A 72,089-nucleotide genomic window follows, 5' to 3' on the forward strand; every position below is an offset into this window, starting at 1 on the left:
AACAGGGACCCCAACAGGAACAAAGCGTGTGTTCTTAGCACTCAAACTGAGGCCGACAGTGACAGGCAAAGACCAGCCAAGGGAAACGTAAAGCCCCCTTGTGTGTTCTGTCAGGACAATCAACACAGTCTACATGGATGTCCTAAGTTCATCGCAGAGACCTTGGCGGAATGACGGGAATTTGTGAAGGAGAATAAGCTCTGCTATGGCTGCACGAAATTCGGTCATAGTGCCAAGGACTGCCGTCATCGACATTCCTGCGACACCTGCGAAGGTAACCATCCCACTTGTCTTCATGATGACAGCTATGTGAGAAAGGAAAGGCCTGCACCATGGGAAAACATTTCCCAAAGCAAAGCTGTTCAAACAGAGGCTACCGCAACATCACTGGCAGTCACTACTGCTGGAGCAGGACAAGCCACCAACACGTCAATGATGGTGCCTGTGTGGGTGTCCTCAAGGTAAGGCTGAGCCCGAACGTTCGAACGTTCGAACGTTCGTTCGTTACGTTGACATTCAGACTTTAATTAATAGGTTCGAACGTTCGGTGAAAAAAAAAAAAGCAGGCGCGCGACGTTGAGGCGATGTGAAGCGGCGCGTCCCCCGAGCGCGCTCGGCTCAACCAGTGTGGTCTCTGCCGGGCTGTAGCTGGATACTATTGTCTCAACCAATGCAATAGAACCATTTTGATTGACAGGCGATTCTGCCAATTACGTCACACCGCTTGCACCCGCCTCTGCTGTTACCACCAATCGGCAAGCGTTTATACATTTTTTTACTTCCGGCAATACATTTATCTGCTTGCGAGACCGAGAAGCACAACAGAGTGAACAGACTCCGTAGCTCCCCGCCGAGGAAGGATCATTAATGAATACCAGCCTTTTTCGGCCACGGAGCGCGAGCTTCATGGCGGGAGGTGGTTGCGTTGTAAACAACTCTGGCCGAGGGCGGACGGGCGGCAGGCGTGTTGGGAGCCCGGCGGCACCCCGCCGGTGTCTCTCTGTCGTCCCCCGTTCCGAGGTAGACGGTGGAAGGAGCCGAGGCGCGCGCCTCTCTCCTTCCCGTCGACCAAGAGTGAATACTTGTTATTGAACGTGTAACACTAACTTAACGTTAATGCCACAAAACGAATGCATTTGTTTATCTAGCCCCTTACGTGACTGCGGTGTGCAAGGGCTATTGTTTATCATAAGTAGGAACTTTATGCAGTACTCAGTAGCTTGTTTATTTTCTTCTGAGTGCTTTGTTTAATTACATGTTTACACGAACAGCCACCACTGTAAACAACATGTTTTTTCACCAATAGATTATGCAATGCCGCCCTCCGTAGGATCTATAATACAAAAAATAAATAAAAATTATATATAAAAAAAATGTAATACATTTTTTTTTTTTTTTTATTTACAAAAAACGAACGTTCGAACGTTCGTTCGATAAACCCTGGCGAACGTTCGAACCCTAAAAACAGGGTTCGGGCTCAGCCTTGCCTCAAGGAACACGCCAGGAACGGAAAAACTGGTCTACGCCCTGTTGGACACACAAAGTGACACCACTTTCGTCGACCAGGAAGTCAGTAACACTCTAAAGGCAGACTCATGTCCAGTTAAACTGAAGTTAACTACCATGATAGGACGAGACACAATAGTCAAAACCCAAAGAGTCTCAGGGCTTCGTGTACGAGGTTATAGCTCCTCCCTGCACATCGATCTTCCTCCTGCCTATGCCAAGGATTGCATACCGGTGAACCGCACCCACATTCCAACAAAGGAAACGGCCAAGAAATGGAATCATCTCTCCACAGTCGTAGACGAGATTCCACAGCTACAGGATTGTGAGGTTGGTCTCTTGATAGGATATGACTGTTCAAGGGCCATGGCACCAAGACAAGTAATATCAGGAGGAAATGATGAACCTTATGCAGTTCGGACCGATTTAGGATGGAGCATTGTGGGGTGCTCTTCACCGCGCCGTGACACTCCAAGCCAGACGAGCGAATGCTTCCGGATCGCGGTCAAGGAGCTCCCACCAGTCACCCCTGCAGATTCCATTCGCGTTCTGGAGTCCGACTTCAAGGATGCCAAGGAGGATGGAAAAACAGTCTCCCAGGATGACATCCTGTTCCTAGACAAACTAAAGAACGGCATCAACAAAGAGAAGTCAAATGGTCTCTCCACAGTAATGGAACGAGAGGACGTGGAGGGCCTAAGAATCAAAGACCTACAGAGACAAACATATCCAGAGGAACTGAAGTTACTGAAGACAGACTCTCGGCTGCCACTCAAGAACAAGTTGCATCGCCTCAAACCCTTTCCAGACAAGGATGGTGTGGTCAAGGTGGGAGAAAGGCTCTGTGACTCCAATCTCCCAGATGCAGTCAAACCCCCTGCAATCAAGGATGGTGTAATCAAGGTGGGAGGAAGGCTCTGTGACTCCAATCTCCCCCATGCAGTCAAACACCCTGCAATCAAGGATGGTGTAATCAAGGTGGGAGGAAGGCTCTGTGACTCCAATCGTCCCCATGCAGTCAAACACCCTGCGATCATTCCGAAGGAACATCACATCACGAAGATGATCATCACACACTGCCATGAAAAGGCCAAACATCACGGTAAAGGAATAACCATAAACGAGATCAGATCAAAGGGCTACTGGATCCGTCGATGTGTGACCTGCAGAAGGCTCAGGAGAGACACAGAAGAACAAAGAATGGCCGATCTCCCTCCAGAGCGTGTGGATCTATCTCCCCAAGTTACCTACTATCGCCATCAGGCAATGCTGGCACACGCCAAAGAGAAACCTCCAGATAGGTAACATAGTAATGATGAAAGATGATGATCTGCCGAGAAATAAATGGAGATTAGGTAGAGTTCCTAAATCTATAGTGGATAGAGATGGTCTGGTTAGGAGAGTGACAATATGTCTAGGTGACAGGAAACTGGGAAAGAAGGGTGAACGTCTCACTAAACAGTCAGTTCTTGAAAGACCAGTTCAGAAGCTGGTCTTATTACTAGATAAGTGACTAGATGTTCACTAAGTAAGGTACACTTGCATCTCTTAAGGATGTATTTTGATTTGTTTGAAGTGTTTGAAAAAACTTTAATACCATAACTTTTGGTTATTGCTTATGGTTTATTGAGAAATCATTGTGTTGCTTATGCATGGTTTCCTACAATATTTGAAACAACAATGATTTGATGGGAGTGTAAAGAACCAATTCCTCTGTTTATAACGTTAGACTTGATTTGTACGTGGAATTGTTTTATGCTGTCTTTTATTTTGAAATGCTGTCTTTTATTTTTGAAGATTCTGGTTGTCCCGCTCGCGCTGTTTCTACCTTGCGTAACAACGACTTCCGGTTAACGCTACTCCACAGAAATATGCTTGATATATATGACGGGAGAGAGGAAATGTAAATAAAGGATATCTCTCATTAATAATAATAACAGTTCGTGAAGGAAACCCCCCTTCTTACCTTGTTTAGCACCTAGCTGGAAGGCGAAGAGGTACGTGTTTATTTATGGATTGTGTTATTTGTTTATATTTGGCAATCTTCATATTTGTGTATTGAGCTAAACTAGCTAAGATGCTAGCCCGTGCTATACTTTTCACTGGAAACATGGTTTGAACAAACGAATGACTGTATGTCTGTTTCCACTTTCAGCTCTTACGGTGTCAAATGATGAAACTGTCAATAAATGGTTGGCATACCGCATCATAGCCATCAGTCTCAAGGAGTTCATTTTGTCTGAATTAAAGTCCAGCTTGGGGAAATGCTACACACACACACACACACACACACACACACACACACACACACACACACACACACACACACACACACAAAAGCACTCAGACACCCAGGAAGGAAAGTGATCTGATTAGTAACAGAACAGAATAATACTATGAAGTAAACAATATACAATATCTCAAACCCTGATGACCCAGGGTCGTAACAATACAAAGAAGATATTATGTCCACCCCTGCAAATTCTCTATATATTCTATTTATTCTAATACTGTATTGTCACTACTCTATTGACCTCCACGTCAATAAAGACATAATATTACTTTGGCAATAAATATCACTTGGTTTCTGGTCCTGATTTGTATGGACCAGAAATATTTAGGATTGGGCCTTTAATGTAAAAAAAGAAAAAAGAAAACACTTAACAGGCTGAATAGCTTTCATGTTGATTGTATTAGTAGTTCAGTATTGTTAATCCTCACCTATCAGTGTCAAATTGACACTTATCTTTTTAAATCTTTATTTACCTAGGGTAGATTTGCTGAGCATGTACAGTATACAATTTTTCAGGAACGCCCTGTTTTATAATCACACAGTCAACGTTCTTCTACTATTGGCCACTGAGCAACTCTCCTGGGAGTAAAGTGCATTGTTCAAGGGCACTTGATCGGTGTGTGAGGTAGGATGAGCATTATTCTTTGATGTCCACTCGTCTGCGCTTCCGGGGACGCTAACCTTTCTTTGTGTGCGTCTCTATGTACAGTTGCCTTATGCTCCAACACAACTGAACTTTGACCTGTCTGAGTCATACACTACTGATCTGTATGCACAACAGTCACTCTGGCAGGAAGGGACGCTATCTGTCTCTCCGGGGCAGAGGCGGACTCAAGCTCATCTGTCACTCGTACTGATCGATACAAATCCAGGCATCAGATAAAGGTTCAGAGGCTGGGAGAGGGCAGCTTATTGATTGCAGACAAATTCACCACTGAGTCCATCCTTGCCCTTACAAAACCCAACGAAACCACCTTCAAGCTCCATGCAAATTGGAAATACAATTACTCTGGCTACCAGGAATCCTGTTAAAGGGGAACTATCTTATAAATGGCCTTTTTGAGTGTTTAGCATTGTTTCCTAGCTATGTGAACTTATATTAATATGATCTATGTCTCAAAATTCTCATATTGGTGCATTCTTCCAATTCTCCTCTCACAATATTCACCCTCACTGAACTGAGTCATCTGAAAATGTGCCTATCTGTGATGTCATAAAGACACTGCTGCATGTTAATGTTGAGATACAAGATGAGCTGCACACAGTGGCACCTGCACCTGCACCTGCAGCCCAGGCTCAAAACGGCTCGAGATCTTGAGGTAGAAAAATGCTGTTTTTGAGGACTTGATTAGAAATACAAAACAATGAATAAAATAAATATATATATTACAGAGGTGTTCCATAGACTCACAGGAATTGTGTAAAAGTGCCCAAATAGTGAAAGAAATAGTAAAATAGTTCCCCTTTAAATCATGTTGTTTTTCCTCCTGATCTGCCGTCTTTTACTGAAAACCTCTAAACCTCTTATATATTCTAAGTGTATATCAGACATAGATGACACTGTACTGGTAGGTAGAAAATGTGAACAACCTGTCCTATAGTTTGCTGTATGATTTAATTCTAAAGCAAGAAAGCAGAGACTCAGTCACATGACTTGGACTCAATTCTGACCTGAGTCATAACTCTTATGACGCATTTGCCACTATAGGGAAATTACTTGGAGAGACTTGGATTTGACTGACTTTGGATAATGACTTATCCCAAGAGGTATCTGCTCCAAGAGGTATCTACCACACTCCAAGCCCTCACTGCCAATGCTGCACAACAAGATGCTCAGCTAAGCCAAATTGCCCTATCCAGCCCAGCCCCACATCCCTACACCTGCCCCCGGTTTGTTAGCCCCACTAGCCCAGAATCAGCCTCAGTATAGGGAGCTTTCAGTATTTACAAGTGTAGCAGCCTGAAAAATATTGTCTATTATTCAGAACTGCTGACTTGTGTTTTATATCCCCTTTGTACACAAAGACATCATTGATATTCCCACGAGCAATGATATGAGTTTCTCTTCCTTTTATCGACTGAAGTATGGACCATACACAGTATCGCTGGACCATAATCAACATCCTTCCCTGTGTGACTAGTAGGCGGGACCAGCAGGGGGCGGTGTCTGGCAGAGAGTGTTGGAGAGAGATGGAACGTGATATATGGGAGCGGAAGACGGAAAGAGAACCTCTTCGGCAGTGAACTTGAACAACGAACAGTCGCAACGGACGGGGGCTCTGGAGAGCCCTGTTGCAGAAGTTATGCCAGAGGGCCCCGTGAGATAGCAACGGGTGATAGGAAGTACTTGCTAGTGGACACGATATCCTAGCAGTACCAGCGATAGTGTGTGAACAATTAGTGCAGAGCCAGGCACTAACAATCGGGTTATAATAGTTACTGTGTGCGGTATAAGTAACGTGCGGCTAACCAAGTATCAAAGTCCTTAACAATCGAGTTATAGTAGCTACTGTGTGCGGTATAGAGTGCAAGCCCCGAGGCGAGCGTGGGCCAACAACCGGTCTGCTCCGGCTGACTTCAACCAGATCTGCACCCGGCTGCCTGCAATCAGTCTGCTCCGGCTGACTTCAATCAGACCTGCACCCGGCTGCCTGCAGCTTACGGGAGTTTGTCCCGTCCAGCAGGGGTCGTCATCGCTCAGCACACGCTCTCAGCCGGCGCTGCCTCTCTGCCCAGCTCCGCTAACATCCTTACCGAGAGCGTTCGACGCCATCTTGCCTCCCGGACAACAGTGGCGTGGCGAGGCGGTCATTTCGGATGAGTACAAATGAGCATTGATGCTCCCAAGTTATTATACAGTATACAGTGTGGTGCAGCCTGCGGGCGAAAGTAACGTTGCTACTACCATTCCATAGGGGTACCCCAAACAATACATGCCGGCATTAGCATAGGGCTTTTGTTTTGGTAATTGTGGGCTCACATTTTGTTTTCTTTCCTTTCCTTTGAGCGTGATAAAATGTGTGTTTCCTAATATTTCCCATTCAGTGAACCCTTCTATTTCCTCCTTTATGTTCCCCCTTCTTTCCCCATATTACAGACCTGGAGCAGTATATGTAAACCCTTAGGGAAGGTGTTGATACTGTGTCTAGCCCAGACGTGGGCAGCACTTAGTCTGTGTACAGTGACAGCACTTAGTCTGTGTACAGTGACAGCACTTAGTCTGTGTACAGTGACAGCACTTAGTCTGTGTACAGTGAGAGCACTTAGTCTGTGTACAGTGAGAGCACTTGGTGCCTAGGCGTAATTATATAATTACCAGACTGTAATCATTGTGTGATGATACCCATGGTGCAATAATCACCAGACCGTACCTATGGTGTAATGAGAACAATTGTGCAATAACAACCACACTGAAAGGGAGCACGGTGTGTGTGTCTTTTATTGAGCCCAATCTTAACTCTCTTGATGCGGGTAACATGTATATTATTAACCCCTTCCTATTTAACCTTCCCTTTCCTACTGTAAGGTTTCTGGTGTTACTGAGGGAGGGTACTGCTTGCGGGGGGAACCAAGTTATTTATTTACCATCCAGTCATTAGGTGTGGGGGGGTGCTAAGGGGACAATTGGGGAGAGTGATGGTGTGTTGGGGAGTACTGCTGACTGCCCAAGAGAGAGGGAGGAAGACCAGAGTACCGGACCAGGTTTGTAAATCCTGGGCCTCATACACTCCCACTGCCAGCCTCCAGTTGACGCTCCTGACCCCAAAGACGGAGGTGCAGCTAGCCAGAGTTCTACTGTGTCTCGCTACCTAGTGACCGTGCACCACAGTTCCCACGAAGCAGGGATAATCCACCCTGCTACACAAGCAAGAAATGTATACTTGGATTTTACAATACAATGGTTTCACACTCTTAATGCGACACAAAATTTAAGATGAAAGATTATTTTATGAGGATATTTCATTGGAATCTTTGGGCCTAGGACTGGAGACTTGTGCCTAATGACTTGAGACTGACTTGGGACTCGAGCAATGTTGACTCAGTCACTCTTCTGCAACCTGAGCTTGTGTATCATTTGTATCATCATTGTGTCATTTGTACACAAAATGATTAGAGTGTGTGGTGGATCTGTTCCCCTGTTGTGGACTCTATTCTTCCACATGCCTGTATTTATTACTGACCGGGCATACCGGGGAAATGCCATGGGGCCTTGGACCATCAGGGGCCCCAGACCACCAAAGGCCCCAAGAGCCCCAGAATTCATGTAAATGGTAAATGGACTGCATTTATAAATGCCTTTTTTATAGTGTTTATGTTCCAGCCACAGCCAGGGCTTTTCTCTCCCCTGTGATAGAATAGCCCTGTTTTTCAATGTGTACATAATGTAAATATCTGCAGATGACAGCATCTACTCTTAGATCTCAGATGAAGAGGACAACAGCCAGTGAGTGTGTGTATTTGCATGGTAGACAGTGGGAGCACAGGCAGGGGATTTGGGCTGTGCTCCAAGGTCTGCAAGTTATTAACATCAACAACTGATAGCCACTGGTGGGGGAGGTTTGGTCAGAGAGAGAGAGAGCTATGGGGAGATAGAAAGGGGACGTTAGTGTGTCAAAGGTGACCAGAGCGCCATTGCCATCATATAGTGTCACTTAGTAACGAGAAAAGGGGCGGGGCTACGGGGATGGCCCCGTTGCTAGGGGAAAGACGTTATTAGCTGTGAGTTTCTTCCGGTGTAAGTTAGAATAGGACACGAGGCTGAGACAAGCAGACGCATTGACAGGGAGACAGCAGAAATCCCCCCCACCCTCCTCAGCTGGAGGATGGGGGAGGAGAACGCCACGAGAAGCTAGCCTCGGCTAACAGGAAAGGTTTCGGCTAACAGCTAGGCCGCAACAACCACCGAGCGGGTAACAGGAGAGATCATTAGAATAATGAATTTAGTTTCTTCAAAGACTTTTCAAGGACCTTTCAGAACTGTGTTTCCACCTTGTACAGAGTATGTTTATGAGAATAAACTTCAACACCAGGAGTGGTATCCTGCTTCCAGTGTCTAGTTCTTTCCTTTTTGAGACGAATGTATCCACGGGGTATCAGTCAGTACGATAAAGAGATAAACACAACGCAGAAAACTTCACGGAACCACAGGTGACGAGGTGATACTAGCTGATTATCGAGGAATCCAACACCTGTCTGTCAGCCAATGTCAGCCCCATGACCATACATGGTCCCCTTCCTGTTCCCGTCTCACCATCATCCTACTCACCTGTGCCAGACTACACACCTGCCGGCTATCACCCCATCACCGATACAGGATAAGAGGCCTGCACCCCTGCCACTCCTCATCCGAGTGTTGTTTACGCCTCCCGTGGTATAGGACTCTCCTCTAGACCTTAGCGTTCCTAATTTATGTTTGTGTGCTCAGTGACCTTTTTCAATACTAATCCTTGTTCTCCGATGTCCAGGACCTCACCCCTCCAGCCTACACCTTGACCATGGATCCCCACCAGCCTGCACCTCCATGGACCTCACCTACTCACACCATCGGCCTGTCACTCCTCCACTTCTTGTTCCCCGTCTCTAGCTCCTGTTGTGGCTAATGGTTGTTAACACAGCAGGAGACGATATTTCCAATTTCAACAGGCAATTTGTTTAATGAAAGAAAGTTTTAACAGCAGAGCTATGGATCTAGCAGACGGTCACCACAGCTTGAACAAAAACACTCTAACTTCTCAACCCCTGTGCTTGTCAGATAATACCTTCCCAGCCCTGCCCCCACATGACAGATATGATGACGTGACATATTATATCAGATATGACATGACGTACATTAAGATGACACATAGATTTAACATCGAAGAGAGATAAAGACATTAAGAAGAACATAGATTTAACATCGAAGAGAGATGTGATTGAGTGAGATGTGTGTGTGTATATGTGTGTGTGTGAAAGAGAGAGTCAAGATTAAAATGAGTGTGTGTATGTGACTGAGTGAGATGTGTGTGTGTGAAAGAGAAATGAGTGTGTGTGTATGTGACTGAGTGAGATGTGTGTGTGTGAAAGAGAGAACAAGATGTTACAAGATTAAAAGGACAAGATGTGATGTACAAGATTAAAAGCACAAGATGTGATGTACTGAAATGTCTATCTGTCTATCTTAAAGTTGTTTTAAGAACATCAGCCGGACCGTCGCCCTAGTGTCTTTCAGTACTGCTAGTTGACCTATATTAAACTAGTTCACTCCATATACACATTTTCCACAACATTCCCCCATTTGGGGCTATCCCTAGTCCCACCCAAATCATATAACCAAGAAAATGTGAACGTCTAACTAAACGAGACGCTTTGACCCTTTTAACCTCCTTCCAGTTAAGAGTACCCTCCTCCCGTTCGGATGCACTCCTTCCCCTACTTAGATGCACCTCTCCCCGTAAGGTTTAGGCAGTCCGCTACGACGCAACAACCAGCTCCTTTCTTAGGACTGCCTTGTCCGACGTCGGCCCCTCTCCCCCAACAGAGATGCAGGTCTCCACTTCCGGCGGTAAGGTCTCCTCTCATGAACGGAAGCAGTCCCCTTATTTTACCTTCAGGTGCAGTTTAAGGCTGGGTCCCTTTCCAACCTTAGGAGAGACAATCCAGATTCCTCTGAATTGACACCCCTTACCCTTCTGCTTCCCAGTGGTTATTTTCAAACCTGCTGATCACAGAAGCACAACTCGCCTACTAACCCTGTATCGGTTAGTAAGGTTACTGTGGCCTGACTGTACATTGAGCCAGGTGCATTCATGCCACTGTTGTCCAGTCACTCACGGTCCCACATCCCGCGTGTCTGTGACTATAAACAGGGTCATAACGCTCTCCCAACCGGCTGGCGACCCAGTCGATAGCGACCTCATAGTCCGTCATCAAGTCAGGACCCCAAGCGGCTGACTGTCCGTAGTACCTATCAGCCACTCAGTTTAGAAACCGACGGTCTTGTCCCCACCCCGCTTGCTCCGGGCATGGAAATATTGACCGTTTTCGCCAGCCTTGCCTGTTTACGGCAGGAGCTGACCTATATTAAACTAGTTCACTCCATATACACATTTTCCACAACACTCCTCTCACAACCCTTGGACCCTTCTCCCTCCTCCTGCTTCAATTAAACACATTCACATTCACACATTCACCCATTCACTCACACATTCACACACCGATGGTGGTGCCAACCTGCTCATCGGGAGCAGTTAGGGGTTAAGTGTCTTGCTCAAGGACACTTCGACATTCTGCCAGGAGGAGACAGAATTGAACCGGGAACTTTCAGATGATTACCAGACGATCGTTCTACTTCCTGAGACACTGTCTCTCAGTATATATTAATTGCATCATTTAAATTACACCCAGACCCCAATTGAGGTTATGTCTGTCCCCTAGTGACATAATCCGGCCATGGTCTCCCAAGCACAAGAACCCACACTATACCAGCCAAACAACTAAAGCCATTCATAGAAAGAATGTCCCACAATGCTAATTTGAGTAGTGACCATTGTCACTTAAACGGTGGTGCACACATTTTGAACATACATTGCTTTCAACCATAGCTGCAAACATTTCTTTGAAATTGTGATTCATCAAAGAGACAGGGTAAGTACATGGAGGAATATGCTATTGATATATTTTACGTATGAGTGTGTGTAACTGTTGTATATATGACAGTGAGTTATGATGAATATCTTGGCGTGTCAGAGCGTATTGGAGAGAGAGAGAAACCGATGAGGGAGAGAGAGAGCCCATGTTTTACAGAGCGTGCCAGAGCAGATCAATATACCGATTACAACTTTAATTCGCTAATGGTTTTGTGGACAGACAAGTAAGAGGGAGCCTGTGGGACTATTTATAGACTTGCTGGGGAGATCCTCCCTGAACCTCCTAGAGGCCCCGTCCTAAAATTATATGGTCTACTCAGAAAACCACACTGTTACGCAGTTGGCTATATTTGTGGAATTTGGTGTAGATTCTAAACTCTATTACTCCCTTCCTGTGTGCTGAAGACGACAGCTCAGTGGAGCAGTGCTTCCTGAATTCCAACTCCTTCATTTCCTCTTTCTCACACTTTTATGCATAGTTTACACTCCCGTGGGACCATAATCCCAGACCCCTCCGCTGGTCATCACCTCTCTCTCTCAACTCACTGGTGGCTGTTGCAAATTAACTCCCTCTGACTAATATTAATCACCTCAAAGACTGACCATGAGCTATACAAACTTGTGCAGTATGTGCAGCGCACCATGGCTCAGTTTGGTTTCTAAGAGGGCTTCCTGGCTTTTATCTCTTGCTAAACAGAGAGTGACAGAGTGCAACTGCAAAAAGAAAATCAATTTCGACATGTAATTGAATCTTGTATTAAATTGAATCTTGTTTTTCCTGAGACAGGTGAATACATCTGCCAATAGGGTGAGATTAAGGAGTATCAAGAAAAGAGGGTGGGGCTTTAGTCATTTCAGCTTGTTTCAAGGATTTTCGTAAAAAACTAGCGACATTATGTTCAGTGAACACGTGGAGCAAACAGCCTTCTCTCAAGATATTGTCGTTTTTCCCCCCAAGAAATGTCTTACAGTGAGTTCAAATGTAATGAAAAAAGTTAAATCATCTCAATGGCAGATCTTTAATCTCTTTTCGATAATAAGACTTTAAGACTCAATACAAGATAAATCACTTGATGTTGGTATTCTTCTTCTTTGTTGTTTGCAGTGAGTGAGGGCAGATAGTGAGAGAGTGGGGGAAAGCAGTTGGGTAAGCTGGAGAGATGGAGTGGGGGAGGTCAAAGAGAGGTCAGAGAATGCAGTGGCGCTGACAAATCTGCTGAGATTCTTGAATGCTGACTATAACCTGCTACAATTCAGGGGGGGGTGTCTTAGGGGAGTTCTGTGCTATGACAGTCGGGGTAGAAGGACGTTACATGGGGCCTTGCGTGGGGAAGGCAGGGGTTGAAGGCACACGGAAAAGACAGGAAGTGCTGGAAAACAGGGGGGAAACTTTGAGGCAGTGCAGATGGTCAAGACACGTGTTCAGCACCCAGCGGACAAGCTTTCACTTCAGTGTGTTCTGCAGACATCCAGGGCACTGTTACCATGAGTCCCACGCAGGTTTCCCTGTGCATTACGGGACGGAAACCTTTTAAGAGGCAGGTCCTCTGGCCAGGAGGGACCTTGTAAAGGAGTCGGTCCTGAGTGCTGGACCGGACCCTGCTGTGTGTCACAGAACAAATGTTTTAATGCTTTTTATCGGATTAGACCACGTAAAGAGCAGCAGCCTGGTCGATGGTCCACTCCGACTGATGGGTAATAGCATTACCCTGGGCTGGGATTGGCAGACACTAGCGGGGCAGAGCTATCCTACCATCGATCCACCCTCCCCACTAGCACCACTCTGATGCTAGACTCCATTCTGTCTTTCATTTGTTTATGAAATATTGATATTGGCTGCAGTCTCCTCTTGGAGATGAGTAGATTTAGGTTGACACGAGAAGCGAATGGTTCCAGAACACCGAAAAAGGCTTCTTCGTTGTACATATACTGCAGGGCTTGTTTCCTGAGGAATTCATTATTTACAACCATACTCAGAAAGGACGTCTCTGTTGAGTGTGTGCTTACTGACACTTAGAAAGTAGAAAGTAGTAGTAGGCATTAGAAAGTAGAAGTGTTTATCCCAGTCCTATAGATACAAGTGACAAAGGCAGCTGTCACCTTTATCTTGCCATGCCTGTATATTAGGAGAGTGGCAGTGAGCAGGCCAGAGGCCATCAATACAGAACTGTCACCACTTGCCAAATCAACGGCATACAGATGTGCCATAGTGAGAATGAACCTGGCAGCTCTAAATGTATATGTGAAAATATACAAATACAAAATAGAATATCAAGGCAGGTTGCATCATTTTCAATGACTTTATATTCAAATGTAGATTAAGAAAAGACCAATGGTTGTACAATGGTCACAATGTGTGTGGGAAGGATTTTCTCAAATCTTCTAACCCCATACATCACCAACAGCTGGTAAAGCCAAACGGTGTAAATAACAACGATCACGTCACAGCATGTCACATCTGAATATTTTTGTGTGTGAGAAAGCAGTCTGTTGATCTGTATGTTGATAGCGCCCTCTGTCTGCCAAGCAGGTCTGGCACCAAAGTCCCCATCAGATCTTAACAGTGATGGATTGATTGATTGATTGATTGATTGATTGATTGATTGATTGATTGATTGAAAAGTTTATTAACAGATTGCAGAATGGGTACAGTACAGTACAGCTCAATACATACAATTGTTAAGGGGATGCAGACCAGAGAAAGACTTTCGACTTGTTTACATCAGGGTCCCCCATTTTCAATTCATCATAACATATATGACATACATGACATACAGATAGACAGTACTGCTACATCTATACATTTATGACATATCTGAGAAAACCTTATCTAATTCTCTACCGCAAAACAATGTAACCCATGGACCCTACACCATCAGATGGATGCAATAGATCTTGTCAGCAAACAGATGCGTTGTTCTTCCCATAACGACAGCTGGGATTGACGTTCTACCACAGCCAAAGCCTTTTACACATGAGAGGAGCCTCTCGGATCAATAGCTGTTACCAAGGCAAAGCCCACACAACCGCTAATGAATCCACTGACTTCCAGTAGCGGCTGCCACTGACATTTATATCTATACAAGAAATCATCATCATCATCATCATCATCATTTATTTATTCGTACATGGAATTACCACAGTCCAACAGTAGGCCTATATTCATATAATTCACCAAATACCATGGCCGAAAGGAACAGGAAGAAGAAAAAATCTTATATATACCTGCCCCTACACACACACAACACACCGATAGACATATTGTGTAAAACCAAACAGAATATACCCATTTTGCAAAAAAATTGAAACATCAACACAACCGAATTAAATCAACATAAATAAACCCATTTTGTCTATCTATCAGTCAAACTACATATTTAGGTTCATTCATTTACACACACACACACACTTATATAATGTATTATACTTCTATATACTATCTAATTTCTATTTTATTATAAACCTGGGGAAATGATTAACATGAAATTGAACTGACAGGTATGACTTCCTTTCAAATACAAAATATCTAGAACATTTCACAAAGACACTGACAAGTATGCCATTCAGACATGACATTAGTGTGATGGAATTGTCTACCCACTGTCATCTTCTTGATCCTCATTTATATCCGGGTATAAATGAGGATCAAGAAGATGACAGTGGACGTCTATGTCACTCCACTCCAACGTGTCACTCCTGTTGGCGCTTACATCCTGTCACACCAGACATAAGGATTAAGCTGTGTGTACATTTTCAGCATTGTTATGTTACAACAATGTCAACAATTCAGTCAGTTGTCTGTTCTGCGGGACAGGTTCTGTGGTGTTTGATTATTATCTGGCACACCTGTCTGTGTGTCTACCTACTTTCTGTGTGTTGTCTCAGCCTATGTTCAGAGCACTGTGGTATCACAGGTGGTGATGCTGGTTAGTCAGCTGTTTGGCACTTCTGATTATTAAAAAGAAAAGGTGATATCGCTAGATAAGAATGCCTAGTGTATGTTTTTATTGTATATTTAAGACAACCACCTCTTATAACAGTAAATTAAAAGGGGCACTTCACCAAAATACAATGCTGATTTATTTTTGCACATAATCTCACACACGTCCAAAAACTCTACATATTAATTTAGTTTGACAGTTATTGAGAGAAAACAAGTTTGAAAATGGCCACCAGTGATGTCATCGGGGACATTGAATCCTTGTGTTATATTAATTACAGCTCAATGAAATTATAAGGTAGCAGCCCCATATAAGACAAGGTTTTGCTATTTCCCATCTACATAATTTCATGGCGCTACACAAGGATCCAATGTACCCATGACATCATGGTGGCCATAATCAATCTAATTTACTTTCAATAACTGTCAAACAAAATGAATGTGTGCAAAACTGATTAGAGTTTGGGGATTTGTGTGAGATTATGTGCAAAATAAATCGCCATTGTTTTTTGGTGAAGTGCCCCTTTAAAAGAATGTTTGATCTCATCTCAATGTGACTCATATTCCTCAGTCCTGCTGGACATCTAGCAACCTGAAATCCCATATTAACCTCATCTTCTAAAACACATCAAACATGTAGGGCATACAGTTGCTTTTCTCCACTGTGTGCATGGAACGCTGCCCTGGAGTGGTTCAACAAAGTCCATTTCCTCATGTACTGTATATTAGCGATACCGCCTGATGGATTCTGACAGGCTTGATTTACGATAGAGAAGCTCAACGGCAACCGACAGATCCAGCTATGAAATGATGCTCCTCTCCACCGGCTCTGCACCTCCAACAGCCATATAATGAGTGATTCCATCCTGCTGAGCCAAGCACTTTAGAGCTCGTCTTCAGCATATTAGCCCAGCCAGAGGTTATTCATAGCTTATCAAACTAAAGCTGTGGTCAGGAAATGCTGACTTGTGTGCAAATATCAATTAGATTAGTTGGCTCCGCGTTACGGAGGGTGCGCTGACTTGTTTTAATAGCTGCAGCCAACAGGGTTAGTAAATCACATTTACACAGGAAAGGAAAGACAGATATTAGATTACTCTCGTGTACATGTTCCAATAACTGTCCATATTAGTCAGAAAACACAACAATTAAGGTGAACATTCATAATATGTTGAATTCATGACGACTGTCTTGGCAGATATTAAGAAGATGATGTGGTTAAATCCATTCACATTCATGCTGTAACAACTGACTGCGATTCACACACAGCAATTATAGGCACAGCTCTGGACTGGCAGAGCTACGGTTCAGTTGCTGCAGCATTCTTGGTATCGGTTCAACAGTGAGGGCTTGAGTGGGTTTAAAACACAAGGCACATTGTAGAGTTCTGAGTGCCAAGTCCCCAGTCTCTTGTTTTCACGGTTGGGGAAAAAGTGTGTTATGTAGGCCAGCCGGTCTTGCAGAGACAAAATGGGAGAACAGCTCAACAGATGCAGTCTCAGCAAAGGCATCTCTTATGGAGCTGTAGGTGGCATGGTTATTTCTCATCATAAGAGCTCTTATTAGTATGCGGTTAGGGTAAAAAAGAGTGAAATAAGAGATTAATTTGTAATAAGAGAGACAAATTTAAATGGTTAGTGTTCTGCTATGTCCTAAATATTCATAAATATGCATTTTATACTGCACAAGCATTTAAATATTTCAAGAGCTGCCACACAACATAAACTCAAATGTACAATATGTTCAAATGTACTGTATATAAGTTATTAGTAAATGACTAAATGTGGCATTAACAAATGGCTTTGACCTGTTCCTAAAAATAATTATCTTTTGGGGGCGGGGAAAGATACCCCCCCCCCCTTTGTATCCTTATCCTCAGTTCAGTCATTATGAATACTACCCTGTACATAAATCTTCCAATACGTCATGCAGCTTCACTCAGAGTGGACACACACCGTCACGCAGCTTCACTCAGAGTGGACACACACCGTCACGTTCTTGTGTCGCTCCCAGTAGTGGCAGTCTTCTGGGAAGCTGGACGCGGCCACGCTCTCTTTGTGGCGACTCACGGCGTGGACGACAAACCCACACAGTTGCTTCTGCAGCACCTCCACCACTGTCTGGGCGTTGCCTTTCTTCCCCTGGCCTTCCATCACCTGGCAAATGCAATCACGAGGCACCGGCTGGGGGCTGACACTGTATGACACGACCAGGTTTATGTTGTTCACCTGGACCACCTCGAACCAACTCTGACCCGCCACGTGGTGGAAGTGCTCCCCGGCTCGCCAGTTACGATAATGGCTTCCTGAGTGGTTGATCACTCGCACAGACCAGCTGACCCAATTATACTTCTTTGTCAGAAATTCTTGGAGCTCCTGGGCGGTATCCTGAAGGCTCTGGTCTTCCTTCTCTTGGAGAAGACGCTGGGCATCCAACTTGGCTTGGTCTGGAAAGGCTGCTACACAGGCCTCAATGGTTGCCTTCATCTTGGATTCGACTTCTTCGATTTTGCTGCTCCAGTCCTGGATTGTCTCCTCTTCCTTGTCAGGGCCCTGGGTGAGGGCACAATGGCCCAGCAGGGCAATCAGGCCCAGGCAGAAGAGCTCCTTCATCCGAACACAGAAGTCTTCCAGAAGGCGCCGGTTCCTTGCCACATACCTGCAAAAAGAAGGAATAATGTTTGTGGATGTTAGGAATGTTCACAATACAGAAGGACATCTAATAACACATTACCTTTCCACCACTTCTAATATGGACTCCCCAAAGCTGTTGGTCCCCATTAGAGCATCATACAGCACATGCAGATTCTTCTCTCCACCAGTTTTGGCAAAGTGCTCCAGGAAAAGCCTGGACTTCACATCCCGGAACTGCTGCTTCGCCTCCAGGATGTCCATGTATTTCCGGAACTGGTTCCTTACGTTCTCCTCCACGGAAAAGTACTGGGAATCCAGTCGTCCCTTCTTGATCTCAGAGTCAATGTCTTCCAGTTGGGTGGAGAGCACGTCAAGCCTGTTCCTCACGGTCAGGAACTGCTCCTTGACATAGAAGACCTCTTTGCTCTGGACGTTGTCCAGCGCCAGTCGTAGGACGGGGGCAGCAGCCTCGCAGAGCGGGAATAGTTCCCCCACAGCGCTGGCCACCACCTCGGCCCCCCTCTCAAACATCTCCATCACTGCCTCAATGGCCTCCTTCTTCTGAGCCACAACCTTCTCCAATGAACTGGTCATGGTCTGAGAGAGGGCAGATACAAATGTAAAATATACTTTATGGAACTACTTATGGTTTTAAGAATATGATCCATACAGAATTTTGATTAATCAGAACTTTGTGATACATAATGTGAGCCCAAAAGGGATGATAATAATGGTATCGTAAAAAAATTACAAAGAGGCCCTGGTGTACGTGAGAGAGAGAATATGAAACAAATACCCTTCAGTGTGTTTATGACTCATTTCACATCAGTGCAAACCAAGGCCAAATTATGTAAAAAATCACCATTTTATCCTTGCCTGTAACCTGCCATAAATTACTGTGTCCTCACCAGGCAGACATTTGCAGTATATTGTCTACAACAGCAGAAGATGGGGTTAAACTCCTAAAACACTGCGTCACGCCTACATGCAGAGCTCCAGCTGTTCAACAAATCAAATCAAAATGCAGTTAGCATCAATGATAATGTTATGTTATATACTTTATAATGTACAAATATGGCTGTACATATGGCTATAGCGTTTGACCTATACTGTCTATTGTATATACAAATAATAATAATAATAATTAAACTGTGAATAATACATAAAAAACTAGATATGTGTTTATGAAGAGCAAATACGTGTCTATAGCTTGCCAGTTGCCACGTTAACATGGGCACCCAAGAAAACGCTGCAGTGGAATTTGATGTACCATGAAGAGCATCGGACACACCTTACAGTTTTGACCCTTAATTGATGGATGACAAGCCGTTCCTCGTTCTTATAATTACAGCGTTTTTTTCTGTACCTGGAAAAATGGGTCGCCTTGTCCTTCACGCCTGATCTGCTCCAACAGCTGGGACAAGTTTTTTTTTCACCACAAGTTTGAGATAATTCCCACGGTTCTCCCTCCACTGGAACTGAGCAGGGGTCCAAACACAAGCTCACACACAGGGAGAGGCGATGCGCACTCAGTATCTGCAATATGAGTGCGTGAAAGAGAGAGAGAGAGAGAGAGAGAGAGAGAGAGAGAGAGAGAGAGAGAGAGAGAGAGAGAGAGAGAGAGAGAGAGAGAGAGAGAGAGAGAGAGAGAGAGAGAGGGGGGGGGGCACAGAATACAGTCGAATATCTATTCATGTCCTTCCTTGTCTCGGTGTCACCACAAACGATTGTTTTCAACGCACAAAGAAGATATTTTGGCTGCTGACACCCCCGTCTTTACATTTTCGGAGAGTTTTTTTTGCGTGTTTTATTACACACTTTGTGCAAATAACAAATCAACATGCCCTTTGATGTGGAAGTGGACCTCAGCTTTTGGGTCGTGAAAGGATCAAAATTCGAGGTAAGATAACTGAAAAACAACATTTATCTTTTCAACACTGAAAAAACATTGCCTGATATAATGGATTTTTTAGGCTTCAATAAGCGCACCTCAAGACAGGGCTTTGTGTGCAGTAAAGGGACGTGTGGGCAAAACCATATAAAACTGCTACAAAATAGAAGATAATAGAATATAAGTACTTTATTAATCCCGGGGGAAATGTGCATTAACGTTTGTCATAGGCTATGCATACAAAACCAAACGAGTTAAAATTCGTATAGGAATCCAATTTTTCAGGGTAAATTGTATGGATTTAAAGTGCGCCCTTTACGATCACGTGACACCGCATTGGACTGATTAATGCTGTTGTAACAATTCCCATTAAATTAACAATTTAATTCTTAAAAGTGACATCCCCCCCCCCCCCATATCACTGTATGTGACTGACCACATCTCCCTCCCTGTGCGCCCGCGGCGCGCCCTCTGAGCTGAACATCCTTCATCTCTAGAAAACCATTACGCAGATGAATCTTAGCCACGTAAGAGGAGTGTTTTTAGGCCTAGTTGGTCCTCCTCGACATAAGCTTAATTGAGCATTCGATTTTAAGTCTTTCTGAAACAGTCCTCGTTTTCTACAGGTGAACAGTTTCGGTCCACTGCCTCCAGAAATCACCTCCATCACGCGCGCGGGGATGCGGGTCGTTTTTGGAGGCAGTGGACCGAAACTGTTCACCTGAAGAAAACGAGGACTGTGAGCCTTTAATTTGCATTGTATACCTTTTCCCCTCAGTTGTCTGCATTTGAAACGTCAACAGTACATTCCAGTTTTGAATGATTCACTGTAGGGTAGCTAGTCCAAAAACCTGTTTTACTGGATAATGATGCGTGAGCCACCGTAAATGCCCCAAACCCCCACCACCTCCTAATAGACAGTCTCCTCCCCACCGCATGTATATATTCCCTCCCCGGAGTCCCCGCCGTATGTATATTTCCCTCCCACCCACCCACCCCCTCCTAATGTACAGTCCCCTCCCCATCATATGTATACTCTGTCAGGATCTAGGGGTAACAGTACTGTATATTTGAATACCGCTTATGTCACAAATGTATCAGTACTAAATACCTATATGTCCCTATGCCATAAATGTCATGTATGTTGTGTATGTCATAAATGTCTATATGAATTGAAAATGGGGGACCCTGATGGAAACAAGACAAACGTCTTTCTCAGGTCTGCATCTGTTAAATAAAGTTTTCATTCATTCATTCATTCATTCATTCATTCATTCATTCATTCATTCATTCATTCATTCATTCATTCATTCATTCATTCATTTCATTTATTCATTCATTGAGGGGCACAGGAGCATACCAAAGACGCTTAACTTGTGTTACGTCGTGATGCTCCCAGACTCCATCTCACTACAAAGGTAATAATAACATTATAAGATTGCTTCACGAGGGGTGTGCAACATGAACAGTTTTCATGTAGTCTATGTAGTCAGGCAGAAAGAAAATCTGTATCGGCTGGAATCAAGCTTGCCATAGTACAGTACGTCAGGCTTTCAATGCTGCCCTTCGGATTTGAATAGCAGTGCAGTGGTGAGCTTGTCTGGTGTGGGCTTTATCATCAGAGTTCGGTGCGTAAATGGTATAGCCGTTCCCCCTTGTGGACACACCCGTGAATAACATCCTTGTATATTGACATCTAAATACGTGACCTCATAATGGAGCCTCTTTGAAAATACATTTCCGCTCTTTATAGATTAAATTCACATGTTTCTGGATTAACCCTCCCAGCCTGCGTTGCTGACTTCCCCTACACTACTAACTACAACATCGAGTTATTGTTTGTTTTATTATGCCAATTGAAAGTTAAAACACACACACAGGGAAATAATAAAAACCAATGCTAGACACAAACAAGTAGTCATAGTGGTTGTTTGTTGTTGTTGTTGTAGTGTTAGTAGTAGTAGTAATAGTAGTAGTATCAAGCTCGGAGTTGCTAATAAACATTTTAAATCATTTTTATAAACTGGTCAACACTGCTCAAAACGGCTGTATTTTCGTATTTGGCTGCCTGGTGCGCTGGAAATAATGCAGTGTTGACCAGTTTATAAAAATGATTTAAAATGTTTATTAGCAACGCCAAGCTTTCAAACCCCGCCGTGTGTGAAACCCTAATTGAACGCTGGGTACCTTTGAAATTTATATCTGATATATTTCTGACCCACCCCGAGCTTTTAACACTTTGGCTGCCATGGGTTAAATTCATTATCAACCGTAGGTTGCCGGCTCTATTTGTCTATAGAGAAAGTCCCCTTCTTTGCAGGGCTATAACTTTTTAAATTCTATTGCTACATTGCCATTATTAGGGCCCATTCAAAGTCCTATATGTATTGTTCATTGTGTAGCAACGTTAAACTTTTTCATTCACATATTCATAGTAAAGTATGGTCTAATGTATAAGTATGTTCAAGTTCAAGTTCTTTAATAGTTGTCATACAGAAGTACAGAATACTTTCATACAAAATGCTTCTTACTGTTACGCTCCAGAGACTGTGCTAGACAAGATAGTATCAAATAACATAATATAGCATGTAATTTAGAAGAAGAAAAATGAGGTCACAGTGTTCGGTATAGACATATGTACAATGTTCTGAGTTACCATATAATATACAATACTATGCAGTGTACTAATGTACAGTACTATCTAGTGCAAAGCAGAAATGGGATGATGTACAATTTTAGGTACAATTTACAGTAAGGTGTACGAGTTGTAGTGCAATCCTTCATCAATAAATATAAAGTGTGGGGAGTGGGTGCTACAGTGTGTTTGTTTAAAGTGGGTGTGTGCTATAAAGTGTGTGGAGTGGGTGCTACAGTGTGTTTGTTTAAAGTGAGTGTGTGCGTGTGGATGTGTGTGCTATGTGCGTTTGGTGGTTGTTGTTGTGTAGTGTTCATTCCATTGTTCGTTTAGCAGCCTGATGGCCTGGGGATAGAAGCTTCTTCTGAGTCTTTCTGTGCTCGCCTTGAGACTCCGGTATCGCTTGCCTGACCGCAGCAGTTCAAAGAGGCAGTTGTTCGGGTGACTGGAGTCTTTAATGATTCTCTTAGCCTTGTATGTTTTCATCTCTTTCTGCAGCTTTCTCCAGAACGTGATCTATAGCCCCAAATACATTATATTGATGATGCAATACAGTTTTATGGCAATCAGCGCGATATAAAAAATTCCAACTAGACGTACTTCTAGAAGTTACTACACGTCATCTGATGTTGACCGGATGGGCTAGGGGGCGTTTATAATTCCGTGGGCAGCGTTATACCAATCATCTATGTGGGTCAAATGTTGATAATAGCAGTTAGTATCGAAGACGGTAACTTTACACGCTAAAACTCACCCCAGTCTCCGCGCGCCGTTGGGCGATCATCGTAGAGTAGAAATTTTATCATTATGGGATGTAGATTTACCCGGTCCATCTCCAGCTTGTATAATGGTATATACGTCCAAATCATGTTGTTTACCGAGTTATTGGCAATCGATCGCTGTGTATTGTGACGAGCTAGAATGCCGGGACCTATAGCGAGTGCCCGGAAGTAATACGGCCGTCCAGCACAACCTCTATGCCACTTCCTGTTAAGCGATTGCGCCGATCGGCCACCAGATGGCGCTCCTGAACCGCCAGAGAGCTCAGTGGGTCCTCCTGGTGGATCTCAGGCCAGCAGAGGGGACATATGAATCCGATCCCAGATTTTTGAAATATTGATATTAAAGACGCTGTAAAGCGTCTTCGGCAACTTGAGCATGGCCGGGAATGACGTGTTTAAGCGTTTCCTGGCAGCCAAAGTGTTAAGCAGCTGCTTGGTGGTCCAAATTAGCCTGGCTACTATGGAGCTGCGAGTGACTGCGTATTCAAAAGCCCCTGGCTTGCACATCGCAGTCACGGAAGGGGCTAGTCGTCATAGTGGTTGTTGTTGTTATTGTTGTTGTTGTTGTAGTAGTTATTGTTGTAGTAGTACAGTAGTAGTTTGATTGATTGAACATTTTATTAATAGATTGCAGATTGCACAATACAGTACGGCTCAATACACACAATTGTTAGGGGATGCAGACCAGAGAAAGACTTTCGTCTTGTTTACATCAGGGTCCCCCATTTTCAATTCATAACATTTATGACATACACGACATACAAATATACAGTACTGTTTATTTACAGACAGAGTTTCTAAAGGAGAATATATACATTTGAGGGGGAGGAAACTGTACATTACCGGGGCCAGTTTCGAATTGCGGCCTCCCGTAGGTGCTTTTTTAGACCGGTTTTGAAGGTGGGTAGGGATTCACATTATTTTACGGCGTTCCACATTGTTGTGGCATAATTGCAAAACGTGTTTAGTCCCTTGTTTGAGCCGAATCTGGGTTGGACATGATTTGTGGAACTCCCTCTGGTGTTGTGGTCGTGGTATTCACTGACCTTTGGGAAGTATTTCGACATGTACATGGGTACCTTAGTGGTGTAGTGTATCTTGTAGACCAGGCCCATTGCAAGTTGCTGTACTCTGTCGTCTACTCTAAGCCATCCTAGGTTGTCAAAATGTGCAGGGGTGAGGTGGGTTTTAGGAATAAGGTCAAGCAGTAGTCTGACCAGTTTGTTTTGTGATGTTTGTAATCTTGTTTTTAGTGCCTTTGAGGTGCTTTGGTACCATGAGGTGCAAGCATAGTCATACAGTAGTACCCTTGAATGAGTGCTCCTGTTAGAGTCTTCAGGGTATTCTTGTTTACCAGAGAGGAGATCCGGTACAAGAATCTTGTTTGTTGGTTGACTTTTTTTATTTAGTTTTTATTACATTTGTCACAGGAAAGATTTGCCTCTAGGATGGAACCCCAGCCACCCAAACAACTGCCTATTTGCCCTGCTGCTGTCAGGCAAGCGCTACCGGAGTCTCACGGCCAGTACAGAGACTCAAAAGGAGCTTCTATCCCCAGGCCATCATGATGCTCAATGACTCTATAACACTAACCCATCCATCTACATTCATTGCACACATCCACATGCACACACTCACTTTAAACACCCACTTTTAACATTCACTTTAGACACTTTAAACACTACACCATATTTTATCTATTTATTACTAAAATATCTGCACTACATCCCTACCTCATTTTTGCATTTTGTTTGTATTTTGCACAATATCAGGGGGCTCATACAGAACCAAGCATTTAGTAGTGGTATTATTATTAGTAGTAGTAGTAGTAGTAGTAGTAGTAGTAGTAGTAGTAGTAGTAGTAGTAGTAGTAGTAGGGGTAGTAGTAGTAGTAGTAGTAGTAGTAGTAGTAGTAGTAGTAGTAGTAGTAGTAGTAGTAGTAGTAGTAGTAGTAGTAGAAGAAGAAAGAGAAAGGGAGAGAGATAGAAGATTTCAATCAAATACATCTTATTAATATAAAACAATTCCATAGGAATACCATGTACATGTCTCACAGATGCATCATTTTCAAAACTGTACAAAAGAAAAGCAATAGATTATCATTTGGCTTTTTGAAATCTATATGGTAAGAGTTCACACTATATATATGTAACGGATGGTATCGTGAAGCGCAGTCACAAAGGCCTGGGGTGAGTAGCGGTGCTATGGGTTAAACTCACTCTCATCCTCAAAAGACACAGACATGTTACAAAGCAGTGAGTTCACTTCTTGGTATAGCGGTCTGTGCTGTTGCACGCGGTGTGGGAGACCTGTGTTCGAAACTCCCTCGGGGCATCGAAGTTTGAGGTGACGTTGTGACAACCGTTACAATGGTGCCAACTGACCCGAATGCCTTGGGTGGAGTGGAGTGAGTTTAAGGAGGGTGAGTGTAACGGATGGTATCGTGAAGCGCAGTCACGAAGGGCTGGGTTGAGTATTGGTGCTATGGGTTAAACTCACTCTCATCCTCAAAAGACACACGTTACAAAGCAGTGAGTTCACTTCTTCGTATAGCGGTCTGTGCTGTTGCACGCGGTGTGGGAGACCTGTGTTCGAAACTCCCTCTGGGCATCGAAGTTTGAGGTGACGTTGTCACAACCGTTACATATATAAATATATTAAAAGGGGAACTATCTTATAAATGGCCTTTTTCAGTGTTTAGCATTGTTTCCTAGCTATGTGGACTTATATTAATATGATCTATGTCTCTAATTCTCATATTGGCGCATTCTTCCAATTCTCCTCTCACAATATTAACCCTCACTGAACTGAGTCATCTGAAAATGTGATGATTTGTGATGTCAGAAAGACACCGCTGCATGATAATGTTCAGGGCGCCGGCGCCGCGGCGCAGTGGTTTAGGAGCCCTGCAGGCTCAAAACAGCTCGAGATCTTGAGGTAGAAAAATGCTGTTTTTGAGGACTTGATTAGAAATACAAAACAATGAATTAAAAAATATATATAATTACATAGGTGTTCCATAAACTCAAAGGAATTGTGTAAAAGTGCCCAAATAGTGAAAGAAATAGTAAAATAGTTCCCCTTTAACAAAAGTGAAAGCCCTCATTACAAAAGACTAATAAGAGGATGTTAAAGGCCACTTCAGCATCTGTTATTTATTTTACACATCTCACACATCCAAAAACTCTCAACAGTTTTGCACATATTCATTTAGTTGAGTTATTGAGAGTAAATGGGTTTGAATATGGCCACCAGTGGTGTCATCAGGGACATTGAATCCTTGTGTTAATTACAGCATCATGAATTTATGTAGATGTGAAGATAGCAATGCCTTGTAGGGACTGTTACCTTACGATTTCATGAGCTATGATTAACACAACACACGGATTCAATGTTCCCGATGACATCACTGGTGGCCATATTCAAACTCATCTACTGTCAAACTAAATTAATGTGTGGTTTAGTTTTTAGATCTGTGTGAGATTATGTGCAAAACAAAATAATTTGTTTCTTGGTGAAGTGCCCCTTTGATAAAAACATGTGCCGCAGTCTCGTACTTTGACCGATTTGAAAAACATTTCAAACCGATTTGTGTTAATCTCAACTCGTGTTAATCCCAACTGCTGTGAAGGAAAGAAATACACTAAAGGGTTAAGCTATAGGAAGAAAATACATAAACAAAGCCAAATAATCAAGGCTCTATACTTTTCCATACATCCACATCCGTTTTGGCAACAGCCATAGCTAAGCATACAATCACTTTTTAAAATGACTAACATGTTCAGGAAAATATTACTTTGACAGCTGGAATAAAAGACTGTGAACTGCTCGATTTGACTCAAGTGTTTATTCAATAGTGCTGCATAGTGTACGAGGCAACTTATATCCATAAAACATAAAAAATAGGCATATATATTCACAAAGACAACATCTCAGAAAGTCTAAGAGGTTCATAACATATTTTGATTTCAACAGCATTGCGACTATAAATCAGTATACATGACAGTTGTAACAATATGAGATAGATTAGATAGTGATACAGGGCAGGGTTATGTATAGGCATGAGAGCAGTAATGAATATGTAAGTACTGTGTATAGCCACAACCGGGTTGAATCTGAACATTAGCGGTACTATAGACCCCAACAAGAGACAGTACTGTTCCTTATGGTTAAATAAGCAATAAAATAAAATAACTTGGACACATAAAATCCATGGCAAATGTTTAGGCACTGTTGGTCTAACGAGAAAGTGATTGAAAGAACATGAACTTTATATAACTAATAAGAATAACTGTGCTAATGTAGACAGAGGCTTCTCTTTCAAATAAACAATAACAAAAATGTAGCAAAACCCCAAAACGTCCCCATATTATAAAGTACCAAACCAACCCATTTAGAATTGTGAAAAATGTATTTGTTTTGTTCGTTTGTTTTATACCACTACTAGAACACCACTACTGTAAGATAAATTGAAGTTGTGATGAGACAGAATTCCATAAAACCAAGATTCTCCAGACACGAGGTTCATTTCCTATAGTGTCCCAATCACAGATAATTTATATCAAGTCTAGTTCAGGACAACAACAAAAAACTTTGAAACAAGATTTTTCCATTAGCAATTCCTGTACTGGGAATGAAAAATGGAAGCACTCTTAAAGAAAATGTATACTTTGATATCACGTATTGCAAATAATATTCCACAACTAGCTTTTCTCTGACGTGTATACTGTGTGGTGAAGTGGTTAGTTTGGATGTAGTGTTACGTGAAATCAGACATGATTTCAATCATTAGTGTTGTGATTAACTGTCCTGCCAAAATCCTTTAACAGGCGTAGTGTCGAACAAAGCGAAACAGACCTCAGAACAGTACTGTAGCCCTTGTCTAAAATAGTGTTAAAACGAGATTGACTTTTAGTGTTAATGTGTGGCAAAGGAAAAGCTCTGATTTACACTCTTGATACGGTTACATTCATTCTTCTGAAAACTTTGGGATGTTTGCCTTTAGTTCCTATTTGGTCACATGTTTTGTAAATGAGAAAGAAATCGAGGACAATTTCATTGGTTTTCAAACTTTTGTGCCACGGATCCTCATAATTTACACATTAGATTGATTAGATTACACATTTATTATACTCTGTGGGCTCTGTTGTAGACATCCTGTACTTTTCTTCTAGTGAGTGAAGATGGATAATCTGAGAGGAAAGCGAAGGAATCGGGGTGATAAGAGGGAATGTGGATAGAGTCCTAAACAGGAAGGATAAGTAGCAGAGGGACAAATACACCTCTTCTTCACTTGCACCTGCAAAGAGCCTCCTGCATCTTCTCCTGCACATGCTCCATCTTCTCCGCCCACTCCTCTGTCAGACCCTCCTCATCGTCGCCGATGACAGCGGCGTAGCCCATGAGGGCGATGAGGCCGATGCAGAAGAGGTAGGTGAGGCGCGTGCACAGGCGCTCCATGGTGCGGCGGTCGCCCTGGGAGTGTTTCAGGTACACCTCCAGGATGGGCCTGCTGAAGAGCTTGGGCTTGCCCACCACGCCATCGTACAGCGTGTGCAGGTTCTGGTCGCCCAGGTCGTTGGCGTAGCTCTCCTCAAAGTCGTCCTTCTTGCGCTCCCGCCGCTCGGGCCGCGCCTCCACCATCTCCATGAACTTGCGGAACTGGTTGCGCAGGTTCTCCTCGATTCGGCCGTACTGGCCGTCGACAGTCTCCTTCTTGATCTGGAGCAGCGCCCCGCGGTTCTGCTGCGACAGCTCGTCCAGGCCCCGGTTCACCGAGCCGAACTCGCGCTTCAGCGTGCGGATGTCCTCGTCGTCCACGTGGAGCAGCACCACCCGGATGAGGGCGCCGGCCACGCCGAAGATGGGGTTGACCACAGCCGCCGCCGAGGAGATGGAGGCCACGCACTCCAGCACCTTCACCAGGCCCTGCTTCAGCTTCTGCCGGTCTTCAACAATCTCCTCTGCCATGACGGCTACCAGGGGGCAACGGTGCAGAGCTCACAGGGGGAGCCGTCTGTATGGACGTCTGTGAGAAAGAGACATGGGTATACAGAGATTATTCATTGATAAATGAGTACATTGAACAGTTGAATGACCTTAGTGACACTGTAGTCACTAAAAGATTGCAATGGGCCATTAGTGGTACAGCTTCTTTTGAAAGACGTACTCCTGGTAGAATACTCAAAAGTGTAATTCTAGTTTAGTTTGAATCTTGGCCTGGCCTACACTTTCATTAGAAAGAGTATTTTAAAAAGGGGCATTTCATGCTATTGTGAGGAGGATGTGATAATCAACATAAAACTTACCAACATTGTTCCGTGTCTCAATGTGGCCGAGCTATCGAGACACAGAACACATCGGTATGTTTTATAACCGATTATCACGTCCTTCCACAAAAAAGAACGATGGGGTTAGGTAAGTGAAATGCCCCTTTAAAAACATGATTAAATTAATCAGGGAGAATCTGACAGCAAGTGTAAACGTCTAGTTTACAGATAAAAGTATACTCGTGAAAATTTCCACACAGCCTTTTTTTCTTTTAATTGGGATTGAGAAGGTATTTTTCGTGTACAGTATATATTATGGCTAGGAGAAATAAATGACTTGACAAAGTAAAAAATAAATAATAAAAATGATTTATTCAGAGCAGAAAACCAAATATAAAAAAGAAACTGCAAGAGATTAAGAAGAATACAGCCGAGGTCAGGATACGATAAGACTACAAATGTACAAAACTTAAGTGCTGCATTTCAAATAGGACCCCTCTTTACTTCACAATTCTTTTGATATTTAAAGTTTTTTATTTTTCACAAGCAAGACAATACATACATGACAAGACAAACTAAGACAAAAAATAATAATAATAATAATAATAATAATAATAATAATAATAATAATAATAATAATAATAATAATAATAATAATAATAATAATAATAATAATAACAACAACAAGGGGGTGAGGGGGGGGGGTTGCAGAGTGTTACAAAGGTTCAGTACACAAACATATTCCAGATAGTGATCTAATAAAGTTCAGGGGACCTTGAAGGCCATCAGGCCTATCACTCTCTTGAAGAGATACAGCAGCCTGTTCCATTGATAACAAGTCATGAAGTCCTTGCGCCAGTTCTCCAAACTGAAGCAGTTCGGTTTGCGTTCTTTCCAGTTCATTAAAATAATCCGTTTGCATGCTAGAAAAGCCAGTGCTACAATATTTTTTTCAATCTTTGCTTGAGCAGTGTCCATTTTTACACCCAATACACGTTATAGGGCAAGGATTAATGTCAATTTGGAGAGTAACTGACAGGTCCTCAGCAATCTTTACTTCACAATTAACATCTACCATACAGAGCTACAAAGACTTTCTAAAACTCATCAGTTTCATCTTTAAACAACAGTTTCTTTAATCTTTCGAAAATGCACCCGCTCATTCACACACTGCCATCTAAAGCCCGTCCAACATTTTGGATTCCTGCAGTATCAGTTTCCCTCACACCGTTGCAGAAAGTCCTCCATCTTAGCCTGTATCCCCGCCACCCTGGAAGCCCACGTCTCCCTGACCTGGTCTTCGTCGTCCTCCGTGACAGACGAGTATGCCATCAGTGACACCAGACCGATGCGGAAGAGACGAACCAGACGTTTGCATCTCGCTTCCGCGGCTCCCGCCGCAGTGCTCCAGGTACACTTCAAGCAGCGGCCTTCCAAAAACACCATCCTGGATTACGCCCCCGGTACAAGACCTGGAGACCAAGTTCTCGTTTGTCCCTCTCGTAGGCCTCCTCGAACTCCTCTGTGTAGAGTTGCCAGTCCCCAGGGTTGCCCCTGACCTGCTCCAGCATGGCGTGGAGAGCAGCGTACTGGCGATCGATTTCCTCGTACTTTCTGTAGGTCATCAACTTCCTCCAGATGGATCTGCCTTAACGTCTGCTAGGGGTGGACGGTATGGTCTAAAATTTATATCACGGTATAATTTGAAGCATAGACGGTAACGGTATATATCACGGTATCAGTGTTTCCGTTAGAATATTTTTTTTTGCCTGATAGGCAGGCTATATAAAGAATGACATCCTCAAGGCATGTAGATTTATAATATTTTAACTTAAAACTAGGCTACTTTTGCATATAAAGTCATTATATTCCAAATAAAATAAGTCCTGAGTCGAGACTCCGTGCTGCTCCCATTGCAAACAGCGAGGCTGGATGCTGGATTTTGCTAGAAGCATATGTAGCTGCAGAGCCGCAGAATCATGGGCGCTTTCAGGAGCCATTGGCAATTCAGCCGTTGGGTGGGGGGGCGCTGTTGAGCGGGCCTGTGACCAGACCTAAAAATGCCCATGGTTCTGCGGCTCTGCAGCTACATGCTATTCGCAACTCCACTGCTGCAGCCGTCCTCCCGCTGCAGCCGTCGTTATCATAACACTACACATATATCATAATGTTTACAGCAAACTGTAGTTGATCACCAGGTATGTTTTATTAACGTAGAATAATTCATATAAGAAAAACGATAGGGAAATCCCTTTCTCCACTGGTTAAAAATGCCAGGAACTGAAATTGAAACTTGCTGTGCGCCGCGGTGATATGTGTTTATTATGAAATGACAATTGCGTGTTGACACGCCCACTGCGCGAAGCCTCCTAAATAACTTTTTCCAGTTTGCACATATCTATTATCTATGACTAATTCTATCTATTTTTAGGGGCAAATGCGATTGAAATAGTCGCGCTGTGGTTACATGACGTCATTGCTCTTTTAGAGCTGCTCTACCGGTTACACGGTATAGTCAAAATCCATACCGTAGAGCAAATTCATACCGTTTATACCGTATACCGTTTATACCGTCCACCCCTAACGTCTGCCGACCGGTCCGAGAGATGGTGTTCAGCTCAGTATGAATGGCACTGAAGTCTTGGACCAGTGTGCGTCTGTGGTCGCCGGGCCCTTCTGCGCCAACTTCACCACGGAGGGGACAGTGTTGAAGAGAGGGTCCATGGTGGCAGCGAAGGAGGACACTTTCTCCATTCCTCTGAGGAGAACAACCACGGTCTTCTTTAGCTGCTCCTTGTCGACCGTGGCTGATGTTGCAACTAGACCTCAAAAGCAGTCCTAAAATAAATCGAGATGGGGAAAAAAAGGTTTACTTTATTCTATAACTATCATGTACATGAGGATTGTTGAGCATTAACATCCGATTCATGATGATTAATGATTCATTAACATTCATGTCACCTGAGGAGAATGCATCACATATTTTGATTAGGTTCTAAAGAAACGGTGCATTTGTACATAAAACTGGATTATTAAAAAGCGCTTTACTTTTTCAAACACTACGTAGTAAACATGCTCCTATAGGCAAATAGTGCCTTAAACTCTTTTTCGTTCAGAACCTGAAAGAAAATTGTGGTCTCATAAACAACCATGATAGTAAAATAACACGTAGCGGTGCAACATTCTTTTAGCTCGTACATTTAAACTATTTATGTAAATAATTCATCTTCTTACCTGTACAGTGTGTGGAAAGCAGTAGGCAGTAGTCTCCTCCACTGTGATGCAGCAAACTCTCAACCAGCAACCTTTATGTCATCCTGATGCCCCGGGTAGCATATTCAATGATTCTACAACTTCCGATTGGTTTACTTTAGCAGCAAATGAGACTCTTCGGTCCGTGATCGATTGGCTGAGGCACTCCCTTTTATAGTCTTGAAAACAAAATGCTTTTCTACCGATAACTTACATTAGTAGACGCTGCTGCCAACACACACTGCAGACCTAGTATGTACTCATTGCTTTGTACTGGTTTTTAAGCAGCCGTCAAGTGGCGTCAGTTGCGTGGCAGATGTTGGAACAGTTGTTCACGGCCACTCCCTAAACAGTAACCTTGTGTACTTATTCAGTCACTCTTTGTGGGCCCTGGATTATATACACTTCCATCATATCATCACAATATAAAAAGTAAACCCTTTTTGTATTTTCACTAACAATCCGGACACACATTCTGCACGTTTGTCAAATCAGTTCATTAGAACTCACAGGTTTTTCCAGACTAACAAACACACCCAGACCGGAATATCACTGCAATCAATGCAACACATACACCGTCCTCATTCCACTCATGCCATAAGTATGTGTACACGTTTTCAGGGAAAACTCAATTGCAATTTTCTTCATTTTAGGTCTGCAGTAGTTGGACATCACTAAATAAATAGATTGTGCCCTGTGGACCATTTTAGGTGTGATGACAAAAGAAGTCATCTTTTATTTATTTATTATTATAATTTTTTTTATTTGATGTTAGCCTCAGGAATATCCCAACATGATAAATCCATGATCACGGTCATGAGAACAATGCGTAGCCACACCGTTAAAAGGTGATGTAGGAGAGTTATAATATCTTACATTCAAGGTGTTCTCTTGGGGGGCCCACAGACAAACCTCGTCCTGAGGTTTCAAAGTAAGAAGTTCTTGTCCTGATTCAGATACTGTAGAACCTGAAAGAGAGAGTAAAGAGAGTTGCTGATGAAATAAACAATTATCCAGTAGTGTAGTTTAATCATTAAGTCATTTCACATTAAAATGTATTCATTTGCAGCTCCGGGGTTGTCACCAGCTTGGCTGGCCGTCTGCACTGATACAATTGGCTGTATCAGAGGGTGGGAGAAGCTGGCGGGGTGGGTCCGGGTCGTTGTAAACAGCGACTCCTACAGTTCGGTCGGGGCGCCTGCTAAGCGCGGATTGGACGTGAGGGGGATAGTGTGGTCCTCCCACACGCTACGCCCTCTCAATGAGAATCCGCGCTGCCAGGTGAAAAAAAGCAGTGATTGGCTGGACGTGTGTCGGAGGAAGCACGTGGTAGCCTCCACTCTCCCAAAAATGATCTGACTGTGGGGGGTAAAGCGCAGCGACCAGGAAGGGACTGGGAATTGGCATACGACTAACATTGGGATGGGAGAAAATCGGAGGAAAAATGGAGGGGGAAAAAGACCAAAAAAAAAAAAAAAAAAAAATGTATTCATTTGGCTTTTAATGACACCAAATGATGCAATTTCTTGAAAGTACATGCTCAGAAAACGCACAGGGTTGAATATGGATCACACATGAATGCCTCTCTGAACCAGGAAGTGACCAAAAAAAAGTCTGCCGTTTTCAGCAATGAAGCAGTTAACAGCCATCGCCCTTTGCATAGCAGTCTTCCATTCAGCACTTAGGCACTTCAGCACCAGGCCGTTTTCAATGCGTTTCTATGGAGGGAACTGATAGCTCCCGAGCAGCGGCAGCAGCAGCAGGGAGAAACAGGAGCTCTAGTCTAGTGGACTAAACGGGAGAGACATGTTGCATGAGTGGGAACTAAATATAGAAGCACACGCATAGCATACTCTAGCAGAAACCACTGGGTGGGTAGAAGAGCGGGGTCTTTTCACAGTAATTCAGTAAGTTACGAATCTTAAAACAGCAAGGTTGACTCAACTGTTAAAGTCAAGACCTTGTTGTTAAAAGTGTAGGCTATACTAGGCGACATGAAATACATTCTTATCCAGAAAGTGATTTCAAGCCAGATCAGGGCACAAATTGACCAGTTTAAAACGGTATGACTGGCCTCAGTAGTAGTAGTGAGAGTAAGCAGTCAGGCACTGTTCATAAGCTACCTGCGCTCATGTATATTGCACAAAGAGATCATTGTTAGAGGCTTAATGCAGGACAGTTGTATCAGCTTCCGTGGAGGTAGGCTACAGAGCTCCAATAGCTGATGATAAAGAGCACTGGCAATTAGGGGTGGAACGGTACGCATTCGAACCGTACACCGTTCGGCACGACCTCCACGGTTCGGGGGCGTGTGTGTATTGTTTCGGTTCAGGGGATGTGCAAAAAATAATAATAATAATAATTTGGCACGGAGGTGAGAGATGGTGACACGCTGGATGTTGGCAGTACAAGCTCAGACAGTGGGTGACCCATACACAAGCTATACGAGTGTTTCCCAACAGCGGAAGCACAACGTTGTATGACACAAGGAACACCCAGGTCCATCTAATAATCCCTCTCATACTACTGTGGGCTGTTGGCTGATGTCCTTTCATTACCTGTGTCCACCAGAGGGGGCAGTAATTATCAATCTTATTTACAAGCTCTCCTATTATGGATTGAGCACTAGACTGTGAGGCTGTTGTGAGAGACTGTCTCTCATCTAAGAGAGGAGACGGAGAGTCTGACTCCTCTTTGATGAGACCAAAAGGTCCCTTTCACTCTCCTTGATGTAAATCACATATCCTGACTCCATATTAACCGATCCCAACTTTACCCCCCTCCCACCAAATTAGGTAATCTACTAATTAATTGATACGTTCTTTGGTTCTTAATTAAGAGGCATTTACTACTAAATTATGTTGTAATTTCATGCTGTAATGTGCCGTATTCCTCTTGTTGTGTTTCTTTCTTCCCAGATGGTCTTGTATGCGAGAGAAAACACTGTCCCTCAGTACAACATAGCGTTCCGGACGTTTAAAATGCAGGTAATGAAAGAGTTAATTACACTTTTTCGAATGAAATAGTCTCTGTACCTAGAAAATCATCAAGTTTTGAAAGAGCATAGATAGTTTTGAGTTAAGGGTTAACACAGGTTTGCCCATTCCAGCCGCAGCCTCTGTAACCAGTGCTGTATACCTGTAATGCTGCTACTGAAAATTAACCCTTTCAGCATAGAATTATTTTTAAACTGGTCTTCACCTGCGAGAACAGCTTCTAAATAGTGCTCCATCCTATTTATCCCATTTGAAACTCTTAAGAGGAAATGTTAAAGAGGGCTTTACTGATATGTGTCAGTTAACCCAGTAATGCTAATTATTACACATTCGGCAGATGGGCCTGTTGGGGCCCTTGCTCTAATGGCTTGTCTTTGGGTTAACCGTTAATCAATCATTGCAGTTTGACAATGGGGCCTTTAAAGCAACTGGATATTACATCACTCCCAAACCTGAGTGAGTTAGTTAAGGTCTGTATCTTAACTCATCTAGATCCTACACTACCATGATGTATACACATGATAGCTTTGAGCTAAGCTGGAGCTAGTTAAACTTAGAAAAACATTTGAAGTGAAGACTATAAACAAAAACAGCTCCAGAAAGGCCAATCAGGAAGTGGGTAAGCTGCCTCACTCACTGCAGTGGAGCAGCCATCTTGACTGTCCTGTCTCTATTTTCATAGATGAAATAATCAAATTCCACACAGAATCTTGCATTTAAACCTTTACAACGTACATCATTTTCATGTTCGTGGCTCATTTTAACACCTCTCTTAGACACATGTTATTGTACCATGACAGTTTCTTCTCTTTCTTCACAGTTGACGTTTCTGTTTGGCAGTTTGGACTCTTCCCTTTTGGGCACAAGCCAGAGACAAATATAGTTCAAACAATAACTAACTAATCAAGGCTAAAAGACAACAATGCCGTCTTTTCCGGAGTTCTACAGTGTTTCGTGAGTATAAACCAAGCCAACACCCCCTTCCCCAACAGCCCAGAGCCAGCAGGCTGCCGTCCCTATAGTCAGCTATGGCTCCCCCTAGCCGCTCCTCCATGTTTTCCTTCTTAGTGCATAGCATAATGTCCTGTCCCTCTCTTCTCTACCACAGTATACTGACACCAGCCAACACCTGAAAACCTAATTTTCTTATATAAATCTGCAGTATATAGTCTCCATATGCATCTTGTCCAACTTTGGTCACCCTTGGCCATTGGAGAATATAGGATTTCTTACCTTTCTAGAATGCCTCTGCCTATACCTTGCTCTCCAAAGCACCAATCTCGATAGCCTTCTTCTTCCCAGCAATCCCTGCAAAAAAAAGGACACTTCCATGTATGTTGAATATGTAGGGGTGTTCATATTGGAACCAACCATTTATACACGACTCAGAGGCCCCCAGATGCCCCAAAAGGGCCAAAATCAGTATACAGCCACATAAGCTCCAACATGCCATGTTCAAATGCCATGTAAATGGCCTGAAAACAGTAAAGCCCCCTCCTCAAATGCCCTTGTCCTCCCCCTAGGCTTTCAACTTATTTTGGTCCATCTAGTAGTCACAGTCTGTACTGTCAGTGGCAGTGCGCATGCAGCTGAATGTTCAGAGATTTTCGACTGGGCATTGTGCATTTACCAAAGCCCTGGAGCATCTTTGGGGGCCTAAAATAATCAATCAATGGGCATCTATGGCTCAAAGAGACCTTTGTAAACATGAAATAAACCAAATAAACTGGAGGGAAACTATTGCCATTTGAATAAATCCAAGCAGGCAAAGGGATAGCAGCGTTTCCAAATGCACCTCTCCAAAAGTGCGCAGGTGTATCCAAAGGGACTTAAGACATTAGAGAAGATTCTTCAGTCTAAACGGGTAAATATAGCGATATTTCTTTTCATATTTTACCATTTGTATACTCTGTTTGAGAACTGCACAAGGTAAATGTAAAATTCCATCATGTCCCCATGTTACCCAAGTCAAGTGCAACATGGAAGGTTAAGTAACCAAATGGCACAAACGATAGTGCACGAAGTAAATGTATTTATTTAACTGAAATAAGTGTATTATTTGTTTTAAAGTGGATTTAATGTTGTCGACAGCACTATACAGTTCAGAAACCAAATGATCTCATAAGCTGGCAACAATATATGACAACAGCACGTTAATACAGTGCTGCGCCAAAGTGGTCACGAAACAATTGCCTGCTATTCCTTCTCGTTCATTCTCATATTCTAACTTTAAATCCAGCCAAATATCTAAGTGCAAAAAAACATTAAGGAAATGTAGTAATCCGTAAAATTCATAACTGGAGATGTCCTGAACAACAACCCTGTTCCACTAAAAACTGGATAGGGGGTTGTTGTCGCATATTTTCCAGGGGAACAATTGTGAAAATAGATGGGCGTCCGCGTTTTGCTTTCCTGCTTGTCCAAACCTGAGTCTCCCGAGCCGAGGCAAGACCCCAAAGACGGCAACCCTCAAGCAACAGCTATTTAAAAAGCCCAAATCCATGGTATTTTTTTGTGGAAACGGGGGAAATGTTTAAATAAATACGTGTCCATCCAAAAATATATAGTTACGCATACCTGCTTTGAAACAAATGTCAACAGCAAATCGTATAGCTCTTTATATTCCCAGAAGTGAAGGTTACAGTAAGTGTGTGTTGTGAGTGACTGTGATGTGTGTTGTGCGCCAGCAGCAGTCCGGCTACAGTGCTGTTAAGGCAGAGAGCAGCGCCTCGCTGGAGATGTCAGCTGCTGCCCGCTCTGGCGCGCGCCTGTCCCTATTGTTCATTAGCCGCACTGCCAGCTGTCAATTAGATCACGTTTCACGCGGTCACTCGCACTAGTCACTGATACTTGTCCTTCTTTCATAGTAATAACCACCATAAAGCATAATTATTTTATGTGAGCGCGATTATTGTGCGTCTGCGGTCAAAATGCGCAATAGGCCTATATCAATTTAGGGCATGTCCACACGACGCACATTTTCTTCCACGTGTGGGCCTTTCAGTTTCATCCAAACGTAAACGGAGATGTCCAAAAACTCATTTTAAAGTGAAGATTTTTCAAAATATCCAAATATCCAGATACGTGTGTGTGTTTGTGGACAAATGAGTCTCACACATGACCATCACCCTCGGTTCCAAAACGCCCTAGCCCCTATACAGCGTTATGTTGCTGCGGGCAGCACTGGGGGTTTGTTTACAGTTGGGCTACAGACTGTGACAACCTACAACAAAGAGACTAGGAAAGAATAATGCAATCAAGTCGCAAAAAGACATACAAATCAACCTAAATATATAAAGGAGACACAGGGTACCTTGTTATGTTCTATATTGTAAAATGCGAGTCTGCCTAGTAGAGTAGACTATAGCTATTATTTGTGGGCGGGTACTGGGTTAGTTATAGGTAGGCTGTTTGTTCATTTACTAATCAAATTTAGTATTTAGCCTATATGGATTTGGGAATAATTGCCCATTTGACAATCACACATGATTTGATGTGGTTTATATTTGATGATGTGGTCACTTGGGAAACGGGTAGAAATGATAGCACTGTTTAGTAATTTTAGTTTGTCTGTAATATTTTATTTTAAGATACGATTACAATATTTAATGTGAATTGTGTTTAATAAAACGCAGACAGAACAATATTTGTTTCATCTGTATTTATTTGTGCATAACTTAAAGTCTGGAAACGGCAATTGGGGCATCTAACATCACACAATTAAAAATGACTTGATCACATGCTGACAATGTAAACTCTTCTCATAGAACCTTTTTACTGCAGTGTATTCCTTTAAGATGCATGCTGTAGTTTCATTTAGGAAAGAGGGGAACCATATTTACCATCAATATTGACAATGAGTCTGCTGGAGAGAAGAAGTTCAAAATAACTGTTTTTATCATTCACAAGATCAAGATGGTAACTTGTAATGAGTCTCACAAATGAGTCTTCCAGCTCAGAGAAAGGTTAAATACAGAATTAAGACACTCCTCCTCCCTACTGTAATTCATCCTGTCATTTCTAAATAAGGAGTGACCTTTTCACACAGATTAAGCCAAAGGAGCCAAGATGTCTCTCGAGAACAAAGCCTTAGGCCATGTCCAGACTAAACCGATTTCGGTCGTATCAGGCAAAGTATTTGATCGTTTGCACCTTTCATCCACACAGAACTGCGTTCTGGCAGCCTGAACACGCTACTTTCTGAGACCGGCTTCCAGAGTGCGCAATTCTGAAGACGCCCCCCTTGCATCACCATCTTTAGTTCAGAGACACGATTCTCGTCTATAGATGCCATCTCCTCACACACACACACACACAGTGGGGAGCCCTATAGTCTTCAATACAGCTGGCTGTTGACCTATTGTAAGAGGCCAACCCCTATGAGGCTTCTAATCAGTGTAGCCGGTACTCACAGATTACCCCAAAATACAAATTGTCTGCCTATATTGTATGCCTTCATGTTGAGTGTGGATGTGACTTCATATGATCATAACTACAGTATATTTGACTGTAGGGGGGGCCATGAGTGCTTGCAGGTTGATTGGGCCCCATCTCAAACACATCACCATCTGTTGAAAAACACCTTATATTGCCACGTGGCAGTATAGGGGTTTGTTTTAGTTGCAGACTGTGACACAACTATACAACAAAGAGATAAGGAAATAATGCAACCAAGCCGTAAAAAAGGCACACAAATCAACTGAAATAATAGTACTGTGTTACAATGCTCTATGCTCTAAAGTGAGAGTCTAGGCTAGATGCAAAGGATTTAGAGGTGGGGGCTCGGTTAATGGTGCATTTATATAGCACTTTTATCCAAAGCACTTTACAATTTTTGTTCCTCATTCACCCATTCACACAATAGTATCCAGCTGCAGACTTGAGCATGTCACTAATGCAATCTTGTATGGGGGGGTGCTAAAGGTGAGCGATAAAGTGGCAGTCAGGAGAATGAGGCTGGCAGGTCACTGCCAGAGACACCATGAGATGCCAACCAGCAAACTTGTGCTGTGGGAACCAACACACGGGCATCGATCACGAGGACGTCCCACATTAACCTACGTGGACGTACTCAGGAGAGATGCGGGAACAGAAAGCACCGGCGAGCTAGCCAGATGCATGGAGGATCGGGATGACTGGAAGCACCGATGGAGGGCCCGTCCGAGGACGACCTAGATAGATGCAGACTTGGAGAGGACCGCACTGTGAGGGACGCGCTGTGAGGACCGCTCTGTGCCACCCAAAGGGATTGTGTATATAATAATTATTGTGTACTAACGGCACTGACTTCAACGTAAACTTGAGGTACTGTACCATAGCCTAAGTATTAACTTGCAGCCCTGAAAGCGTATTGTTTGGAAGAGAATGAAAAGATCGTCCCGGACTCTGATCATTTGGATGCCGTCACCTATGTTTTCACCAAAAATGCCCATCTTTTACTGTAACCCTCAATTAGGGCAAACATTTTGATAGTTGTTACCTTAAAAGGACATTCAGTTTTGGTCTTCATCAAACTACCATCTCCCCATTTTGGTCTGAGTCTAGGCTAGGAAAGTATTGGGATGATACAGTATATTTACTGTCCGCTAACTTAATTTATGTCCATGTTGTAGATAAAGAGAAAGAAAGATAGACAGAGAATGGAATCTCCACCATTCATATTATACATACAAAGGATTCAAATATCCTAGTGATTAATTTGTTCTAGGCCAGCTCTTTTCAAGCCACTAATATCAAGTACTTTCTATTTTCTGCAAAACAAAGAGCCTCTGACCATTATTCATATACAAGAACAGACTCAGAGTTGAGACTCTAAATCAAAACTCAAATTCAATTGTGTGTCTCTCCTCTAACATACAAGTGAGTAAAAAGGAATTCTGCTTTATCTACCTGGGCAATTCACTTAACTAGCTTAATCAATTATTTATTTTAGACAGAAATCAACTGATCAGGAACTACTTATGCATAGGCAATTGGTTGATCTAAAAATATACTCATCATTTGCATTAGTGATCAACCAAATAATCATTAAATCAACAGTCACTCACTTGCCAACCAATCATCAATCATCAATCACTCATCAAATCATTCATCAAATCAACAATCAACAGTAAATCAATCAATTCAATCCACCAATCAAAGTCTATCAAATTAATTACAGTCAATCCACCCACATAATAAACCTCTCCATAAAACAGGGACACGTTTCCAAAGATTTCAAAATTGCGAGAGTGACCCCCCTGCACAAAAAAGGCAAATTAGACCCATGCAACTACCGCCCTGTTTCTATTCTTACCTCCATCTCGAAAGTTATGGAAAAAATAGTCTACGAACAGGTCGAAAAGTACTTTGTGGATAAAAAGCTAATCTACGAATTCCAATCTGGCTTCAAAAGAACATCCCATTTTACTGACACATGCCTTCTGTATTTGAATGACCACATCAAACATGAGGTGGACGTGGGCAAATACTGCGGCATGGTCATGCTGGACTTCCAAAAGGCTTTCGACACTGTCAATCACTCCATTCTGATTGATAAACTAAAAGCAATTGGTTTTGATAGTTCATCAGTGAGCTGGATGCAATCCTACCTGGAGGGGAGAGAACAGATGGTGGAGGTGAACGGTACACTGTCAACCCCCCTCCCAGTGAGCTGTGGTGTTCCACAAGGAAGCATACTAGGACCTTTACTGTTCCTCATTTATGCAAATGACATGTCATCAGCTTGTGACTGCAACTTGTTCCTGTTCGCAGACGACTCTCAGCCCTGCTGGTCTCTGACAGGGACTAGTTGCAGGTTGAAAAAGCCCTCAGCTAGGGGTGGCTGGGTAGCGCAGCGGACTAAGCGCTCGCCTATCACCGCAGAGACTGGGATCGAATCCAGCTGCCAGTGGTACCTCCGGCTTGGTCAGTCGTCCTTACTAACACAATAGACCTATCGCTAAGCCACGCCCCCTTTGAAAACTCGGACACAAAGCCGACCGTGAATGACTCTTGTTGACAATGGCTGCAGGCAGCCCCTTTCCTGACTGTGATGCAAGCCTTGCTTCACAGTCACGAAAGGGGCTAGGCCGCTGGAGATTTACCACAGCAGGTAATAGACCTGTTTTTTAAAGATAACACAAATATTTCATCTAGAAGCAGACAGAGAGGGTTACAATATGCAGTGGAAAAGTACGTTCATGAGATACACATTTACCTTAGACCTCCATGGTGATGCAAGCATTAGCTATAGATAACGTCTCAAGCATTACTTACAGTTGACTTGATTGAAGATTACAAGAACTATGACGATAATCCATGATTACTACTATTGCTGATACATTTAGTTTAAGGCTAGTGGTCCAACGCAGTATACGAGCTAGACCCGACAGTTGTGTCACTAGTCACTAGAATGAGGAAAAAAGTGAGAGCTGTCACTTGCCAACAATCCTCCTCTATAAAGGGGTGAGACGTCAGAGAATGGTATGCTGCACATTCTAGTGTACATCAGGTCAAATGATTGATTACACTAACTATAAATGTATAGTGATAGAGACCAAAGTAAAAATACCTAATAGACCTAGGGGGCGACACTGGCTTGGGAGTAGAGCAGTCGTCTGGTAATCCGGAGGTTCCCGGTTTGATTCTCGCTCCTCCCGGGCAGCGTGTCGAAGTGTCCTTGAGCAAGACACTGATGAGCAGGTTGGCACCTTGCATGGTTGCCTCCACCGTCGGTGTGTGAATGTGTGAGTGAATGGGTAAGATGTGAGAAACAAATTGTAAAGCGCTTTGTATAAAAGCGCTATATAAATACAGCCATTTACCATTTACCAAAATACCTGTAAATCACAGTAAATGGGTACAGGTCAGGACTCAGGACATAGCTTTTCTTATAACACTAAGTATAAGTTATATTTAATATAAATATAAATAAATGCATATACAACACATTCTCAAGATAGATCACTCTGAGTAGAAAAGAAAACCCACAACTAAAGTGTACATAAATAGCCACTATTTTTAATATATACAATAAATATACATGAATTTACAGTTACACAAATGGATGTACGATATAAACTGGAATAGCGAACAATATCATGTGTTGTTGTGATACATCTATGGTAATTTAACATTATATTCTTCTAGTACCTCCATTATGGATTAATAGCCTGGTCTGTTGACATTTGCAATATCAGCAACTGTTTATGAAGATTAAGTACTTTAACATTGTAAACCAGCAATCTGAGGGACACAGAGCAGCATAACTGGACCACTTTAACAACCTTCAGGTCAATCGAGGGTTGAATGCACTGAAATACAAGAACACCCTATAGAATATGTACTGTACTTTTACTTTTGAAACTTAATACAGTACTGTAGTGATTGTAATGGTACATAATTCACCCACAGACCTATTGTTAGGAACATTCTAGAAAATTTGTGCCGCCCGAACATTCTGGAACGTGTGTGATGATGTCATGGCAGTACATTCTAGAACCTTAGTTCTGCCTGATCATTCTGGAACGTTGGTGATGATGTCATAGTAGAACCTTCTAGAACCTCTAACATTCCTAAGCATTCTGTTTAGCTTTCTAGTAATGTCCACTTTCCATTGGGGGAGCCTGGTGCCCACAGGCCGGCACTCCTCATCTGGAGTAAGAGGGGAGGAGAGAGGGGTGATGGATAAGGACAGAGGGGTGATGGATAAGGGGAGAGGGATGAGGGGGAGATGTGAATGAGGAGAGAGGGATGAGGGGGAGAGGTGAATGAGGAGAGAGGGATATTATTCAGTTAATATATTCAGTTCATCCATGACATGATTGTAAAGCTGCACACATTCCATGATGCTCACTTTAGTCCAAAAACATAAATCGGACCTCTTTCATTGTCACTCATGTCCTGTCTTGGGTTGACCTGTGTCGTCTCTGTGAGGGCAGTAACATCTCCAGCACACCTCATTCTGTGATAAAAACACAAAAAGCTGAGTATTAGCTAAGCATAGACAGATAATAATAATAGTTCATTTATGGAGCATCTTTCATACATAAAATGCAGCTCAAAGTGGATTTTATTGACAACAAACATAACAACTTTGACAGATCAACATTTGTGTTTGCCTTGTCAGGGATTAAACGAAAAGTCCAGGACCTATACTGTTTACATCGTTGTCCCTGTTGTTACTGGTTTCAAGTGGCACTATGGCATCTGAAGTGCATCAAGCATTCTTAGTGCATGTAGTAGTATTCATGTTATTAGTATTCTGTTGTCTGTTAGCCAGTTCTTTATACTATCAATGGTGGTCACTACATTACATCTATAACTGTCCTTGTTGGTCATCATTTCCACTGTTATGCACCTGGCTTGCGGTAACGTTGCTGACGTTATGATGCAGAAAGCTAACCTTATGATACAGAAGGCTCACGTTATGATACAGAAGGCTCACGTTATGATACAGAAAGCTAACCTTATGATACAGAAGGCTCGCATTATGATACAGAAGGCTCACGTTATGATGCAGAAAGCTAACCTTATGATACAGAAGGCTCACGTTATGATACAGAAGGCTCACGTTATGATACAGAAAGCTAACCTTATGATACAGAAGGATTGCGTTATGATACAGAAGGCTCACTTTATGATGCAGAAAGCTAACCTTATGATGCAGAAGGCTCACGTTATGATGCAGAAAGCTAACCTTATGATACAGAAGGCTCACGTTATGATGCAGAAAGCTAACCTTATGATACAGAAGGCTCACGTTATGATGCAGAAAGCTAACCTTATGATGCAGAAATATCTGCGGTATCGTTACATGTTGGCAGCTAACGTTAACTAGCTGCTAACGTTAGCTAACTGGGCTGGATATACGATAGCTAGTTCGCAGTCAAACGTTAGCAAACTAATAGTTTGGTCTACGTTTCTAATACATGCCGTCAAATATTATGTCTTTATGAATTGACCTTACCTTTGAGCAAACATAAGTGTCCTTGGTAATGGTCTTCACATTCAGTTGTGTATGTGGTCGACGACACAACATAATCCATCGCTTGCATTTCTCTAGTTTTCGTTTGGGCTTCGGGAAAGGTATGAAATATACTCCTCCATCCAGTCTTTCAGGGTACCTGGTGTCCGAATTACAGGTACCCCACGCACAGCGTTTCACCATCGGATATTAGGTAGATAATAACATATAAACTGAACTCTTCACAGTGGTTTCGATCACAGCCGTCTTGTTTGATGCGCCACAAATGGGTTTTCTCTTGTTGTCCGACTATTATCCAAGCTAGGATTTTTGCTGTGATATGATTGGACAAATTCTATTTGGGGCGTGGTTTAGCGACAGGTCTATTGGCAGTCTTAGCGGGTGGGAAGGCGGTGGGGTATGTATCCTGGTCGTTATAAACAGCGACTCCTACTGGTCGGTCGGGGCGCCTTTTCAGCCGGGAAAGGATCTGGAGGACATAGTGTGATCCTCCCACGAGTTACACTCCCCCGGTGAGAGTCCTCGCTGTCAGGTGAAAAGAAGAGGCTGGCTGACTCCACATGTATCGGAGGAAGACATGTGGTAGTCTTCTCCCTCCCCAGACCGACAGTAGGGGGCAAAAGCGTGCAACGACCAGGAAGGGAATTGGCATAATGACTAAATTGGGACGGAAAAAAGGGGGAGAAAAAGTAGATAAAAAAAAATAAAAAACTCAGCTCCGAACTCGGCAGAATCTGCATCTGGCTCACTGATAACAAACTATCATTACACCTTGGTAAAACAGAATCCATTCTCTTTGGATCAAATAGCAAACTCAGCAAGGCCGATGGCTTCTCTGTTACAGTGGGTGACATTATTGTCACTATAGTCACATTCAGTGATGTACCTGAACGCGTTCAATGAACGATCGTTCATGAACGCGTTCGTATTTTGGGCGAACGTGAACTGAACGTACTGTATATCCGCTAAATGAACGTAATTGAGAACGCGTTCATTCTCAGCGCTGTGTAACGGAGTTCAAAAGTGCGTTCATTCTCAGCACTCTGTTATAACGGCGTTCAAAGATGTGCCAGATTTCATATGCATTTCAGCCGAAAACCCAGTTAAAACACACTGTAAACAGTCTTCAAAATTATGTGGAAAACCAACCGATCTGGCAACGCGCCTGTCACCCCCTGCTACGTCATCAGACTCATCACAACAACAGTGGACCAGCTGAATCTGCGAGCAGAAGCCGAGAGCTGCGCAGCAGCAGGTCGAGAGCAGCACTCGCTCAGAGAACTCTACCTCTAGACGTCGGCGTTTGAGCATTTAAAAGAGTTTAACGTTAAAGTCAGTACTGACTCAGACGGAAAAAATCTAACGTTTGTCTGTAAACTGTCCACCCGGTTTGAAGAAGCAAGTCCGCACGTCGACAGCAAACCTTAAAGGAAAACTCCAACATTTTGGGAAATTAGCTTATTTAACATCTTCCCTGGAGTTAGACAAGAAGATACATACCTTTTTTGTCTCTGTGCGTGCATTTTAGCTTTGGGAATAGACGCTCCGTTAGCATAGCTTAGCTTCATCACTGGAAGTGAGTAGGGGCCGGAGCCTTACAGTGCCTTACAGTGTATTGCAAGGTCTGACATTGACCAAACTTGATATGCATGACCTTGGTGGGCTCTAGGTCAACTCCTGAAAAGGGGGTCAATGTCAGACTTTGCAATCAAAAGTTAGGGGGCTAATAACCCTTGCCATAATTTCAGTGTGCCCCCTAACTTTTGATTGCAAGGTCTGACATTGACCCCCTTTTCAGGAGTTGACCTAGAGCCCACCAAGGTCATGCATATCAAGTTTGGTCAATGTCAGACCTTGCAATACACTGTAAGGCACTGTAAGGCTCCGGCCCCTACTCACTTCCAGTGATGAAGCTAAGCTATGCTAACGGAGCGTCTATTCCCAAAGCTAAAATGCACGCACAGAGACAAAAAAGGTATGTATCTTCTTGTCTAACTCCAGGGAAGATGTTAAATAAGCTAATTTCCCAAAATGTTGGAGTTCCCCTTTAAGCTTAAACGGCACATTGAGAATAAGCAAACGTCCTGTTTTAGTTTTCATAATAAAGACAATTCAAGCAAAGTTGTTCCTCATGTTTTTGAAAATATACTGTAGAGATGAAAGCTGCAGCTGCTACTAGTGTGAACTGAATGCGCGGCGGCAAAGCGTTATGGAAATGCCAGTATTCCGATTGCTGTCTGTGGTTCAATATTTTTTACAAATAATAGCTCGCAGCAACGTATTGAAAAAAGAACTAACAAAATTGGCCGTTCAATATCTCCTTTATGTTCGAAATGTCAAACAGACCTGGGTACCTACAGTCTATCACTACTTTTGGGAATCTAAGTGTTTATCCAGGTTCTGGGGCCAAGTGATTGATTGATTGATTGATTGAACACTTTATTAACATATTGCAGAATGGGTACAGTATAGTACAGCTCAGTCATATAATTATGTTATTATGAATTGAAAATGGGGGACCCTGATGTAAACAAGACGAAAGTCTTTCTCTGGTCTGCATCCCCTTAACAATTGTATGTATTGAGCTGTACTGTATCAGGGTCCCCCATTTTCAATTCATCAGGACATATATGACATACATGACATACAGATAGACAGTACTGCTACATCTATACATTTATGACATACCAGATTTGCAAATACAGTACTGTTTGTGATACAAAAAGAGTCCAGAAAAGAGAGTATATACATTTGACATAGACACTGTACATTGGAGGAGGTTGGGTAGGTGGGGTGGGGTGGGGGGAGGACTGTACATTGGAGGTGGTTGGGGGGGGGGGGGGGGGGGGGGGGGTTGGGTAGGAGGGGTGACACCCTTTACAATTCAAGCTATTTGATAAACTTCTACTTTCAGCCCGGAAATGCGTTCTGATGAACTGGATTAAGGATAAGCCTCCATTTTTACAAATGTGGTATAGAGAGATCTTCGGTGTGCTACTCCATGAAAGACACTGTGCAATGCATAGAGGCAACGACGCTTCCTTTCAGGAGGTGTGGGCCCCACTATTAGACTATTTTCCTGCTGAAATTTCTCGGATCCTTCTAAAGGCCCAGTGCCCCATTGTATGGACAGACCTAGGATAGGAAAAAATAAATATATGTCTACATGTGAATGGGCTCGAGGCAAGTGCAATACTGTACAGTGCCTGTCTTGGTTTGCTTTCCTTTTTGCTTGTTTTTCTTTTTGTTTTGTTTTTGCTTGCTTATGGTGTGGATGATGGCATAGAGATGAACTGGAGGACCCCCCCCCCTTGTCCCAATGTGTGTTTTTGTAATGTAAGTAACTGTACGTGGAAAATCTATATAAAAAAAATCAAAAAAGAACTAAAAATAACAAAATTAGTTCATTTTTGAAACCATGAACTTTAGTTCAACATTTGTAATTATGAACTATGAACTCAACTAGTTCATTTTAAAAATTGTGAACTGTGAACTGAACTAGTTCATGTAGAAAGTGAACTTTCCCAACACTGGTCACATTATTGTCACTACCTGGATTCCATCCTAGAGGCAAATCTTTCCTGTGACAAAATGGTAACCAATGTAATAAAAAAAAGTCAACCAACGAACAAGATTCTTGTACCGGATCTCCTCTCTGGTAAACAAGAATACCTTGAAGACTCTAACAGGAGCACTCATTCAAGGGTACTACGACTATGCTTGCACCTCATGGTACCAAAGCACCTCAAAGGCCCTAAAACAAGGCTACAAACATCACAAAACAAACTGATCAGACTACTGCTGGGCCTTACTCATAAAACCCACCATACCCCTGCACATTTTGACAACCTAGGATGGCTTAGAGTAGACGACAGAGTACAGCAACTTGCAATGGGCCTGGTCTACAAGATACACTACACCACTGGGATACCCATGTACATGTCGAAATACTTCCCAAAGGTCAGTGAATTCCACGACCACAACACCAAAGGGAGTTCCACAAATCATGTTCAACCCAGATTCTGCTCAAACAACGGACTAAACAATTTCGCAATTATGCCACAATAATGTGGAACGCCCTACCCACAACCATGAAGGAATGTGAATCCCTACCCTCCTTCAAAACCGCTCTTAAAGAGCACCTACGGGTGGCTGCAATTAGAAACTGGCCCCTGTAAATGTCCAACCCCCCCCCCCCCCCCCCAATGTACAGTTTCTTCCCCTTTGGATGTATATCTTTTTTATGATCTCTTTTTACTACACAGTTCTGTATATCTATATGTCTTGTATTTGTATGTCATAAATGTCCTGATTAATTGAAATTCTTTTTCCTTATGGCGGAGGTTACTTGGTCTCAAATCAAAGTATTTCGTTTAATGATAGGACACCATTTGGATCAAACGTAGATACTTAAAACACCAATTTAACCATCTGATTCAATCACAGACAAGCAAACAACATTACACTCTTCTCTTCATCTTACTATACCCCTCTCATCTTACTATACCTCTCTCATCTTACTACTGTATACCTCTCTCTCTCTCATCTTACTATACCTCTCTCTCATCTTATTATACATCTCTCTCTCATCCCATCCATCAGATTGCTCATTGAATAGTTATGGTATTCAACTATTAGTTCATCAATTACTTACCCTGCCTCTTTGAACTGCTGCGGTCAGGCAAGCGCTACCGGAGTCTCATGGCCAGTACAGAGAGACTCAGAAGGAGCTTCTATCCCCAGACCATCAGGATGCTCAATGACACTATGTAACAACCCATCATCTACACTCAGTGCACACACATCCACATGTACACACTCACTTTAACCCTCCAGTCACCCTTGTCGCAATTCTTGTCAAATAGCCTTTTTTTTCACGTGTGTTTGTGGATAGCGTTGGCTCGATTTTATGTATATGCCAAAAAAGTAGCTCAGTATCACATCTTGGACTCACATTACAATAATCCCTGTTATTTTTTTCTCCAGAAATCACTATTAACACTTTCAATGCCCAAAACGTGATAAGACGTTTTATCAGCCCAATGCCTGAATGCCCACGACGACAATTATCGTTTAATTTTTTTATTAGCGATCTGAATTCATATTTCATCAACCGAGTCTCCCGTTGGTATGCAGCCCCTGTAGGAGCTCAGATGTGAAAAAACCGCCCCCTATCGTCTCCCAGATGGTAATGCACCCTTTTGGAATGGACTCAATGAAAATGGATGAGAAAAGAAAAATCCGGAATCCACATTTTACTTCTCAGGCATGTAACCCGAGCCGATCGGATTCATTGTGGAGCCTCAGAACAGCGTGGAATACATATGTACAGTATGTAGCGTTGGATCAATAAAAGCGATCGATTTTTGGAATGGCGATCAGGAATTGGAATGATCTTTTTGGAGAACATCTGATCTGAGGTAAGGAATCTATTTTACAAGTCTTGGGATAATCAGAATTGTATTCGCTGAGATCTCAGCGTTCGCCCTATGTGTGTGTGTGTGTGTGTGGATGATCGCTTTGAGGAAATCAGAGAATCGATTTTTCAGATCGCCTATATAGCGTGCATACGTACACATATACTATCGATAATCTAATTTATTTGAAAACTATTCATAAATAGGCAGAAAAATGACGTTTTTGTGTATTCTAGAATATTCCGGTAAAGGGCGATTATCATGGAATATTAATATTTTCCTTGAAAACGAGGGCTTTTCAAAATGCTATAAAACGAAAATGAACCGATAAAAAAACAATCCGCTTCGACAATGTTGACTGGAAAACGAGTCATTGATAAGCGACGGGCAGATTAGACACATAGCCATAATTTAAAACATAGATTAGGCGTTATTAACGCTAACATTGAAGTGGATGGTGGGCATTCAAGCGGTAAATCAAGATTAAGCTTGGGCTCTGAAAGTGTTAAGCGCACTGCATAAATGTGTCACACCTTCCACCCTAGTCGCAGAAATGAACAGGTTAGGGGGTTAGGGTAAACCTAGGGTAACCCTACCCCCCTAACCCTAACCCTAAAAAAATTGTTAAAATCCTGAAAATGAATAAATATTCGATATGTATGGTGAGGACTGAAGTTAATAATGTTTTCATGAAAAAAAATTGGAACAATACATGAAAAAGATATGTTTTTAATGAGATCACAGTTTCGGTCACTAGGGAGACAGGTAGTGTTTTTTTTAAGGGTGACTGGAGGGTTAAACAAACACTCACTTTACCACACACTTTAGACACTTTAAATGTATATATTATTAAAGAGATTTGCACTACATTCATACCTCATTTGCACCTCACCCTAAGTTTTGTACCTCATCTCATTTCTGCATTTATACCTCACTGGTACTCATTTTACTCTGTATTGTATATTGTATGTATATTGACTGAATATCCCTTTACTTACTTTTGACTTACTTCTTAATTACTTTTTACTGTATGTAGCACATTCTCAAACAAACTTGAACTTGAAACTTATGTAAATTATGCCACGGGATCACTACTCAGCCATGCTCAAAATAAATAATCAAACACGGTTTGGTTAACACTTTCGTGACCAGAGGAAGCTCAACAAATCATGTTAAACCCAGATTCGGCTCAAACAAGGGACTAAATACGTTTCGCAATTATGCCACATCAATGTGGAACGCCCTACCTAAAGCTGTAAAGGAATGTGAATCCCTACCCACATTCAAAACCGCTCTTAAAGAGCACCTACGGGAGGCTGCAATTCGAAACTGGCCACCGTAAATGTCCAAAACCCCCATCACCTCCTAATAGACAGTCTCCTCCCCACCGCATGTATATATTCCCTCCCCGCTGTATGTATATCTCTCTCCCACCCACCCACCCCCTCCTAATGTACAGTCCCCTCCCCATCATATGTATATACTCTGTCAGGATCTAGGGGTAACAGTACTGTATATTTGAATACTGTTTATGTCACAAATGTATCAGTACTAAATACCTATATGTCCCTATGCCATAAATGTCATGTATGTTGTGTATGTCATAAATGTCTATATGAATTGAAAATGGGAGACCCTGAGGGAAACAAGACAAACGTCTTTCTCAGGTCTGCATCCCCTTAACAATTGTGTGTATTGAGCCGTACTGTATTGTACCCATTCTGCAATCTGTTAAATAAAGTTTTCATTCATTCATTCATTCACCACTGGGGCCCGTCTAATATAATGGTTGAGGACCAGCTTTTGTAAACAAACGTGTAGCTTTTTGTACAGCTAAATCTATACTTTATAGTATTGCTATCTGTCCTTTCTCATTGTCAATTGAGTGCATAAACCGTCCCTTCAAAATGGCTTAAAGAAAAAAAAATGCATCAATAGGTTCTCATTTTATAGCGCCGTGAATATAAGCTTTATAGCGGATTTGGGCTAGTATATTTTCTGGAAGGCTAGGTATAGAGCTAATAGCTGCTAACGTTATATCCAATGGCATTTCCGTTTTACAGATGCTACAGAAATAACTCAAACTGCATATGATCCGGACGATCCCAAAGCATGTATGCATGAAACGGGGGGGGGGGCGGGGGACGTCGTTTATTATTATTGATTACCAATAACCGTGTTCGTCTAAGTAGCCACATACGCTGGTCGGCTGGTTGAGTATCATAGCAAGCTCTGATCGGGCTGTAATTTACGTGAAAAAGATCTTACCATGAGCCGGTGGGATCCCCCCGAGCATTTCCCCGTTATCGATCGCCATCTGGTAGATCGATATGTCCATTGGCTGATGATACATCTCCTTATTGCATGGTGAAATCTGTGATTCGAAACGTAATCCAAGCTACAGGCTGCAGATCCATAATCCTGCTAACTGAAAACTCCATTGAAAGAAAACAAAGAGACTGATCCGTTCGCCCACAGGGCACATTGCAGTAGCGCGATAGCACCCCTAAGAGCATCTGGCCGGTATTGCACATTGTCGAATTCATAGAGTAGGAAAGATCTGCAGTGCCGCTCGGCGACCTTGAACAGGTTATTAAAATGGAATAAAAGCAATAACAACTTCCCACGGATATCTCCGTGATTCTGTCCACAACGCATGGATTCGAAAGCCGGATATATCCGTGCCTCGTCCCCAATGTGTTAATGGCTATAGGAGGCTTTTTAAGATTTATTTTTCCCAGGACACAAAAATACTACAGGGCTAAATGTACTATGTGCTTTTTGTATATTAACCAGAGCTATATTCTCCTTCACGTGTTCAATGTCCTGCTCATAAGAAAGAGGATGGCAGAGTACAGTTGGCTTATAATGGCATCAATTTATTATCACAATGTCTTACCAGGCATTACTAGTGTAAATTAGTATAGAAACAGCACTGCTTGAAAAAGCGGCTGCCCAGATCGACCGCTCTCAGTCAGTCAGATCCAGAGGTGCGTTGCTCATGGGACGGGGTTGCATGACGTGCAACCAGTGATGGGCAGTAGCTAGCTACAAGTAGCGACGCTACATAGCTTAACTACAATTCTCAGTAGCGTGCTGGTAGCTCGCTACTTTTTAACCAGGGTAGCGATCTCTGTAGCGGAGCTATTTATAGAACGAAGTAGTAACGTAGCGACGAGAAACGTTACACGCTACTTTCGGGAGAAACAGTCTAGACTAGAAGATCTGCAAGGAGAAAAAAAAACTCCCCATAAAAAACCCACTATGATTGGTTGGTTTGTTTAGATATGAGTGACGACTCACGATTGGGTATGGTAGGCCAAAACATTACGGGTAGGCCAATCAGAGGCAGGATAGGGCGGGACTCCAGCCGCAAAGCAGGAAGTGAAAATCAAAACACAGACGTATTGAATGAATGCAATTTAACGGATTACATGAACCAGTCTGCGTGAAATGGCAGAGGGGTTCGATGGCATTGATGAAGATGATGATGTCAATAACAACAATGACTCTCCATGGCCCTATCTGGGACACATTTATGAGTTTGACTGAAAAAACGGCTAAAACATATGCTGCTCTCTCAACACGTCCAGCACTAACTTGAGGACACATTCAGGTGAGCTGATGAAAATCAACTGTTCCCAAACAGCACACAAGTCAGTACACTTTGTCAACAGCTTTAACTAAGATAGCTGCTATCATGATGTTTCACTGTAGGCAGAAAATGAACAATATTATTGGGGTGGAGAAAAGAAAAAAAGAGGGAAAAGCAGTGGTTCTCAACCTGTGGGACAGGACCCCCAGGGGGGGTCCCCACATGATTTTGGGGCCATGGAATGTTTTGTGAGTTACATATTTAAATACATTTGGTCATTTAGCTGACACTTTCATTCAAAGCAACTTACAAATTGTGTACAACAAGTCAGTAGGAGTGGTACATATCTAGCAGCCAAGGATAAGTAGTATTGTTTGTCAGTGTCAAGCTTGAGTGTTATACTCTGAGTACATACTGTAGTAGTATAGACATATTAGCATAGTTGGTAGTATATACATGGTAGCATAATACTAGTAAAATGAAGTAAAACAATTCAGATATTGAAGAAGTGTGTAATACAAGTTCATGTTAAAAGGATGACACAAAAAGCCAGACCGAGGGCTTGTTTCAGTTTTATAATAAACAATCAAACTGAGAATTTTTTTCCTGCCTATTTGTTTGGTGGAAACTTGGTCACGAAGTAAAAAAAAAAAAAAAAAAAAAAAGTAGTAGTGCCGATGTAGCTAGCTATTTTTGCCATGTTCTTGTAGTGTAGCTTGCTACATTTCTCTGGGGATAGCTTCCATTGTAGTTGAGCTATATTTAATCGAGAGTAACTTGTAGTGTAGCTTGCTACATTTTCCAAGTAGCTTGCCCATCACTGCGTGCAACCAAGCTTTTGTGAGCAGAAGCTCAAGAACGCGCTGCACTCGACTCGTCGCGTGCACCTGGCTACCTCGCATAAGCGTAACAATTCATGGCAATCACATTCACAGGTTTGGTGTGAACGGTGCTCTGCCTGAGTCAGACCATCGTTCACATGAAACCTGAGGAATGCGCTGCACTTGACTGATGCGCCAACTCGCTAAGTACTGAAGTATCTCTCTGTTCTTCATTTATCTCTATATCTAAGTTCAATGATCGTATAGTTTTCTATATCACCCTTCTCCTGCATTGGTTAGGTAGTTCTCAGATGTTCGGTTCAAGTAAGGAGAGACTGCTGACAAAGTGGTCAAAAACAAACTGCTGTGTTTATTAATACCACAGCTTAGGAATTAAAACCAGTACATCGTCTCTTTCATTCAATCTAATCGTCTCTTTCATGTGGCTGTTGTCCATGCTCGGATCAGCTAGGGTGATCAGAGTTTTCTTCTTCCGGTGCGGTTCTCTGGTTGTTGTCTTGGTTTCCAGGCCAACACGCGCCTTCTCTCTCGTGGTTCGCTGGTCTGGTTGTCAAGGCAACCTGGTCTCCTCGCCGATCAGGCAGGGAGTGCTTGATTTCGTATCGGCGGAGTCTGCTATGAACCTCGGCTCGGCCATCTGGTCTCAATGGCTCTCTGTGTCATCGGCTCTCCCGTAGCCGGCTTGGCGAGTCTCCCTCTGTCGGTGGAGGTTTTCAGCGCTCCAGCTGCTAGGCGATCTCTGTCATTGTCTGTGTCCATGGCTCTGTGTCTCCATGCTCTCAGGATCCTTCTCGCTGTGTCTCAGGCTCGGCTCTCCAGGGATCCTTCTCCGTCTCCTCTCTCCCGTCACCGGGGGGGTGTCCTCTGAGTGTCTTGCTCGGCTCTCGAGTTCTGTGTGTCTCTCCAGGTCCTTTCTGGTGTGTCTCTCTGCGTCTCGGTGTCTCCGTGTCTCTGTTTTTTCCTCCATCATTCAACCTGTAGGTTTTATAGAGAAGAGAGAATCCCCCCCCCGCCCTTGCGCCATCCAGTGCCGTCACCCCAGAGAGCCTGCTTTCCTATTGGCTAGAAGGTCTCCCCTCTCAGTGATTTGGGTCTTGCGAAACAGCGTTACAAGGTGACCTTACAGAGGGGATATGAACTAGTTTCCTTTTAGAATGATTTACCCAAGTGTCCCTGAATGCGACCCTCATACAGATGGAAATATAGTACCCACTCAACCTAACAGTGGGTATCACAGAATGGCCTGTTTGGTCTGCTTAGCTAAAGTAAACAGAACTCGGGTGCTGGCCTTCAGGCCGTCACTTCTTGACTTAAAAGTTAGTTATTGGGCCCTTCATCCCACTTTGTTGTGGGGAAAGAGGTTTCATCCTGTGGTCTCAGTACATCTGTATGAAACGATCACCCTTCCTTTGAACTGTGGGGCTGTGTAGTCATAAAATCTCTTCTAAACCTTACACAAACACGTTTTTCTGCTGGTCTCAGCTTATTTGAAGGCTATCCACATTTGTCCTTCCCTGACCTGTATTCAGTGTTTCCCCTCCGTACATCTCAAGGTAGCTTTTGGCCATCTTTCACCATTTAGACTGAGGCCAGTTAACAGCCTTCTTGTTGACTCAAATGTATGGTTAACCTAACAGGTGATTTGGCATGGCTGTGAGTCTCTATTTTTCTAAGAGAAAATAACCTCGTTCTTTGCTATTTCATATATGTGCATAATTTCTATTGTTTAATTTACAGGTTTTATTTAGATAAATATACGACAATCCACCCTTAGTGGGTTTCATAACCCACTATATAGCACCAATATGTTCTAAATTAAACATGTTAAACCATAATTATCATTTTTGCTAATATTTTCAAAATTTCAAAAAAATTCTAAATTGACCCAAATCGAACTACAAAACCCCTTTCCATCTGTACAGTTACAAAATCATCATTTCACCTACCTCTTCTTCTTGCACAGTTATACACATTTATCAGTTATTATTATGACATCCAGTCTAAGAAAGCTGTTCCTGTTTTTACAAGAAACACTCTTTCAATAATAGCTTTTTTGTTTAGACTATTTTATCCATGTAATTAGCTTAAATGTCTATTTTGTGTAATGGACTCTGCAAGAAAAGATTAATACATCACACCACTAAAATATTAACACTCTAAACATTTGAGGGAAATTCAAACAAGCAACATAAATCATTTCTTCTTCTTGAAAAGACCACTGAGGCCTCAATTACCTCCCTGTCAGTTATCCCTATTTCAACCTCCTGAGGCCTTTACTGCTAACTCGTTTTTGACCGTTTTCTTCTTGTTGTATTTTGTGCTAATCACCGCCTCTTCTTTGTTGTATGCAGGTCTCGGTACTGCTCCGATTCTCCACAGAAGGAAACGATTTTCCCTCTGTCCTTTTTTGCATTTTGGATTATTATTTACAAAACACACAATAGATTGGAAACATTTATTTTCGCAGATACATTCTCTACTGTTCTGCATTCTGACAATACATTTTTCTCCAAATCATTTATCTATGTATTTTACAGCTTCTTACGTTAGCATTCAATCAAATCACCTTTGTCTCATTTCTTTTTGTGCTGTACTGTTTTACTAGATCAAATATCTTAAGATCAACACAACACTTATCCACCCTTGAAAGTGGAATATCCATTATTTCACTATCAAATACCTTGTTTCCCGACAGCTCCTCGGTCCGGACAGTCAGCTCTAGACGAGGCCAATCACCAACAGAACCTATGTGCATGGTCAACAAACCACAGTCCCTTTAAACACACATCACACACACTCCGCCAGCTTTCAACAAGCCGGTGCAGAGTCTTCCATAAGTCAATCATCAAATTCACATGTCTGCACCCTACATGAACACTATTTCGGCCAATTTGCGACCAAAAACCTACAGAGCTTTCTATAGACAGAGAAATATGTTTCCCCAACCCTTACCATAACCCAAAAAGTGACACAACCGCCCAGATTCTACATCTGGACCCTTAATGAGCGGAAAACAAACCATGAACCAGCTCCCGTCCATTCCCAGTTTCCAGCCCATTATATCAGACCTCCTACCAGTCTCGCTGTGTCACCACCACCTGCTATCCCTGACCGGCGAGAGATCCCTCCCAGCCAGCCAGTTCCTAAAAAAATATAGTCAAACAAAAACAAAGAAAATTGTAAATAAACAAAAAAATTGTGAGTGCCTACATGCTACACACCCATCCAACAGAATTTAACTATTATCTAGAGGCATAAATACCCCCGCAAAAACTAAGACAGCAAAATTTAAAATCCAAAAAGAAATAAAATAAGTAATGATTAAATAATATTGTTGTGTTTTTTTTTTTTTTATTCAACTTGACCACCCTTCGATCAGGTATGTAATCACTACTATAAATAGTCCTTTGTTTCTAACTCTGTCTAATATTAAATGTTCCATTGTTTCTGTCTAAAGCCATCAATTTTGTTAGTTTGATTAGCCCATGTAATTCAGTTACGTCATCCCTCTATAGCCCCAACGTACCCTGGTTAGTCTTCCAAACCATTTTAGTAACTCGCACACTTAATTAAACCTTATCCATGTATCCTCGTCTCTATCCTTATTCTAATCAGTCTCATTTTCCACTTTACTTTATCATTAACTCTATTTACTCGAGCACCCAAAAGGCTTTGTTTGTGCATTTCCGCTTCGCTCTTATTCAACCTATGACCTATGCAGACACCCCCTATTTACACCCCCTCTGAAAATGTCCCAACTCTCCACATTTCCAGCAACTCCCTTCTCTGATGGACTCTCGCCTTCTACTGGACTTTTGCTGAGCCCACCACCCTTTGTCACATGACCGAGCGAAATGGCCAACCTCCCCACAATTCCAGCACACAGCCGACGCCGGCCATCCCAGGGGTTCCAGTTTACCACGACTCCCGCAGTCTCTCGGCTGGCATCCCACAGTCCTCGCCAGGTCCACCCCTCTCCTGTCCTCTGGTCGCATGTCCTGTTGCCTGGAGGAGAGAGGGGCATACCTGTCCTTTTCTGCTGCCTCTCCTCGGGCCTTCTCTTGTTGGGAGGGGCCTGGAAACTCACCCCTCCTGCGGTTCTGCTCACCCTGTCGCGGCCCAGTTCCCTGTCCGGGCAACGGAGCACAGGGCACTCTTTGATCACGGCGGCCTAGGTCAGACGCCCGAAGCATGATCTCAACAGCTGTCGCTTCTAGTAGCGCAGCCTTTCTTGCCAGTTCTTGTTCCAATCTCTGAGTCTCGTGTGCGGCTTGACCGATCTCCAGCTGTGTCTTCATCAGATCTCGATGAACTGCCTTGTGTTGTTCGAACGCTGTCACAAACGCTCTCTGTTGTCTATAGTATGCTGCCTCTTCCCCCATCTCAGCACTGGCGGTTTGACTCCCCATCGCTGGGTTCCGCCTCTCATCTTGGCTTTGGTGCTGAGGGCAGGGTGGACATGGGAAACGGGTGGGCTGTAGAAACTGTTCGTGTATTCCATACCTGCTGTCGGTCTCAGTTCCAGCCCTCCGGCCAGAGTGGACTTCGTGGGACCGCTGTAACCTCAGTCTCTTTTTCTGCCCCTTGGTTAAACCGCAGTCGCCTGCAACGGACACTCCAGCTTGAATCGGTTCTGGTTGGAGTAACACCGTTGTCACTGGTTCACTCCCCTGTATTGGAACCAAAGTCAACATTTCAAGTCCTTCTGTCGTACTGGTCACATGAGAGAAGTCCCAATCAATCAGATTATTATCACTGGTAAAGTCTATCTGGGAAATGTCTGCAGAGGCTCTCGGCCTTCTCCCCCCAATGGCCTGATCACTAAGGCCCTTTTCCATATTGTTGTTGTTGTTATTCTATTGTTATTGTATCTAACGCTTCAGTTATTCCTATCAATGTTCCACTAAGATGAACTTCCTATGTTACTGTCATTCATTCCACTTTCAAACACTCCTGTAATCACCGTTTGAAAAAACAAGTTTCTCTGTCTTTCACTATTTCCACTTACTTGAGTTAAAACACTCACACTGTCAAAATTTTACTGTGCAGACAAGGATTGATAACTGGCTTATCATTCATACTTATACCAAGGCTCATTACAGCCGTTTCCCTAGTTGGCTTATGGAAATCGTTAGAGCTCCTGTCCGGCCGAGCACCTGTACAGAAAGAAAGCAAAAACATCCAGACTTAATACAGTGGCATTTCCCTATTATTTCCACTATTCGTTATGCATTGGAAATGTCGGGCAACACTATACTAAAATATTTAGAGAGACACAGTGTGATCTGTTTGAATAATAACGATACAGCTTATCTTGTGTCCGTTCCTTCAACAGGAACACTGGAGGTTTCCAATCCCCTGTGTGTTCTCTCCACCTGATTTTCTGGGAAACATAATCATTAGTCCCATGCCTATCAATTTGTCTAATAATCCTGGTAAACCTGGTCTTTCATCCGTTCCAATCTCTCTTTGCTTGATGAATCTGTTCATTCTAACCTTATTTCTTACTTTAACTGCCCGATTAGCGTCTCGACTAAATGTATTATTCGCTTTTGCTTCACACACTCCTCATACAACATCAATTTCATTCATCCTTACACACAACCATTACCCCCTCACAACACTAAAAATCAATTAGTGTTGTTACTGCTACCAACCACCAATCAGGGAAAACAATAAACTTTTAGCAACTTAGATCACCAAAACCCCGACCGACACATAGTACAGCTGGCCATGTTAATAAATTCATGGACACTCGCACTATGCCACCGCAATATTCCTCAGACCCTTGAATACACAAAGAACCGTCAACCTACAGCCCAAAAGCGTCCTCCCTTCAGTTTCGAACCTGAACGGAAACACCCCAAGCCTTATCACCCCAAGAATATCACAAATCATCCTACCACCACCTGCACCTAGACAGGCCAGCGCCCATCCGGTACCCACTTCACATACACAATAACAACGCAGTTCAAACAAACCTACAACCAAATGCCCACAACATACGCCGCAATCTAGGGATGGAGAACCACAGGGCGAAATACAAGGAGAGACAGAGGGGGGGCGGAGGGAAGAGCAAAAGGAGGGAGGGATACAGGGATACAGGGACTAAGGGGAGGAAGGGGGGGGGGGGCACACAATGCAACATTAACTATTACCAAAACCGTCTACACTCAATCAGCAGAATACCCCGTATTGCCTGGTCCCGTTTACCCACAGGACTCCAAACACATCACCATCATCTGCTGCCAACTTTAACTTAAATCAACCTTAACTTCAATCAGACCAAAAGAATGACCATGAATATTCTATCTATCCTTATGTAATCCTATTTTAGCAAGTAACACTATACTAATATAACAAACACTCCAAGCCCACCATAAAGACAATCCATCCTATACAAAACTCCCTTTGCGCACCCGTCATCTCACAAAGTCAAGCTGGGAGATAGGGATGGAGCGGAGGGGGGCGGGGGGGGGGAGGAGGGAGGGAGGGAGGGAGGGAGGGAGGGAAGGAGGGAGGGAGGGAAGGAGGGAGGGAGGGAGGGAGGGAAGGAGGGAGAGAGGGAGGGAGGGAGGGAGGGAGAGAGTGCGAACGAGGGAGGAAGAGACAGAGGAAAAAAGGGGGGGGGGGGTTCACGCAAAATCCCACCAGCGCCATTACACTTGGCCCATAACAAATACAGATTTATAATCAAACAAGTATACACATCCATCATCAACAACTGAAAAAACCGAATATAAAGAATTTACAAATCCCCACAAATGGTCGCTACTCAAAACCTATAATAATCACAAACTCTTCTCTACTGCCCCCCGTTCACATGTGTGAAGTGGTGCAACAATCAAAAAGGCAACACTGCCCTCCACTGGAACGTACGCTCATCACCCCTATTGCACCACAGTTCTCACCACGTCCTGCAGGAGGCGCCCACGCCTCCCCCGCAAGTGCGTCATCACGCCGTACCATACCAAGACGACAACTTGACGTTCCACCTCAACCACAAAACTACAATTCCCAGAATCCTCTACACCGGAAGTCCCTGTCCTCCGCCCCTCTAAGATCCCGCGCCAGCCACCAAAGAGTAGCAACACGCGAGATTCCCCGAGAGTTCAATCATGCTATATTGTTAGCACAGGTAGCTTAGCATCTTAGCTTCGTTAGCTCAGTACCGCTAGCTCCTACTAGCTTAGCTTAGCATCCAACATCACTCCCCCTAAACGGCCCAGTCTCCTGTTGATCCGAGCGGCACAACACATCGCGACGTTTACACAACCCCAGCTATACCCCGTAACACAACTTTAATCCTATTTAGCCCCCGTTCACAGAACATATATCATTATCCTTATTCTAGTACGCCCGCCCGTTTGGCCCCGCCTGACCGAAATACACAGTATATCAAACGCACCCCCAGCCCCGACGCTCCCAGTGACGTCATCAGCTCCAAAATCTCAGTTTCTTTTGATCGTTACTACATTACTTATAGACCTCAATACCACCGTTCTGAAAAATTTTAACGAACATTACACATCATCCAGGTTCCATCACACTTGCCATTCATTCAATTCACTCGAAAACGCAACACAGCGTCCACACGTTAGTCCCGATGCCCTCAGCTAACGCGGGCAGCTAAACAAACGCCTCTCTTCTTCCGGACAGGGGTGCGGTTTCTCCGCCGCAGTCTTGGCCACCAGTGTTTATAATAATACAAAAAAATACCTTGGCATTCACTCAGAGCTCCTAACATTCATCCATTCAAACACATATACTTAGCAAAACAATGTCCCATTCATAAGCATACCATTCATTTGTACACATTCCTTCCAAACGCATTTCCTCGCTTTTTTCACACAATATTCTCCTATGTTCTAATCACATGTGCAGTATCTACTTCCAAAGTGCTTCACTCCAAAGGTTACTTTCCCAACGTCATCCTAACTCCCCATCCTCTCAATCTTAGTAGATTATGCCGGGCCACGATATAACAGCTCCGCATGAAACGTCTTTCAAAGCTCGCCTGTCCTACGCGCCGATTCTAAGAGTGAAGCCCCGACGGTCTGGCAAAAAGCAACCAATTAATCCCTATTGTACTCTGTTTTCAGTACTACCCTACACTCCGTTCTCTGTTCTCTTCGTGGAACCAGGCTATCCCTGTACTACACCACGGTTCTCTCATTAAACTCTTTACCTTACCCTATAATCTCCTCTCTAAGATCTGACTACCCCGCATTATCCTTTAATGAACCATTCCGTCACTCACAGTCCCACGTCCCGCTATCTGTGACTAATCCCCGTTCTACCGCTTCCACGCCGGTCCCCTCAAATATTTTACCTATCCCTAGCCTATCCTCCTAAGCTAACTAAATATAGAGATCTATATCCTCATCCTAACCGAACATCCCCTATCCCCTACGCTTCCTAAGTGCAGCGCCGGCGTGTGGCTGAGACCAGAGTCAGGTTGTGAACCCTGAACCCCGATCCCCTCCAACACCAACTTTATCCTGGTCCATTTACAACTTATTTCTAACCAAAGTAATAGCAACCCCAAAATGCGAGACTGCTTCTACCATTACCAATTTTAAACGCCATCACTACTCACCTAGTCCCACTGGCCTGTCGAAGTGGTGACGATTCTTTCCGTCGTAGAGGCGTCGATGAGGTCCATCTTCCAGAAGTAGCTCTCAGTCGTCTCCAACCGGTTCCGGTCGAATGCAGCACGGGTCACCGCACCAATTGAAGTATCTCTCTGTTCTTCATTTATCTCTATATCTAAGTTCAATGATCGTATAGTTTTCTATATCACCCTTCTCCTGCATTGGTTAGGTAGTTCTCAGATGTTCGGTTCAAGTAAGGAGAGACTGCTGACAAAGTGGTCAAAAACAAACTGCGGTGTTTATTAATACCACAGCTTAGGAATTAAAACCAGTACATCGTCTCTTTCATTCAATCTAATCGTCTCTTTCATGTGGCTGTTGTCCATGCTCGGATCAGCTAGGGTGATCAGAGTTTTCTTCTTCCGGTGCGGTTCGCTGGTTGTTGTCTTGGTTTCCAGGCCAACACGCGCCTTCTCTCTCGTGGTTCGCTGGTCTGGTTGTCAAGGCAACCTGGTCTCCTCGCCGATCAGGCAGGGAGTGCTTGATTTCGTATCGGCGGAGTCTGCTATGAACCTCGGCTCGGCCATCTGGTCTCAATGGCTCTCTGTGTCATCGGCTCTCCCGTAGCCGGCTTGGCGAGTCTCCCTCTGTCGGTGGAGGTTTTCAGCGCTCCAGCTGCTAGGCGATCTCTGTCATTGTCTGTGTCCATGGCTCTGTGTCTCCATGCTCTCAGGATCCTTCTCGCTGTGTCTCAGGCTCGGCTCTCCAGGGATCCTTCTCCGTCTCCTCTCTCCCGTCACCGGGGGGGTGTCCTCTGAGTGTCTTGCTCGGCTCTCGAGTTCTGTGTGTCTCTCCAGGTCCTTTCTGGTGTGTCTCTCTGCGTCTCGGTGTCTCCGTGTCTCTGTTTTTTCCTCCATCATTCAACCTGTAGGTTTTATAGAGAAGAGAGAATCCCCCCCCCGCCCTTGCGCCATCCAGTGCCGTCACCCCAGAGAGCCTGCTTTCCTATTGGCTAGAAGGTCTCCCCTCTCAGTGATTTGGGTCTTGCGAAACAGCGTTACAAGGTGACCTTACAGAGGGGATATGAACTAGTTTCCTTTTAGAATGATTTACCCAAGTGTCCCTGAATGCGACCCTCATACAGATGGAAATATAGTACCCACTCAACCTAACAGTGGGTATCACCGAATGGCCCGTGTGGTCTGCTTAGCTAAAGTAAACAGAACTCGGGTGCTGGCCTTCAGGCCGTCACTTCTTGACTTAAAAGTTAGTTATTGGGCCCTTCATCCCACTTTGTTGTGGGGAAAGAGGTTTCATCCTGTGGTCTCAGTACATCTGTATGAAACGATCACCCTTCCTTTGAACTGTGGGGCTGTGTAGTCATAAAATCTCTTCTAAACCTTACACAAACACGTTTTTCTGCTGGTCTCAGCTTATTTGAAGGCTATCCACATTTGTCCTTCCCTGACCTGTATTCAGTGTTTCCCCTCCGTACATCTCAAGGTAGCTTTTGGCCATCTTTCACCATTTAGACTGAGGCCAGTTAACAGCCTTCTTGTTGACTCAAATGTATGGTTAACCTAACAGGTGATTTGGCATGGCTGTGAGTCTCTATTTTTCTAAGAGAAAATAACCTAGTTCTTTGCTATTTCATATATGTGCATAATTTCTATTGTTTAATTTACAGGTTTTATTTAGATAAATATACGACAGTACCCACATGGCTACTTTGCATAACAATAGCTCAGGTCGTCAAGTGTGTTCAAATACGTTCTCAGATACATTCACACAAAACTTGTGAATGAAATGTGTTACATTCCATTCGTAGAGGCAATTAGGCATTGTCTTTAGTCTGTGCTATGCGAGGGAATATTTATGCGCATGTGCGGGAGCACGTGCACGCTCCCGGGAGCGCGCGTGCACGTGGCGTCATCAGACCAGGCTGCAGAAACAAATTAGTGGGGGGGCATAAAATATTCTCGGGGGGGCAATGATTTTTCAACATAACAGGTTCCCTTTCATCTGTTTCAGCTGGGACAGCGGCGCTGTGACTTGCTTGGCGCTGCCCATGGTGCTGAACTAAACAGCAGAGAGTCAACTGAAAAATCACATTTCTCTCTCTCTTCACACATTCACTTATACAAAAACAGACTGAACGGATATATATCTTTGGAGGGTCTCCATTTATTCAACACTTTTGAATTCACTGACAAACTGAACTGAACTGACAAAAATAAGGTGCATAAAAAAGCAAACAAAATTCCTCCACAGGCTACTCACCCATTATTAGTAGAGCCGAGCGGCAGTTAAAACACTGTCCCTCCACTCATTCCTGAACTTTTTTGTTAAGTCCTTCTCAAACTAAACACCTACTGGATGTGCTGCTGAAACTAAACACCTACTGTATGTGCTGCTGAAACTAAACACCTACTGTATGTGCTGCTGAGACTAAACACCTACTGTATGTGCCTACTGTATGTGCTGCTGAAACTAAACACCTACTGTATGTGCTGAAACTAAACACCTACTGTATGTGCTGAAACTAAACACCTACTGTATGTGCTGCTGAAACTAAACACCTACTGTATGTGCTGCTGAAACTAAACACCTACTGTATGTGCTGCTGAAACTAAACACCTACTGTATGTCTGAAACTAAACACCTACTGTATGTACTGCTGAAACTAAACACCTACTGTATGTGCTGCTGAGACTAAACACCTACTGTATGTGCTGAAACATCCTGATTGATTGATTGAAAACTTTATTAACAGATTGCAGAATGGGTATGAATGAATGAATGAAAACTAACAGATTGCAGAATGGGTACAATACAGTACAGCTCAATACACACAATTGTTAAGGGGATGCAGACCAGAGAAAGACTTTTGTCTTGTTTACATCAGGGTCCCCCATTTTCAATTCATCATGACATTTATGACATACACAACATACAGATATACAGTACTGTACCTGCATGGGAAGCAAAATGCAGCATCTGCCTGAATTGAGTATTCCAGCCAGTCAAATCTTCCATACCAGGAGCTGCAGAGTGCAGAATGATCTTTTTTTCCCCAGAGAAAAGGTGTGTATAGGAAATGTCTTGCTTTATTCTGTTGTTGGGCTTCTCAGTACCTTAGTCGTGTTATTATTCAGATCAGTGACAGTGCTGCTGTGGCCCGAACGTGTAAAGATTTTCCCTAACGCACTTTCAGTTCCGCGTTCGGGTTCCGCAATCTGATTGGCCACTGACGTTTCTCTCAGCGCCAATCGCGTTACGCCTAGTTCTATCACTGGTTAAGCTTGGCGACTCTTTCGAAGTTGGTTAAGGTTAGAGTTTGTCTTTAGAGCAGGGCGATAGACCACCAGCCCTGATTCCAAACTCTAACCTTAACCAACTTCGAAAGAGTCGCCAAGCTTAACCAGTGATAGAACTAGGCGTTAGCTAGCTAGCAGGCTGTTAGAGGCAGAACTAGGCGTAACGCGATTGGCGCTGAGAGAAACGTCAGTGGCCAATCAGATTGCGGAACCTGAATGCGGAACTGAAAGTGCGTTAGGGAAAATCTTTACGTGGCCCGAACTGGCACATCCTCCCGCGCTGCACGTTTTCTCACGATTCTCCGACCCAGCTGTCGTACTTTTAAAAAAAAATTCTGATTGGCTAGGTAGTAAGAAACTAGGAATATGTGTAAGCCAATCAGAGGCAGAGTAGGGCGGGTCATTTAAGTAGGGTATAGACCACTGCACTTCCGTGTTACATTGAAATCGGGGAGGAGACAGCGGGGGGAGCAAATTAATGAATGTGGATGAGAGCCTTGATGTACGGTCGCAATAGACCACTGCACTTCCGCGTTACATTGAAATCACGGAGGAGATAGCGCAGGGGGGGGGGGGGGGGGGGTTAATGAATGTGGATGAGAGCCTTGATGTAAGTGGTTGCAGCTATGGCTGTGGGGGTGCTAGAGACATGATAGAATAGACTTTTATACAATGGCATGCAAATTTCTTGATTCTGATTGGCTGAAACACTTCTTTCAGACGTTGTTATTTCTCATAACACACTCCACGTGATCCCAGAACCCGCCCACAACCGAATTACTTTGTTTCCGAATCACTCCGCCGTTCGTGTTTTTAGGATGGCGGACAATAATCTTTATGAATGGATGTATTGATAGCGTTTTGTAGCAACCTATGTATAGATGTAGCACTGTCTATCTGTATGTCATATATGTTATGATGCATTGAAAATGGGGGACCTTGATGTAAACAAGACGAAAGTCTTTCTCTTTTTTTTTTATCCACTTTTTCTCCCATTTTCTATATTTTCTCCCATCCCAATTTCGTATCATCCAATTCAACCCTCCCCTGTCACGAACGCTGTTTCTTGCCTCCCACAAGCCGGCTGCAATGTGGACTAAGTCATACATAGCACAAGTCCCCTCCGGTACTTGAGGTAACAGCAGTCGCATCTTTTCACCTGCGCAGCTCGATCTCTCAGTGGCGAGGAGTAACGCGTGGGAGGCTCACGCTGCCCCCGACACTTCCTGATTCTACTGCGCAGGCGCACCAACCGACCTGTAGGAGTCGCTGTCCACAACGCCCGATCCCCACCCATCAGTTTCCCACCCCCTAATACGGCCAATGTGTATTAGTATGAACGACCAGCTAAACTGAAAGCAATGTGGAGCGCTGGGCTCGAACAGGCGAGCCCAGCGTCTCTGCATTCGTGGCAAGCGCCTTTCCCACTACGCCACGTAGCCGCCCCGAAAGTCTTTCTCTTTATGAATGGATGTATTGATATCGTCATAACGACTCATTCAAAAACGATAAAGTCACGTGGAATGTGTTAGTTGCTTACACAATGTTGGATTATGTAATTGGTTGGTCATGACTCATTGTGAAACAAAATATAAATCGCGGGAAGTGTGTTGTTAGATGCCATTCGTTGTAGAACCTCCCTCTCCTTCAAAAAGACACTGTCATTTCACTGTTAATAAAATGTTCAATCAATCAATCAATCAATCAAATAACAACCACTAACTTCACCGTTAGATGACATGCTTTGTAGCAACCTATGTATAGATGTAGCACTGTCTATCTGTATGTTATGATGCATTGAAAATGGGGGACCCTGATGTAAACAAGACGAAAGTATTTCTCTTTATGAATGGATATCGTCATAACGACTCATTCAAAAACGATAGTCACGTGGAATGTGTTAGTTGCTTACACAATGTTGGATTATGTAATTGGTTGGTCATGACTCATTGTGAAACAAAATATAAATCGCGGGAAGTGTGTTGTTAGATGCCATTCGTTGTAGAACCTCCCTCTCCTTCAAAAGGACACTGTCATTTCACTGTTAATAAAAATGTCAATCAATCAATCAAATAACAACATTACATTTTCAATCAATCAATCAAATAACAACCGGTAAATTCACTGTTAGATGGCATGCTTTGAAGCACCGCACCTCCCAGCTGCTTCTAGATACGGAGGCAACTTCTTTAAAAAAAAATTTGACTTACTTTTTCTGCTGATGGTTTTGTGAATAAATCTCCATTATGCTTCAAATACTGTGTGTTTATTGTATAGCAATAAGGTTGGATGAATTCGGAAATTGTATAAAAGACATTACACCACTTGTAGCCATGTGTTATAAGAATTAGATCATGCCTAGGGGGGTCTAACGACCCTTGACATATGCAGATCAAATAAGAATCTGGTCAGACACAAGGGTTAAGTTGTTGTTCCCTTTCTAATTTCCTCAAAAACATCTAGTCTAGTTAATGTGATCAATATTATTTGACAATTGATGCTTTTTGTTGGAAATTTCAGTCAGTGAGCTCATACTTTGAGCTCATAATTTTATAGTTAAAATGATTGAGACAACGCAATCTTCTGTCTTCGTTCTGCATGCATGCATGTGCTCACCACACGCGATACATGTGTCACACTATTCTGGCAGTGGCTACTGTTATTATAGTATTGTTAATGAAAGGTCTGTTATTTAATGTTTGTGTAAAGGGCTATTTTAACTTTTGATGGGTAGTGGTGCATCAGTAAACTGAATCCCTATTCAGTTTACTGATGCACCACTACCCATCAAAAGTATTGGGTATTGTGCTCTTGCTCTGTTTGAATAGGTGGAGAGAGTGGTTAACTGTATTATAATAGTAAATAGACAAATATGTTGTGCTCTTGCTTTTTTCTTTTTGAAGGTGGAGAGAGTAGCATTGCTAGTGCCACAACAGTTTTATTTGAGGTTCATAACGGTACATTGTACTAAGCAATTGTTGGCTCATTAGTTTGTGATTCACATGCACTAAAATTCACCAGAATGCAGGAAATTAAGTCTTTGTAACTAAAATCTTCCTGGTGGGGGACTCCCAGACCCCCGCTTAAAAGGTGGCCTGACTGGGGCTATATTTCGCGCTATATCTCCTGGTATGAATTATTTCCCCAGTCCGGCCCTGCTTCCTCCTTATTAAATGTCATTCTGATTATGCGTATAGATCAGATACAAATCTTTAAATGGTATTTACTCTTATAATAAACTTTGGTTTGTGCATCTTTTTCCCTTAACTTTGTATTTATTGAATTGCTTGCCTAGGACTTCGAGTAGGATAAATCTACAGTGCCGCAGCGCCCCATACAGGCAGGGGCCTGTAGGCTACTGTGCGTTGGGGGCCTGTCACAAATGTAACAGTACTGTATATCTGTATGTTAGATTCTTATATCTGTATATCCGTATGTTGTGTATGTCATAAATGTCATTATGAATTGAAAGTAACACGTGTCTCCGCTAATGTCTCTAACACGTAGAGAGATAATACTGCTGTTCATTATCCTATACACATATTTACCCTATACATTCACCATTCCTTATTTACCATCATACCCACATACTAACTGTATGTACTATAGCAAGTATACTGTTACCATATATTTATATAATAATAATTCAATAATGTACCTGTTTTTTTTTTTTAACTCTTTTTACTCATGCTTTCAGTACTGTTACATTTGCACTCTGGTTAGATGATTTTCGCTGTACTGTACTGACAATACATTTGAATTGAATCTAATCTAATAAGTAAGGCAATTGAAATATAACAGAAATGTAAATTAATGTTTTGCAGGGCTGCAAGTTAATACTATGGCTATCATGCTATGGTACAGTAGCTCATGTTTACGTTGAAGTCAGTGCCGTTAGTACACAATAATTATTATATACACTTTGGGTGGCACAGAGCGGTCCTCTCCAAGTCTGCAGCTGGATGTTTCTCCATTCACACACCGACAGCGGAGGCAACCATGCAAGGCGCAAACCTGCCCATCAGGAGCAATTAAGGGTTAAGTGTCTTGCTCAAGGACACTTGGACACACTGCCCGGGAGGGGGAATCGAACCGGGAACCATCTACATTTTTATTTAGTATGAATTTGGAAATGATTGCTTATTTCATGAACAATCATGCATAGATTTGATGTGGTTTATATGTGATGATGTGGTCACTTGGAAACGGGTAGAAATTATACAATATTTAATGTGAATTGTATTTCAATAAAACGCACACAGAACAATATTGGTTTCATCTGTATTTATTTGTGAATCACTTATAAAAAATAAAAACCAAACCCTCTTCATCAATATCATTGAGTTGATGTACAATGTCTTGGGTACTAACATCACACAATTTAAGTGTCATGGTAAAATGACTTGATCACATGCCGTCTAAATAGCTGACATTGTAAACTCTTCATAGAACCTTTACTGCAGTGTATCCCTATGACTATGAGATGCACGAGCCAATGTGATTTGTTTTGTTAGGGCATTGCAAACGTTTATGTT

General features: G+C 43.0%; 2 protein-coding genes across 2 annotated transcripts; both read right to left on the reverse strand.

Annotated features, from left to right (window-relative positions):
• Nucleotides 1-17,331: 17,331 nt before the first annotated feature.
• rpz6 (rapunzel 6) lies at nucleotides 17,332-20,689 on the reverse strand (the record flags this gene model as incomplete). The annotated part of the gene is made up of 4 exons (XM_084336540.1): nucleotides 20,654-20,689; nucleotides 19,364-19,533; nucleotides 18,098-18,594; nucleotides 17,332-18,022 (listed from the first exon to the last, which is right to left on the reverse strand). Exons 3-4 carry the CDS (start codon nucleotides 18,589-18,591, stop codon nucleotides 17,332-17,334), a joined length of 1,185 nt encoding a protein of 394 aa, XP_084192666.1. The 5' UTR covers nucleotides 18,592-18,594; nucleotides 19,364-19,533; nucleotides 20,654-20,689.
• Nucleotides 20,690-27,137: 6,448 nt separating this feature from the next.
• Nucleotides 27,138-38,520, reverse strand: rpz (rapunzel). Its single transcript, XM_084336173.1, has 4 exons — nucleotides 38,400-38,520; nucleotides 37,056-37,130; nucleotides 33,703-33,794; nucleotides 27,138-29,333 (listed from the first exon to the last, which is right to left on the reverse strand). Exon 4 carries the CDS (start codon nucleotides 29,273-29,275, stop codon nucleotides 28,595-28,597), a length of 681 nt encoding a protein of 226 aa, XP_084192299.1. The 5' UTR covers nucleotides 29,276-29,333; nucleotides 33,703-33,794; nucleotides 37,056-37,130; nucleotides 38,400-38,520; the 3' UTR covers nucleotides 27,138-28,594.
• Between the last annotated feature and the right edge of the window lie 33,569 nt (nucleotides 38,521-72,089).

This window comes from Notolepis coatsorum (genome assembly GCF_963971535.1).
Source record: "Notolepis coatsorum genome assembly, chromosome: 19".
NCBI classification, from domain to species: Eukaryota; Metazoa; Chordata; class Actinopteri; order Aulopiformes; family Paralepididae; genus Notolepis; species Notolepis coatsorum.

What these genes read in the sequence shown, in the direction of transcription:
- rpz (XM_084336173.1), bottom strand. Translation starts at nt 29,275, where the DNA reads ATGGCAGAGGAGATTGTTGAAGACCGGCAGAAGCTGAAGCAGGGCCTG.